Raw genomic sequence first — 71,531 nt, 5'->3', positions numbered from 1 at the left:
TGTAAGGTGTGATAAGAACAGCTAGTGAGACATATTCACACACCAGGCATTTTAGTATCCCTGCGTGATACTCAGGTACAAGTGTACAAGTCTCTCTGTTTCACTCTGTATTGCAGAAATATCCAAGCAGTCCGTCAGCCTTGTATTCCAGTGAAGTACATGCAGTACTGAAGCAGCGTTCATGCCTTTTCATTGGGAAGCTGAGATGTCACTGCCCAGAGCTGCCCCAGCCCATGAACATAAGACTCTGTTGGCATTAAATGAAGGAAAAGAGGCAAGCACGAAATATTTTTTTTTTCATTTTACAATAATTGTTTTTCTCTTTCAAATGGGTCCCTCAGCCAGCAAAAAGGCTAATATTTGCCCAAACCAAAAAGCTGTATTGATGTAACAACACTACTTAAACCTCTTACACTGCAAAATTTAGAACAAAACTAGAATCGTAGGCAGTATTTAATTAAAAGTTTCCCAGTTTCCCCACCACAGTAATGCTTGCAGATGTGAGGGTGGATTTTTTGCCAACTTGGAGGACAGTCATAAACTCAAATTCACCAGAAGGTTCTCCTGATACATCTAAACCAGCCAGAACAGATATGACATTTACTGGCTAAAGTCATTTTTCTATCACAGCTCATAGCATTTTCAAAATGCATTGGAGTAACAGACTAGAAACAAAATTACCCTTTCTGCCAGTATAGGTCTTTTGCTGGAGCAGTCATGCTGGCAAAAGAACACCCAGCTTCACCCAACAAGGCTTACCCTAGCTAGTCTTTGTTTCATCCATCTGTTAATTAGCTAATTGCTAGTGCATTTGGGGCGGTCTCTCATATAATCCATCTGGGCTTGTATACTGAATCTGGATGCAAGGAAAAAAAAAAGCTTTGCTTAACTGAGAGCCAGCACTTTTAAGTGATACTCAGCAACTTTCACATTAGCAATGCATTCATATACGGTTCTCCCATCTATTCTATATGGTTCTCCCATATTCTCTAGAATATCTGCCATGGACACATTCTTGAATCCTGTCTAGTCTGAGACTGTAATTAGCCACAATCTCAGTCCTGTTAACGCATTCCTCACGGTATCAAAACCAAGAACCATTCGTCCAAGCAATTTCTGTGTTTTCTTTTTTTCAGACTACCTGGAAGATGTGTTTTGGCTTTGTCTCAGATTCAAGAAAATGGATCCACCAGTAAGTTCCATGATTTCTTTAAATGCTTCCACTCCTGAGGGGAGAAAAACTTAACTGCTTATTACTGAGATATTTTATATTCCACAGAGAGTGACCACAAGCAGGAATATTCATTGTATTTCTTGTTAATAGGAAGTGTTCTTCCTTCACTATAGTTATTTGAAATATCAGCCTGCAATCAATACAGACAGATTCACTATAAGACCGCTTTAACATCTTAGCTTGTAATAAGATAGCTTTTTTCCACTTTAATAGTATTTCTTCCATTCCATGTGCCAACACAGATTTTCCTCACTACAACAAAGTAGGCCCAGAGGTCGGTAAGCTATAGGTTAATGGGACTCTGTTCAGCCTTGAAAAATGCATTGCTGCTGTCTGCACCAGACTTGTTTAAGTTGAGGGCAGCTGCTTCACAATTTGTATCTCCATTACCGTCTCTGCAGCTCACATACATACCTCAGGTAGTGGTAAAATACCACCCTGAGAATGCAGAAGCACGGAGATTAAGGTGAGCTACAAAAACTCTGGGGCAGGTGGGCACCACTTAGCTCACACTGACCTCTGGGTCCGCATGGGTAAAGGGTCACTGGTACCACAGGAGCTAAACCTGTACCTGTGCATAAATTGCTCTATGCCAGCTTGAAACTGTACCCAACATGCACTCTCGAATCAATCCCACTCTTACCCTCCTTCCAACAAGAGATAAGGTTGGAAAATGAAGGAGGGCATTGCGTGTGCTAAAAAGAGCAAAGGGAACTTGAGGAAGCAGACGCAGAGATTTGGAGCTGGAGCACTCCTTCAAAAAACTGGACATGGAACTGCTCTTGCCTCTGTTCAGGGCTTGATTTTATATCACACCTAAGAGCCAGGTTTTCTTGCAGACCATTGCACTTTGGAGAAGGCTTGAAATGCAGCAGGACTTCCCAAAATTAACTTCTAATGCTTTAGCAACACAAGAACCACTGTCAGGCACACAATTGCTCCAAGCAGTCATTCCAGATGTTAACTTGCACACACAGAGACTCCCTCCACCTATGCAAACTATTACATGACACAGGAGTGACAAGGGTGGACTGAAATCTGGGTTCTTGTTACAAAAGGCAATTTTAGTTGGATTCAAGCACTAGGGAAACCACAGGAGTCTGAACCCTGGTAGGACTCGCTCCCAATTCTGAGTTTTATTGGGTTTTCTTATACTTCTATTTTTCTCCGTGCTGGCAAGTAAACCAAGTATGGCCTGGCCCAGGGGAAAGCAGGCCACTCTTGGCTTACCATCTTGTTGAACTTCAGAAGCCAGAAACCTTCTGAACACAGGTCCTGGACAAGAAAACGTGCCAGAGTGGCACACACCATCTAAGTGTTGTTTCCAGGATTTGCCATACAAATGAATGCATCTCCTTGCTCTGCTACCTCCAGCCAAACTACACTTCAAGACCTACAACACAACTACACTCATAGAATGGAAGGCAAGAAACGTGGGAATGTTTCATTCCTCTACAAAATACACCATTTGGGAAAAGACCCCAAAGACAAAATAAGGCATGCAAAGAGTGCAAGGCCACCTGCTGAAAATACATCATCACACACATACTGCACGCTCATACTTCCTGTTCAGTTTCAGGTTAAAAGTTTCCTGATGCAATTGCACGCCATCCTGATCAAATACATCTGCCACATGCTCTCCCTCATCCCCCCCACTGTGTGGGGCAATGGCTCAGGCTGCCGCTGGGGAACACATGGGCTCTGTTGCCATATGGACATCTGCTGCCTGTTTTATCTTGGCCACTCGCTGGTGGTTGTTCTTCCACATGACATGGATATACTTGGCTGATCGCAGGCAGTTCAGATCAAAAGTAACACAGTAACCTACAAACCCTTTGATGAGGTGTCCTGTTGAAAGAGAGCACATGCATATTACTTAAGGCAGGGGTGTCAAACTCATTTTCACCGGGGGCTGTATAAATGTATAAAATTACATTCAGCCCTTTGAAGGCAACGGCAAGGCTGATGTGGCCCCCAGTGAAAATGAGTTTGACATCCCTGCCTTAAGGGATGTACAGGACCTCATATATATATATATGTTTTTTGAAATCACTATTTTGGAAGCATTTCCAGACAGGCTTATAAGTTATCTACTGGGAATCCACATGCAGCCAGAGCTTGCTTTTAAGAAGGCAGATAACAAATGAAGTACCTGAACAATTCCCTGAGAACCATGAGAAGGGTCCATTTCCTTGTCACGTTGAGGAAGCATTTTACTTGGATTTGATTTAGGAAAGAAGAATCCTACTGGGACGTCACAAGACATAGCAAGAGAGCATTATGAATCAGCATCCGTCGTATGTATTAATGCCTAGGGGCACATCTAGAAGATTGTCTTTGACACGGTCCAAAACCCAAATAGTAACTTTTAACAGTTTCCCTGCAAAATTGGATCCTGACATTTGCAACAGCTGCTATATTAGAAGTAGAAACAAACCCTATGCCTTTTGTTATAAGTTGAATTTGGAATGTCTGAGTTATGAAATTACTGTAGTCCAAATGAAAATAACTCCCATACAAATGATAATTGCTTGCTTCTAAAAAGCTAACTACTTCTGGGCAAAGATTCTTTTGCCCTGACAAGCAAAGATTCTGTCTACGTTGAAACCCCTGCCGTAACATAGTTCAGTTGCCTAGCTATTTCAAAATAAGACAGAAGACAGAATGTATCTCAAACAGCCTAAAACACCTCCTGTTTGTCTGGTCTGTCTACCCAAGAGAGAAAAAAAAAAGCTTCTCTGATTCCTACCTCCAGGAAACAGAGGAAAGGCACAAACTAAAAGGCACAAAACCAGAGTTGCCTCAAACAGTAGTGTCATCAGAACCCATTTTCTGTTCTGTGTTCTTGTATTGCTCTGTCTCAGCTCAGAGGTGGGAAGTTCAAGTCACTGAAGCACAAAAGATGAAATTGTCTTCAGCATCCAGAGGTATCAGGAGAGCCAGGCAGCCAGAGTGCTCTGCTGGGCACTGATGATATCAAGGGAGCAGCGTAAGGAGGAAACTCATTCTCATCCTCTATTCCTGGCTGGGAAATACACAAAGCAGAGTGAAAAGCGACAGGGAAGACAGGGGCTTATTGGGAAGAGAGTGAGTATTTATTTTTGTGGCCTCTCTGGCAGGCCTGAAACCACAAGCAGAGGGTGGTGTTGAGAGTGAGGAAAGCAGGAAGGCAGAACAATGCATAACTGTGACTGATCTTCTGTGCCATGGTACTCCTGAAGAACTGTAACATCTCAACAACTAGGATGCTCAGAATAGGGAAGAGAGTCCTAATCAGCACTTTGTAGCTCCCTTAATCTACACATCATTCCATGGTGGGTCAGACTTCGTGAAAGGTAAGGCAGCTTTCACCAAACCTTGCTGGCCTCGATTGACCTCAATGGCTATGTTAACATGTATTTCAAAATAAAGATCTATTTTTTCTAGCTTTTAAATTCAAGCACTGGATAAAGAGAGAAAAAACAAGATCTGAAACAGAGTCTAAAATTAGCACCCAATAACTAAACAAGGAAGCTAAATAAGAGCTCAGCACATTTAGGAGCTTAATGGCTGGGTTTCAAAGCCTAACTGTAACATCTTGTTTTCAGACTTCTAACACAAGTGTAGCTGCTAATTGCAAGTGTAACAAACCTTTAATCAATAATATAACATGCAAGTGTTCTCATCTAGATTACCACAGGAACTCAAAAACAAAAGCAGAACCTGCCAACTGTGAACATCTAATCTATACATTGCAACATAAACAAGTGTCTGATCCAGGCAGCCTAACACAGAAAGACAAGGACTTTGCAGTGAGAATTCACACCCACCACGCACATGTAGCTGAAATTTTCTTTGGCAGAGACAATGCTGCGGGCTGTTGCACACCATGGCCGTGTACAGTCCCACATCCTCTTTACCAACCAATGGAACCCCAGCACCCCATTAGGAAATACATGGATGCACTGGTCACGCCCAGTGTTGCCGTGCGTCCAACACTGTGAAGATGTGCTTCCCTTGCGCCAGCTGATTCGAAAAGGCTGCTCCAGCTGGGGATAGTCAAGGTGAAAAATAACACAGTCACACACTCTCCCATCTATCGTCGTCACATCACTGTGAGCTGAAAGCACAAAACACAGAGAAAAAAGTCATTACCAAACAGTTCAGTATCATTACAGCCATCAGGCTGAAACTCTGTCAATGACACGGGTTTGAGAACATCACCTGGGAAATGGGATTTAAGAGCAAAAATTGGGATCCACTTCCAAATCCAGCTACTGAAATGTATGATCTCGAACTAATCACTAAACCCTGGCTCATCCAAATGCCATAGACTTTGTGCAGATGGTTTTGTACTAGTCTTCCTCCTTAGCAATTTCATAAAGCTTAAGTGAGAAATTGCTTTAAACTCCTGTAAGAGATTTTTGATGAAATAAAGCCACAAATGGCATAACCTGATACATGATGAAAAGTATTCCTGACAGCTAATGAATCAGCCATTTTTATTCTTTGTAAATATGAATACCCAACTCAACTCATACTCAATTAATAATATCTAATAAGCCAACTCTGTCAAACTATATTTGGTTTATTAGTATTACCTTGCTAGAGTTTATTACAGCACTCCTTTAAACATTAAATCTTTAAGAGGAACTGTAAGCTTAATTAATATTCTATTTTTAATTGCTTGGCTTTTTCATATTCCAAATAAACTGACATAATTCCATTAGCTGAGGTCTTTTATTTCCCAGTGGGATTAATTTCAAGCAGAAGCTACTTACAACAGCAAGTGCAGCAAGCTAAAACACTTCGTGAACATAATTTTGTTTCAACCCAACACTCAAATGTTCTCCTGGTCCTGCAGCAAATAAACCCAGTAGTATAAACCTCTAATAACACATCCAAACCAAAACAGATTTTCCATCCTAGTTTATTGTAAAAGCCTGCTGCTACTACGGAATTATTTAGAATTAAATACATTTTCTTGCCTTCAAAAATAACAAGTGCACACAACGCCACTTGGAAGGTGAAAACTGGTAACGTCTCAGAAGTGACCTTTTCTTTGCTATTATGTATACACTTCTTTATGGGCTTGTTCACCAGGACACCTTTAAATCCCACTAACTTAAATCCCTAGCAAATTATATGGCTTGAAGTAAGAAGGTGAGGAGAAATATTTAAAGTATTCCTGTAGCCTAATAATTTCCTTACTGAACCTGAACAGATTGAATAGCTATTTGGTTAAAAAAAAAAAAATCCTGTGGTTTCAAGCACTGTCAGAGCAGTGTCAGCTATGAACTTGTGGTTAAGTTGCCACTTTTTACATGCTGCAAGTGCAACAGTAGAAGTTAGCACTATCAGGCAATTTTTCCCAGCGAAAAGAAAGCCAGGGAAAAGGTGTAGCTGCAGGTCAGCAAAGACTTATTGCTGGAGATGGACTTGCACATCTATACAACTGCTCCTCTTGTCCTCTGCAAAAATACTCCAACACTGCAAAAGCTCTTATCTGTATTTGGTAAGGTGCATGGATTTTTCATCAAAAGTGTGAGGATTTCTACAACGAAGAACTACATTACAGTTACCTGCAGCATCAGAGCTTTCCCCAAGGAGACAATATTTAAGTAAAATAGTGTAACACTATGCAGCAACCCAAAGCAGTGTCATGCATCCTGATCAGCTTCCAGTTTTGTTCTAGTTTGTATGTGACTAATTGAATACAGGCACAGGAGAGAGCACAAAGCACCTCCTGATATGCCAAAGGAGAGCATCTGAAGAAGTCAAACTCTAGAGATGCCCGTGGTTCCAACACATCTCTGCCAGCTGAGTGGTCACCTCAGAAAGTAAATTTATTTCTGGACTTCACAGAATCTGATTTCCAATCCTGACAGACAGCCTAGAAATTGGGGTGAAGTTTTTCTTCACAGTACATGCACCACACCAAGACTGCAACTTGAGCAGCAAATTATTGATTGAACCTGTTTTTGTTGTCTCTCAGTCTTCCCCAAATCACTGCCTCTACTTCAACAAGGAAAACAGCATGTAGGGCAGAGCTGACACCCAGGATGAGCAAAATGGACAGAACTTCTGGGGAGAGCAGGTTGCCTCTCTTTCTGCTTGTCAAGTAATACCTTGGACCAAGCTCAGCAAAGTCAGAGTCACAGAAGAGCATGCATGCAAGAGCCTTAAAATGAAATGAATGTCAGCTGACTCACACTGACTATTCAGAATAACAGCTTGCTGTGGTTTTCGCTCATACAGAGATGGAAGAGACATCTCAAAGGTGACCGAGAGACCTCAGCCTGACTAAAAATATGCTGCCATACAATCAACAATTCAAGCACTTCTCATCTGCAAACTTTACCAGAGAGCCTCCATAATCTTCATTGCTACCTTCACTGAACGTGTTTGATCACAATATACAGCTTTGTGTGTCATCTTTACTGCCTTGTTTCAACAAACATGGAGCACTTTGAAAACAACCAACCTATGATTACACATTCAAAAGAAAAGGGAGGAAAAACTGTAAATTAGCTTATTTCAGTACAAAAGCATTCAGATTAATAGCAAGAAACAAGCACAAAAAGCCAGTAAATGCAAGAAGTCTAAACCATGGGCAGTCCTGCAGCAACTGAATAGGACGATTTAATGAGGCCAGGTAAATAGCCAGATGTCTGTCAGTGCCATCAGCAGCAAACATCATTCAGCTTCAAAAGATCTCTGAACGAGAGCAGCTACACCAATAATTAGCACCTTTTGCTGTAACAGAGATGGACAGTGTGCTGCCTCAGACACGCCCTCCCCAGTATCAATCCTTGCATGCTAGTTAGGTCTAGACTAATTAAATGAGCCCCACAAGCAGCACGGGTCCCCAAAGGCAGCCATTCGACCTACTGCACATTAACTAGTGATGGGACAGGTCCTCTTCCTTCCTGCCACACTAAACTGGTGATATTCCTTGTTATGTGGAAAAATAGCAGCACATTTATTAGGCAGTCAGTTAATGGCTGAGTCTTTACACAGACCAAAACAGTAGCAGGACTTGCTGTATAGTGGTAGTCAGCATTTTAGCTACAGCTTTATACTGGGTTCAAAGTGGAAAACTGTTGACTTGCACCATTAGTCACACTGGTCATCTTAACAACAGTGTGCCCTTCATAATTCACATGTGATGACGAAAACGTTTCTGCGCAGGTGTACATGCGTTGTCTATGCACATATTTATGTGCAGCTCTATTTGAGCTTTTGTTTTAAGCTTTGTCTTACTTGTTTGACCCTCAGGCAGACATTGTAATCAGAGAAGGCTCACAAGTAAACCAGCTGAGTGACTCCAGCCTCCCCTTGATGGGCTTGTCGTGCAAGATCTTCATGGAGTACTAGCCTCCGGTATTCTCATAATTACCTGAACTGTTTAAAAAAAATCTTCTTTGTTAATCGTTTGTTCTCAGCACCCACAGACCACTGAAGCCCAAATAATTTGCATATACCATTATCTCTGGGCAGATAAGGCATGTGCATGCAATTTCAGGTATGTGGTTTCACTTGGAACTTGTCAGCCGATCGGTTCCAATTGAAATGAAGCTGTAATGGGACTCGAGGCTGCTCTCTTTTGCTTTGCATGACACAATTGCCTTGATGATGCTGACAAAATACATATTTAAACAAATAACCACGTTAATACAGCTCAATTCCTGGATCAGCCATCACCTAAAATGAATTCAACACCAGCCTGCCTGAGGGAAGATACGAGGAAAGACTGCCCTCTTCAGTACACAAACATCTTATTCCCCATATATCTGCGAGCAAAATCTAGCTTTCTTAGCGTACCCTGGGACATTTAGCTAATTGGAAAAAAAAAACAACAAAGCATAGTTAAAGCTGTACAAACAACGAGTCGTAAATTCCCTCTGACAAAAAAATAAGCTTTCAAATATAAATAACAAGCACCTCATTTGTGGTCCTCCTTCCAATTCTCCCACAATTGTAAAAGGCATTATGCTTCACCTATTCTGGTTGGCTGTGCTGTTAACTGCCTGATGTCCCTCTGCACACAGGACATCAGCACTATCTTACTGCTTCCCAGAAAACTGAATGCACACCTGTCACTTCCCCTTGCCTGACTCCCACTGATCAGTTTGCTCTTCTTGCATGCATTTTCTAAATATCTAATCAATGCCCTGACACAGACTCTACATCCCAAATGAAACTGAACTCCTAGTTCACTCTGCTTGACACAAACATAAAAGAATGAGAGTAGAGACTTATAAGACACTAAGTACAATGTTGAAATATATCTGGGTATTAAAAATATACTAGTAGACAACAGCAAGCTTCAGCTATGCCAGACTCAAAACCCTGTTGCATGGCACGATCTATGACATTTGCCTTTTTCTTGAGTGCTTCATCCATGATGCTTAAGCAAGCCTTTTTTCCTGCCACAGACAGAAGGGTCAGTTAAGTAAGGGAGACTGCATTACCCTTTGACCAGTCTGAAACGCTTGCAGCATGAGGAACAAACTACAGTGCTTTGCTGTAACCCTTCTACTTCAGATGCACTTCCCATATATATGAGTTCTTCCTCTAGACCACTAACATTACATTTTCAGCTTAATTAAAACTGAAAAAATCAGTAAGTAGTATTGTTTGCAGATACAAAAAACTCAAGGGAGAGTAAGATGTTTACTAGAATATCACATTCAGACATTTGCAAGCAAAACACTTAAAAAATCTGTAAAACTTAGAATCATAGAATAATTTCAGTTGAAAGAGACCCTCAAGATCATCAGGTCCAACAATACCCTACCTCTAGCAGTAAACCATGTCCCTAAAAATGTCATCTATGTGGCTTTTAAACCCCTCCATGGATGGTGACTCCACCACTTCCCTGAGCAGCCTGTTCCAATGCTTCACAACCCTTTGCGTGAAGAAATTATTCCTAATATCCAATCTGAGCCTTCCCTGGCGCCACTTGAGGCCTTTACGTATGACATAAATGATAACATAAGTTACGCTCCTGAGACAAGTGCATCAGAGAGTAACTGAGTTGCATCGATGTGAATATGAAGTTGCAGATAAGACCTTTGGCCAGCCAGGCCTCGGGTAAGTATGACTTGGAAGGGCCTCACAGAGGAAACATCCCTCCACGCTTGCCCTTCTTACAGACTTGCCTTTAGAGGGGTCTTTAGTGCGACTCGGTGCAGTAGTCCATGGAAACAAATGCCATTTTTAATGGCAATAAGCAGCACAGGTCAAAAGGAAAGACAGAGTTCATGGCTAACCTTCTGCCTTCCCCATCAGGCACAGCACATACTTTGCCCTCTCCTTTTTGCTCCTTGGAGGCTCACAAACACAGCTGCCCTCACGCTCCCTCAGCCAGTGGCCTCTTCCCGGGCCCTTTCCACACCGTCCTCTTCACCTCTGAACCGCTTCTCCCCTCCATCATCCCCTTTCCTTTCAGACCTTCACAGACTAAGCAAGCGAACCTCTGACCCCACCTACCGTGGCCCTACCGCGCATGCGCCTCCGCCTCCCCGCACCTGCCGCCTCGCACCTGTGCGCGCCTTCGGGTCGGCGGAGCGGCTTCCCGCCCTCTGGGGGATTCTGGGTATTGTAGTCCAGCGAGGGCAGAGGGGACGCGGCAACGGGCGCGGCGGGGCGGCGGCAGGACTCCACTTCCCATGGTGATGCTGCTAAGCTGTTTGGCAGTTTGCTTGTTCACTTGTTTTTTTTTTCCGTAACCACATGTCTAGATTGGGGCAGCTGCATTGTAGCATTGATATAGCAACTGCTTGCTTTCCACTTCTTTAATCAATCTAGTGGTAGTTTGCTTCCTGACATTTTTTCCCCTGAAGAATAATGGAAACAAGAAGATGCTCAGAACCCAACTGGACATGGTCCTGGGCAGCCTGCTCTGGCTGACCCTGCTTGAGCAGGGGATTGGACTAGGTGATCTCCAGGGGTGCATTCCAAGCTCAAACACTCTGTCATTCTATAATTCCCCTATCAGAAACTATTGGGGGGGAAGCTTTAATGCTTCAAATCCAAACCAATGGATGTCGTTATCTTCTTGGAAAGCACTGCACTTAACTTTTTGCAGTGTCAACCAGCAATCTTACCTAGGCCCTGGAAAACCGCACATGTTTGCTGAAATGCTTGGAATAGTGTTTCATGTCAAATGCTGTTGAAAAAGAGCAAAACAGCAAACAGCTCTTGTTGTTTATTTTTCTTTTAGCAGCTGTGGAGAGTGTTGCTGCTTTACATACGAGTGATTAATATATTACTCCACACCAAAAGCTCTTTCAGTGCAGGTGAAAATGGTTGATCAATACATAAGTTTAAGAAACCATATTCAGTGGGCAGCCAAAATGCTTCAGATGTCTTTAGTAAACTTCCTTCTATTCGAGTGGCAGTTTTGCTGAGTGTAACTGAATTGCGATAAGGCTGTTGAGCAGGTATGGCATTCAGTTTGGCACTACAATAGCAAGAGAATGGTGCACCTAAAGGTTAGTTAGAGCTTACTGCAACATGGGAAAACAGTTATTCCCATGTGTAGTACTTCTCCTTATCTGTCATTTTCACCAGGGCTTTTTCACTGCTATTCTCTAATGACCTCTTCATTCAACATGGGGGTTTGGTTATTTCAACTACTCAAGCATCGTGGGCTTTTTGAAGACAAAATACTTTTAACACTAAAAGCGTAGGACCTTTTAAGCTTTGTCAAAACAAGAAAAGGAAAGGGGACTTCCACATCATTAGCCAGCTGAAGTTCAAAATCATCAAACAGTGAAATTGCTCTGAAGTAATAAAAAATTGAACTGAGCCTTGACATGGTGGTATTTCTGAACTAATACAGCTCTTTTGAAATGCAGTAACTTTTCTGAGGGCATCTCTCTAGATTCAGGCAGTTGTATTTTAATAGTAATCTGATAAAAGCTGGCTTACCATTTTTATCCACCTGGAGACACTTTGCTTCTTTCCCTTTTCCTTGAAATATGGTTGCATTACAAAATTTGCACACTTTATTGCTCTATGCATTTTTAAGACAGCCAAAGCCTTTTTGGAAGATTTCTCCCAACTTAGCAACTTTTAATTATTGAATTGTTTGCAAGATGCTGCATGTATGTTAACCCATAATTGCCCACATCTTGGTCACAGAAATGTTGATTGGAATAGACGTCTGGAGTCCAACCGCCTGCTCAAAGCAGAACTATCACTAGCACCAGATCAGCTTTGTCTAGGCACATTTCAAAAATCTCCAAGGATGGAGATCCAACAACCAGGATTAATTTTCTGTTTCATTCTTTTGCATACATTTGTACCTTGGTTGTGAAAATATTGATCTTCAACCCTCCTCACTTCTATGCAAATGTGCTGTATGCTACAAGCATGGCAAGGATACAGCAACAGGCTTGTCAGTTGTCCTGTTTTGTAAATTGATGTGGCTATGTTTTCCCTTTCTATTTAATTATTCCCATCTTATTTTGTTGATGACCATTTCTCCATCTGTCCACAGCCAGTGAAATTACAGACTGCAAGTCTAATAAACCCATACCAGTCATCACTTCTCCAGCAGAAAGTCTTTAATGCAAATTGATGCTTCTGCCTTAACAAATAAAGCCTCTACATGACAAAACTGAACCACATTCATTTCTCTCATTGCAATTCCCATGCAGTTTAGGGCACACAGTCACTAAGCTTTGTGACTACTTCACATTGCTAACAGTAGCTTGAAAGAGAAAGGGACTCAGGAGGCTTTGAGAGTATTTTTCACTTTGTTAGTAAGAAACATTGCCCGAATCCTGGAAAATCACTCCTTTCTTTGCCCTCATCTGAGTCCTCATCTCACGGCCAACCTGTTTTGTACTGCTGCTAAGGACATACAACACATTTGGGTGTTTTAGCTCCTAGAAAGGCTGGGTAATTTTCTGTATTTTCACCATGGAGCAAGAGGTGGCTTGAAAAAGCAATGTATTTATCAGTTGGGATAGAGGGGCTGAAGTGAAAAGCTGCTTTTTATGGCCTGACAGCACATCTGCTGTCTCCTGCCTGTAGCCACAGGGTGTCTTCCTCTGTGTTCAAACCCAATCATGGTCCCCTGGTAAGGTGGCAGGGAAAACCAAATGTCACCATGGCCAGAAAACAGCAAACATCCAGGTCACTAAGGCAAGAAAAGCTGTGATCTCACAGATAGCTGGTCCCTGTCAGGCTTGAGGTGCAGCCCCCCCCAAATCAGACTTCTGACCATACAAGGCCAAAGGAACGAACACCCCATGCCACACAAGCAGGCGGACAGCTGCGATAGTGCTGGAGGCCTTTGCCACAGTGAGTGTATCAAAGTGGAATGGCCTGGTTTATACTGGTGGGCAGTAAGGTGGGGACTGCTCTAAGTGCTGCAAATTGCCCGAGGAAAGGGCTGGCTAGTGCACTCCAGCACAGCAGCTCTCCACCACCAGCAGTTGTGTTCCAGTGCCCTCCAGGCATGGGCTTAAGTTCAGAACTGCAGAGGCCTAGGTTAACCCTCTCCTATGTCACCTACTGCGTGGGGAGAACTTCCTCTTATAAATGAGGGATTAACTCATTTATTCACCTGAGCTCCCAGGTTTCCTACCTGATTTCATGAAAACGTGTAGTTGTCGACCTTCTTCCCTCTGAGTTACATGGAGCAAATTCATGGAGAGCAGGCACCTTGTTGTAAAACCGTGTGTACATTTCTTTGCCTCAGGGAAACTCCAAATGAGACAATAATTCCAGGAAAAAAGTGACTTCCCATCTCCTCTTACACCTTGCATGGCATGGTGTCCTCACGAGGAGCTGCTGTGTGGTGTTGTGCGTCTCATTTTCTACCACAGACAAGTACTACGCACCCCACATCAGCTGTGTCCCTTCTGCCCTGAAGTTAAGCTCGATAGTTCGATGTCAAAGCTGCACTAAGGTAAAGCACTTCACCAAAGCACTTTAGCTAAGGGAAAGCACTTTAGGAGGTTGTATAACAGCATGGAGGAGGAGGTTGTAGCATGGAGGGTCTTGGTCTCCTCTCTCAAGTAACAAGTGACAGGATGAGAGGAAATGGCCTCAAGTTTTGCAAGGGGAGATTCAGATTGGATATTGGGAAACATTTTTCACAGAAAGGGTTGTCAGGCATTGGATCAGGCTGCCCAGGGAAATTATGGAGTCACCACCCCCGGAGGTGTTCAAAAGATGTAGTAGATGAGGACCTTAGGGACACGGTTTAGTGCCAGAGTTAGGTTATAGTTGGACTCAATGATTTTGAGGGTCTCTCCCACACAAAATGATTCTATGATTTTATGAAAGATTTATCTCTGCATATGGGCCATAAAACAACAGGGCTGTTTCCAAACCCTGGGCTAGGCAAGCACCTGCCTCCGGGCACCAGCCCGCTGAGAGGTGCTGGATTTACGGCTCCGCAGCAGCTAAAAACGCGAATAATCCATCCCTCCTGCCGCTAGACCCCGCCGAGCAGCCCTCCCCGGTGCGCTTCCCCGGGCATGACAGGCGCAGGGTTCCGAGCCGTAAGGCGCAGGGCGGCGCAGCTTCCCCCGCAGGGAGCGGATCCGGGTGGCGCTGCGGGATGCCCCAAGCACTGTGCGGTCTTCCCGCAGGCCCGGCCCGAACTCCGGCTCCGTTCCCGGAGCCTCCCGCTCCGCCCAGGAAGCGCCCTTTGCCCGCGGAGCAGGAAGCAGCTGCCGGCGCTCAGCGGGGCGGGCGCCGTGCGGGAGCGGGCGTCCTGCAGGTAGGCACGGAGCGGCACGGAGCGGCACGGCGGGGCCGGGCCTGACCTCCCGCAGCCGCTCGGCTGGGGGACAGGGCGGCAGCGAGGGGCAGGGCCCGGGGGCGCCTGAGCGGGTCTGTGCCGGCTCTCGGAGGAGGCCAATGGCACCGACAGCCGGGCTTTAAAACCCCTGTCAGAGCCTTTGTCTGTCGGCCCTGTGGTGGAAGGAGCTACCCGGAGGAGAAGAAAAAATGCAGCTCGGAGGAGGGGAGCTTGCCTCTCTTACGGACCCTACCCCGCTGTAGCTGCCATCCTTGTCTGCTTGAATTCCTCACCTGTAATGCACTTCCCCCATTTCCATCCCTTTTCACCTGCCACAGAGCAAACGCGTGTCTTTCCCCGTTCTCCACCCAGTGTCCATTCGCTGTTGCAGACGGGCAGCTTTGCACCCTTGCCTCTGCTCCGTGGGAAGCCCTCCTTCCCAAAAACCACACCGTACTTGCCCCACTCCCACACAGCCCCCTGCCTTCGGGTGCTCTGGCCCGCAGTGGCCCTCCTGTTCCACCTCCTGTGTCTGGCTCCCAGTGCCCCCCAGCATCCCTAGCTGGGCAGGAGGGCAGTCACTGGCAAGTGCTGTAGTTTATAAGCAAATCTGGTGATGCAGCGGAAGGTGGCTCTGTTCACACCCCAGAGAAATGTGTGCAGATGCATAATTAACTGTGTTCTGTCGTGAAAATGTCTTCACCTTTTGATTTAACTGCAAACATTATCTGTCCCACATAATCACAGAATCATGGAATACCAGCTTGGAAGACACCTCAAGGATCATCTGGTCCAGCCTTTCTTGGCAAAAGCACAGCCTAGACAAGATGGCCCAGCACCTTGTCTCGCTGAATCTTAAAAGTGTCCAATGTTGAGGAATCCACCACTTCCCTGTGGAGATTAATTCCAATGGCTGACTGTTCTCCTAATGAAAATTTGCCCTCTTGTGTTCAGGGTGAGGAAGATTTGAACATCTTCTGAATTGCAGGTTTGTGCTGTTGCGCCTGCCATGATCACATGGACCATGCTTAGCTTCTGACAGCACTTCCAGAGCAGGCTGCAGGATCCCAAGGAGCCCAAGAAGCTGAAACTATGACACTCTGCACTAGGATGGGTCCCATAACCTCTGCAGCTTGGTACAACCACAGGAAAAATACAGAGCTGAGTGGCTGGAAGAGAAAATAAGTAGCTATTTGCAAATAGCTAAGGTAAAGAACATAAATTGTAGGACCCAGGTACAGAATCTGTGTATGCTATCACAACACTAAAGCCAAGGCCCCAGGAACAGTATGTTGTGTTTGCAAAGCTGCTGCTGGAGGTCCAAATTAGATGCCCTTCATATCTTGCTTTAGTAAAGCTGTGGATGTTGCCTAAGGTAATGCCATGTACCCATGGGTGTTCTTCTTGCTTTGGTTTCCGCATTCAAGCAGCAACCCAATATGCCCAAGGACATGCTTCTTCCAGTAACAGATGAAATCCCTGAAGGAATGTGCCATCTGTTGATGAGGTTTGTCCTCTCCTTTCACAGAGATGTGATTGTGATTATGGGAAAGGAAGAAACTCCTTACTCCACACTAGGCTGTTAACTGTATAAAGACTGTCTGCTTTCTGCTGAGCTGCCATAGCAAACCTGTCACTGGCATCCCAAGCTAGGAAATTTTTGCAGAGTCAGAACAGAACTCTTCCTTCTACCTTGTCTGCTTGCTTAGATGTTTCCCCAGCTGGTAATTGTTGAACATCTGTCAGATGCTGGTACCACTTTTGAAATGCTAAGGGATTTACTCCTCCAAAGTTCCTGTTGACAGCTTTCAGAGGGAAACCCTGCTGTTTGTGGTCAGCTGCCAGGGGGAAAGGTGTCTGTGTGGACAGTTTTGACTCCTTGTGCTTTGGAGTGCAGGTGGGCCATCTGGTACATGTTCCAGCATGTAAATAGCTTGGTCAACTTGTACTGCCAGACTGTTGCAGCAGAAATTTTTGGTAGTGAAATAGTCCTGAGAGCTGTAGGGCTGCAGCAGGCAACCTCCCTCTGTATGTTGGCTTGGAAATGCCAGAACTGGTGCATCTGCAGGGGTGGTCCACTTCAGTGTTCAGCAAATATTTAAAGTAGGGACTCGGATTAATTTCCTTTTAAGGCTTTTATTTTTTCTTCACGGTTCTGCACTTCAAGATTGCAGCCTTTCTTTTCTGCTTGCTCCCTTTCTTTCTGTCCAGCTTTACCATCTAGAATCAAAGACTACAAGACTGGCGGTTTTATAATCACTGCAAACTGAGATCCAAAACTTTTCCCTTCATCTGAGTTATCTCCTTGATTCTGACCTATCTAATCTCTTATTATCCATTACCTTCCATTAAATAGCTGTTGCTGATGGATAAGTGGTCCAGGACCAGGCACCCATCAGTTTGCAGCATTTGTTTGCACCAGTGCCAATCTATCCAGTTAGCCAATTCCATCTGGAGCTTGAGTAGTTGTAGTTTTGAAGTGATGCAAACTAGTATTAAGTAACTATAAAGATTAAAAAGGGGGGAAAAAGTAGTGTCTTAAATGCTTTAAAAATATTCCCATAAGTGATCTCAGTTTTACATATTATGCATGTCAGTCTCTGGTCCTAGATTCATCCATGTGGTGTCTTTTCCCTGTCATCTTTGATTCTTACTTTTTGCAATAAAGTGGGATTTTTCTTACCATTGTATTTTCTCTGTTCTTCTGCGTTTTTTCTGCAGCTGGTGCCCAGAGGCAGGTGCTTGCCTAACCCTGCCCTCTTGATGCTAACTGCTGTTGCCTACCGTTTGGCTGGTTTCAGCCTTAAAATAGTAAATACTAAAGGAAAAAAAATCTCATCTTTGGTGCTGATGGCATTTCTAAGGACACCCTGCTCAATAGTTATATTTATGGCAGTTGTTGGAGCTCAGTAGGGATGCCAGGCTGGGGACTAACAGAATCCAGCTGGAGTGGGCAAGACATCAAATTGCCTGTTTTATTGGTTTTTGCTGCCTCAGGCTGAGGGTCTTGGAGGAGAAAGAAGAGATGAGGTAGCAAGTAGGTTCTGGTGACTAAAGAGTCATTTTCCATTTAAAATAATCTTAGGAGAGTAACTAGTCTTTTGGCTGTCATTATTAAAGAAATGTGAGTATGGCTGGGTTTTGCTCTCTGCTTACACCTGTTTATACTATCGCTGTCAGCCAGTCTGAGTCCAGCACATCTGGTGTATGTCCTAATATATATTGCTTATCAGAAGAGGGGCAACCTTGAATCTCCTTTAAGGAAAGTATCTGGCACCAGATACCTCAGCAGTGTGCAGGATGTCCATAAATGTTTATTGCTCGGTTGACTCCATTCTTTTATGGAGCCACTCTGCTTGCGGTAGATTTTAAAACATATGACACGCTCTTGCTGAATATTCAACTAAGATTACTTCTGTTTTTTTTGTAAGAAGGATTCCTGATTGCTGAACCTGGCGTAACTGCCCAGATGGACCAAGAAGAAGAACAAGATCATGAGGCCTTGGAGGAGACACACACAGGTGAGGAATAAGTTTATAAACGTAGAGCAAGCAAAATGCTTTTTGAGCTGCCTCAGTATTATTTAAGCCACTTCATTTCATGCAGCTCATATTGAGACATGCTCTTTCCCCTTCAGGGCAGGCAGACGGCCTGCCTTTGTCAGCCTGCTGTTGAAAGTACATATTTGAAGACAGAATATTAAGAAGACAAAATGTGAAGATTTCTTGGGGTCAAGGACACACCTGTAGCATTACCCTTGGCTCTGCTGTTCATGGCACGTCTGCTCTGGGTTGGACGATGAGGCCATACAGCCTGTCCTGCAGCTAGGTTTCCATTTGCTCCCAGACTTCCCTTTAGTGCTTCTCCAACATGGTACAGAGCAGGCTTCCTAGGAAAACAGTTTGCTTGTTCTCTGCTGTACCGCTTCCCAGTGAGAATCACAGCTAGAGTCATATCTTTTTTTCCAGGTAGTGAGCTAGGTCTCCTTCCAGATCACCCTGCAAGTGCAGATCAGCTGGACGTGTTGGCAGCAAGGTCCAGAGGAGGAGAGGAGCATCTGGGGGACAGCCATGGAAGCCAGCGCAGTTCCTCAGAGACTCAGCGAGGTGGCTGTGAAGGGGAAGCGGTAGCTAAGCTGCCTTGCTCCGGTATCAGCCTGGTGAAAAGACAGGAGAGAAGGGTGGCCACAGCCTCACGGCGAGCCCCTCGTGCAGAGCGGCCCACCATCTGCTCCGAGTGCGGCAAGGGCTTCAGTCGGAGCATCCACCTCATCCAGCACCAGCGAATGCACACCGGGGAGCGCCCGTTCCTGTGTGGGGACTGTGGCAAGGGCTTCAGCCAGAGCTCCCATCTCATCCAGCACCGGCGGATCCACACGGGCCAGAAACCCTACACCTGTGCCGAGTGTGGGAAGAGCTTTAGCCAGAGCTCCAACCTCCTCAAGCACCAGCGCATCCACACCGGGCTCAAACCTTACATGTGCAGCGAGTGCGGGAAGATCTTCAGCGACAGCTCCACCTGCATCAAACACCAGCGTATGCACACAGGCGAGCGGCCCTACAAATGCCCAGCCTGTGGGAAAAGCTTCAGCCAACACTCTCACCTCCTTCAGCACCAGCGAGCCCACGACGGCGTCCGGCCTTACACGTGTGGGCAGTGTGGCAAACATTTCGGGCAGAGCTCTGACCTCATTAACCACGCTCGAACCCACACCGGTGAGAAGCCTTACAAATGCAGCCAGTGCGGCCGGGGCTTCAGCGGCAACTCCAACCTCATCAAGCACATCCGCATCCACACTGGGGAGCAGCCCTACCGCTGCACCCAGTGCGGGGAGAGCTTTCGGTTCCAGCCCCAGCTGGTTCGCCACCAGAAGCACCATACAGAGTAGCTGGCAGAGTGGAGAAGACCACATGGACCATAGGCAGCTACCTGGTGCTGAGAAGACACACATCTGCTCCCTGGACACCTCGTACGGGGTATGAATTTTGGGGGAGGGAGCCCTCAGGGCCTGTCCCCTTCTGGGTAAGTCTGTTAGTGAGCACTGCCCAGATGCTCGAGCAGAGTGGGAGGCCACTGCCAAACAAACCAGTGCGTGTTCACTGCCATGTGGTGGTTGTTCTGAGCCCCTCTTTTGGGGATGGGGAAAACAAAGGTGCTTACAGTACGGTACGTTCAAGGCCAGAGAGGAGATCATGGAAGTGTTCAAAGGATCAGTGCCTTTTTCTGTTATTTCTAGTGACGAGTGATTTTTATCCCAGTAAAAAACAGCTAAAATCTGTACCTGTTTTTTGTACAAGCTACTTGTGTTTTGCCCTCGCCGTAAGGCCACAGCCTGGGATGATCGCTCCGCTTGGAATCCACATCTCCCACTTGCCAATATTGTCGGATTTAGGTAGGGTCAGCATCTATTTATTTTAAAACCCCACAATACTTTGCTGCGTGCCTCTGTGTACATGTTGTGGGCCAAGCTAATGCTCTGTTGGGGCCACATCTATGGAACTGTATTCTTGCTGGGTTGTATGGTTGTTAAATTGGCAGTTCTACAAATTATGCTGCCATTGGACAGCTTAGTCCTCAGCAGCAATTAAGTAAATTAACATCCTAATAGATATTTCTCTCAGATTCTTGTTTAGGTACTTTTGTGGGTGGCACTTTATGAATGTTTTTATAAGACTTTTAAAAGCATTTAGGATGACTTTTTAAATTGTAATCTTCTAATTAATTGTATGTTAATGAAGATAAAGAGGTTGTTGTTTGAAAAATAAGCTATGTCAAACTTTGATTTTATATTAAATGTTAAACATTTTTTCTTGCATAAAACTTTTAACTTAAATGCTATGATTTTGAGTTTATGTTTATGACGAAGTAATTATGACCGATTTCTAGAATTTCTGTAATATTTTTGGTTTTGACGTCTTTAATAATGGCTTTCTAAGGAATATGGGGGAGTCAGGATTCTGAGAAAGCAGAAGGAACTGACCTCTGAAGAGATCGTCTTCACTTCAAGAAGGAGAATACTACTAGTGGGAGCCTGTCCTTAAAAGGAATTCTTGCTCAGGCGACCGCTTGGTGCGGGGGAGGAGAGAACTGGCAGTAATAACAAAGATGTTAATATCTCTAGCATAGAACTCCCTGTAATGAACGTGGCGGTGTATACTGAAATGCCTGTTCCTCCCACGGAGCCAAACACAGGAAGAAATCACAGTGTGCTTTAGGCAAGAAAATGAAGCGATCAGATATGTTGTGCTGTTGAATATTTATTTTCAGCACCACACATAGGCCTAGTGCTAAACATGAGCTTTCACAAGGAGATGAGCTCCCAAATGGGGGATTATCCCTAAAGGGCAAAGAGAACACCCAGCTTGAAGAGCACAGGATCCTGAGGGAACAAGCAAGCTGCGAACAGTAGGAATGTGACTAGAATTACTGCCTTAATAATGCAGATACATCTATACCTCCCTTAGCCACCACTTGCTATCACAGAGGGTACAGCTTCACGCTCCATTGGCAGTAGGTCTGGTTTAAGACATTGGGTCTCACTGTCCCACCTTCCCTCCTAGAGCCTGAATTAATACAACTGTGCTGAGTAACTGTTCACATGGCTGTGCCTTAAGTCTTATCTGTAAGATGATCCACAGTTTTTAAATGACAGACTTTGGGGAGTTCATTTTAAACTGCATTAGCCCAGTCTAGACCACAGCCTCAGAAGCAGTAGGGTGCATACCACTGAGAGGCTTAGCCTCAGAGAACAGACAGGCTAAAATGGAAATAAATAATGTGGCCAGTATTGCTGTTAGTTACCAAGAAACACTTAAGATGTTTCTTTTTCTTTTTTTAATATATATTTTTTTAGTGTTTGTGGGGAAGACTAGACCTGGAAAAGCCTGACACCTTGCCTTTGCTGTTTCTGCATTCCCTTAGCCCCATCAGGAGAAGACATGACGCCACTGCCACAGTGTGATGGAAACTACAACTGATTTCTGTGGTGCTCTTGCCACACATACCGTTACCAAACGTATTTATTCTGAAGGGTAGTTCTCCCTCATGAACTGGCTGAAAATGTGTCTTGCCTCAGAGTCGGAGTATCAGTCTATGGTGTTTGTTTGTAGAAGGAGCAAAGCAGCATATCAAACAGAATGATTACGTCTACACAGTAAAAGGTGCCAGGGGCACGGAAGCCAAGTGGTATTAGCCCAGGTGAACCCCTTCCCAAAATGCCAGGTTGCCAGCTAGCTAGACGTGGCCCAGGCTACGTGTTGTTCTTGTCTGGCCTGTGCCCTGATGTCCTAGACGTGTGGCTCCTGCAGGATGCCCTAAAGGACAGCCTTTTTCAACTGGTGGTCCTTCAGGAGCAATTAAGAGTCACTGCATGTGGACCAGTGCAAACAATTTTACTCCAGAATATAGCATAGATTATAGCATACATTAGGCAGAGCAGATGATCAAGAACTGAGCACCCAGGTTCACTCCCTGGGGCTACATTTTGCAGTTGTGTAGATAAATACCTAAGGGTACTAATCAGCTAAGTAAGATGATCAATATTCATGCAGCATTTCTCAGTTGGCTGTGTTGCCACTTGACATGTTGAAGCACAACAGCATGTTCCTCTTCATTTTGCTCCTGTGCTTGAATTTATTGCTTATCTGCAGGCAGCTGTTTTCCTTTTCTCCTCCAGGCTCTTACTTACCAGCTGCTTCACAAACGCCAGTGTCCTCCCTCATTAGCTTTAACGGTTTGTCCAATAATTTTGGCCATGGATTCTTTCTGTTTTTCTCATTAATTTGAACAAGCTTAATCATTAAATCAGTGTAATTGAAGTGCTCAAACAGGAAATCAGTTAAGCCTAGCTGCACAGGCTTCTTAATTGAAAGTTGAGCTTTCCTTGGAAGTGTGTGGATCTCAGGTCTCCCCAGCAATACTTGGGATGCTACCTGCACTCTTCCTTTCAAAGATCTTTGCAGTAGTACAAAACTGTGTTAATAATCTTCAAACACGTTTTCAAATGTGTTATCTGCATGCTGCACACACTCAAGTGTTGAACTTTTAGACTTACAATTCATTTGAAATCCCCTAAAACCTCTCGTTATTGGGAGGTCTGTAACTCCAGGCTCATTGATATGAGGGAAGCGGGGACAGTTAAGAATTGTTTCAACCACAATGTGGCACCTCTGCTTAATTAAGAAGTGTCTCTCATCAAGATGACAGGCTGTCCACAGAGACCACTTGATGACAGAGCTCTGCTGCAGCAACTTTCCTTTTACAACTATTCAGAAGAACAAGCCTAACTTGCATCTTACTGAAACTGAGGAGTGAAATTTTCCACTTAGGCACCACTACTGACCTGAACAGAAGGCAACCTTCTGTTCACCTTCACTTCTTCTCAGAAGTGAAGACAAAAATTACTATATTTAAATGTTTATTTCTATTTAAAACAACAACAACAAAAAACAACAAGCAAACCACACTTCACTCCCCCAGTACTACTTAAAACATACCTTGGGCTCCAAGTCTGCTACCCACACAAGTTCTGTCAGCTGAAGACCTATTCGTGGATGGGACCAGGTGTTCTCCTTCTCTTGGTATTAGCAGCTCAGTTCAGCAAAACTGCAGGTTCTGAGTTGCATCAGTCAGTTCTGGCTGTTGGGTGCGCACAGTGCAGTCTCTGCAAATCGGCTGCACTGGGATGCATGTGGACTGTGGCTTTGCCGATTTGAGTAGTTCTACTTTCTCAGAAAACCCGAGCACTTGACTGGCCTGATAGTTTCATCTTAATGTGCTGGGGCTCCAAGTTCTAAAAAAAAGTTCCAGGTTCCAGGCCCACACATCCTTTCTATATGCATTTAGTAGCCAAGCACATGCGTAAAGATTTGTAAGATGTGCATTTTAGGCAGGTATTCCTCAAACTTTAGCTGTGCAGGCCTACCCTTCAAAGTCTAAGATTGCCAAAAAACTTGAGAGAGAAATCCGAGAAGAGCTTATATTGCTAAGGTAGTCTTCCTTTTAGTATTCTCACCCTTCTTGCACAATGTTACTGATCCAAAGATGAGAGAGGGGCTAAAATGCCCCTTGTCGGGGATGCGGACGGGGGGCTGCAGTTAGCAGCAGGGCTGCTCCCTCAGGGGACCCCACAGCCAGCAGCAGCAACCAGCCACGCTGGGCTGTGCGCTCCCCAATAGGGCACAACCCCACAGTGCCAGCAGCCTCTGGGCAGTTCTGGTTTGGCTGACTTGCTTTAACCCATACTTACCCCTACATCCTCCAGTCAGCGGTCCATTTGCATGGACCACAAGTGTCTTTTCTGTGAATTGTACATAGATTTAGTAATGACAAATGGATGTTGGTGGTCCTTCGGTAGGACACGGCAGTGTATCCATAAGAGATAAAGCTTTTAGCTTTTTATGGTACAGTTCTACCTGATCTCCGCCTTACTGGATGATAAAGTCCTTGCCAAAACTTGCAGTTCCAAGGTGAGCAGGACCAAAGCCTGTAAATGCACACATTCTGGCTTTGCCAGGAAGCAGGGAACTGTAAGAGACTAAGTAATGATTTAGCAGGCTCTCGAGTGTAAAATGCATCCAGTTGGAACTCAAACTCTCACTGCCGTGGAGTACCTATTCAGAGACAAGTGTGCTGACTAATGTGTTGCTCAAAGAGAAGACATGATAACTAGGACATGAAAGTCACCAACACCTGCTCTAGATGGGCTGGTGGAAACAAACTTGAGAAATAACCAGAAAGGATTTATACCCCACAGTGGGGACTAACTGAAAGCACTACACCTCCTGTAACAAGTGGTCCTATACCACTTTAAGCATTTGTTTTTCAGGTTTATTGCTCCAATTCAGAAATGGCCCTGAATCACAAACCTGTATTTACAGCCAAGACCTCTGCACCAACTGGGTCTGGACACAGAAGAGCCTTACCTGTATGAGGGGTCACCAGAAGTCACTGTGGGAGCAGCCAGGGGCACCTCTGGCTTCTACCTTGCCAACATACACATTGGCCCAGCCAGAAGTTAATTCGCGCAGGGATAGGTGACCTCTCAGCATTTCTGTTGTCATGGCTTCTTCACCTCCATTTGTCTTTAAGGTATGTGCACCTTTCCTTATTCTGGTAGGTTTGGAGATTTCTGTTGAGGGAGAAGGAAGAATCAAGAGCCTCAAAGAAATGCTGAGCACATTCACATATGGAAGAAAAAAATAAAAAAGGACTAATGATGATTTTCAGGGGCAAGTGTTAACCTTAGAGATCTTTAACACTACACACTCCATTTGTTCAGCGTCTTCCCATCGAACCTGCCAATTCGGGCAGGAATGGAGCAGACTTTGCTGGGTACTCTTTACTGAGCAGACTTTGCTGGGTACTCTTTACTGGGTAAAGAACTGGCTGGAGGGCCAGGCCCAAAGAGTTGTGATGGAGTCAAATCCAGTTGGCGGGCAGTCACGAGTGTTGTTCCCCAGGGCCCAGTACTGGGGCCAGTTCTGTTTAATCTCTTTATCAGTGATTGGGACAAGATAATTAAGTGCGCCCTCAGTAAGATTGCAGACAAGACCAAATTGGGTGGGAGTGTTGAACTACTGGAGGGTAGGAAGGCCATACAGAAGGATCTGGACCAGCTGGATTGTTGGGCTGAGGCCAATTGTATGAGGTTTAACAAGACCAAGTACCAGGTCCTGTTCTTGGGTTGCAACAACCCCATGCAATACTACAGGCGCAGGGAAGAGTGGCTGGAAAGCTGCCTGGTGGAAAAGGACCTGGGGGTGTTGACATTGACAGCCAGCTGAAGATGAGCCGGCAGTGTGCCCAGGTGGCCAAAAAGCCTGGCATGCATCAGAACTAGTGTGGCCAGCAGGACTAGAGAAGTTACTGTCCCCCTGTACTCAGCACTGGTGAGGTCCCGCCTCAAATCCTGTGTTCAGTTTTGGGCCCCTCACTACAAGAAAGACATTGAGGTGCTGGAGAGAGTGCAGAGCAGGCGATGAAGCTGGTGAGGGGCCTGGAGCACAAGTCTGATGAGGAGCAGCTGAGGGAACTGGGGCTGTTCAGCCTCGAGAAAAGGAGGCTGAGGGGAGACCTTATCGCTGTCTACAACTACCTGAAAGGAGATTGTAGCATGGAGGGTGTTGGTCCCTTCTCCCAAGTAACAAGTGATAGGACAAGAGAAAATGGCCTCAAGTTGCACCAGAGGAGGTTTAGATTGGATATTAGGAAACATTTCTTCACGAAAAGGGTTGTCAGGCATTGGAACAGGCTGTCCAGGGAAGAGATGGGGTCACCATCCCGGAGGGATTTAAAAGATGTGTAGATGAGGTTCTTAGGGACATGGTTTAGTGCAAAATTTAGGTTATGGTTGGACTAGATCTTGAGGGTCTCTTCCAACCGAAATGCCTCTGTGACTCCATGGCACCCCCCCCCCCGCCGCGCACAGCGGCATGAAGGGCCGCCAGAGGGCGCGCCTCCACAGGCGGTTGCGGGAGCCCGTGTTGTAACGCTTGCGCCTGGATCCATCTTTGCCAAGGGTACAAATCCGGGGTGTTCAGCGCAGAAAGCTCAAGTTGCGATGCACCCCGGCATTTGGGAGAGGTGTCCAGAGCCAGGCTGAGCTGACTGGGGCTTGACCAGCATCGCTCTGGGACACAGGTGGCCCTGGGTGGCTTCCCTTTCCACAGGGAGCAAACTGAAGAGCCAAGGGGTGACGCGCTTCACATGGCGACCTACAGACCGGAGCTGAGAGCTGCCTGCACTTCTGCACTGCTGGTATCGCCCAGCGGGTGTGGATCTGAACATACACATGCCGTTCAGATTACATCTGCAAACAGAGCGAGAGTCCCCATCCATTATTTATAACGTGGAGGCAGTGTCTGAATGAAGTCGCTTGTTCATGAGAGACAGAACACGTTGCTGCAGAGTACTGCAGACATTTAAAGACAAAGGGGGTCAACCTGCCAAAAGGAAAGAACATGTCTGTAGGAAAAAGGATAAAGTTCCCAAATGAAATCCACAGGGAAAGTGGGTTTTAGGTCCACAAAACCAGAGGAGAGTTTATCCTTTCTGTGAAGTAGTGTGGCTCCATGGGGTACGTGCAGGGATTTCTTGTATGAAAGGATGCTGGGCAGAATGTGCTCGTATGTGTTATCCTGTGAGCTGGGTATTAAATTTATGAAGGGGTCTGCTGCTCCATTGGAAAATGTTTGGTTTATAGTCCATTAATCAAAAAGGGGTTGAAAACTGCTTGTGTAAACTGCTTGTTTCTTAGCAAAAAGCGGGCAAATTGTTTGCCTGCAGGATAATAAAAAGGCAGACTGGCAGTAGCTTTTCCTTTTATTCTCCATGGTAACAACTCAAAAGCAACAACCTTGAAACTGCAAGCATGGCAAATGTATAATGCTTGGTAATTGGAGATGAGGACGTGTCCCAAAAAGCTATAAAAATGTTGTATTTTCATCATACAGAGTATTCTCATGTCCTTTTCCCCCCCCATATTAAAAATAAGTTCATCATAGCAGAGAAGGACAATCTAAGTAAAATAACAACAGCCAAGTATAGCAAAGAAAGGGACTCAGTGCATAATGGGTGGGAAATGGCTGTTGTAGGCAAGCAACAGCAAAGAAAAGGCTTTCAACAGGGTCTATGGAAGTCACACAGGAGGCACCGAGTTCCCAGCCCAGAGCCTCTGGACTATGTAGCTTGTACAAACCAAACTGAAGGCGAGTCTGTTGGGATGCACGATGGGACAGTGTTGGTGCTCTGCAGGCTGTCTGCCTGGGGCAGGGATGCAGAAGACGCTCCTTTCACCTCTTAAGTTACATTTTTATGCTTGGGATAGAAAGGGCATGTTGTTCTCTGAACACTAGTAGAGCTTTGCAAAAAGAAAAAAATCTATATATAGTGAGCAGGTGTGGTGGAGAGCCACCACCAGGCATTAGAGATTAAAACCTTGCCATTTCCTTGAACTGAATTTTGGTTTTACAATGAGCCTGACAACTTCTAATTCATACTTTTAAACTCAAATGTAACTAACAGTATCTTGGAATCCCATTTGCTTTCTATGACTCATGAAATGCTGCTGCTCTGTGCCACTTCTCCCACCAAGGACAATGAAAACTGAATGTATTTGCTTCTGTTGTTTGCACTTCAGAGCTCTGACTGCAGCTGTCCTGGGGTTGAAAACAATACTTAATAGTTTTGAAATTATGTTCAGCTTTAATTTTTAAAATGTTTCCAGTAACATTCCTGCTTGGGCTTGAGAGAATATCTGGAGGGCTTTTGGTTTTGTTTTGTGTATTCTGTAATTTTTACTTTTATAGGGGGTAAAAGTCTTTTTACAAAATGTCACACACGCTACATCTAAATTGACTGAAACCCTTAGGCACAACACTGAAAGTTAACTGGAAATAGCCAAGGAAAGCAGAGGGGTCAGAGAGGGATTACAAGCATAACAAAAATGACCAGCGGAAAGAGAGAGGAGATGAAGGTCTCCTGGCAAAGGCCCCCGTGCATGCAGGGGTGAAATGTCAAAAAGCAATTATAAATGTCACAAGATAATTCATATGGGGCTCATGGCAGATTCATTCCTTCCCTATTGACTAACTTTATTCTTAAGATTTTTCTGTTTCTAATGCTGGTAATCCAGCTGGCATTTTTAAGATCATATGAAAATAACAGCCATCCCATCCCATCCCGTAATGAATCTCTCTTGTGATCTTCCAGGCAATGGGAAAGGGACTTCAGGAGTCCAAAGTGATGATGAGGTTGGTTTCAATGTCACATCTGTTGTAGAAAGCACATATGGCCAGGATGGAGATGGAGATGCTGTACCACAGAAATTTCTGCAGTCATAGGGTCAGATCTGCAGCACCTGGCTTATGCCAAAGGTCTCTTTGCTCCTGGACCCAGCCAAGAAATAAGCTAAAGTCCCTCTAGCTTCTGTTTCCACATGTCCCAAAGCCTTTCCTTAGTGACACAGAACAGATCCTCACCCACATCTTTGTGTGAAAGCTCCCCAGAGGAAAAGGAAGATAGCACCAAGTGGATTCCCAGCAAAACAATCTCCATGATATTGAAATTATTTTCAGAACAGCCCAGGCATGATAAACACTATGGTGTTCTGTTTACGTACCTGTAACAGTTTGTGATAAAGTTTGAGTTCTAAAGTGTTTTGTGATTGCTCCTTCTCAAGGATCTATATTTGTCCAGCCCAGGGCCTGTCCTGCATCTCTTCAGAGAAGCAGCTTTGGGAGAGACCTTGGTTCAAAAGAGACATAATCCTCTGCGAGCATATGGAGAGTCAGCAGTTACTTTCCTCAAGACAACCTGGAAATGTAGGAGCAGCTCAGCAACTTGGCCAAGCAAAGCTCTTCTGCTCAATGTCAGATCACTGTGTTATCAGAGGAAGCTGGTCACAGCCCACAGGTGGCATCCAAGTGTGTTAACTCTTCTGAAACCCCCTGAAAAAATGCTCTGAGAATGCGCTTTCTCTTCCCTCTGCAAAAGGCCAGTTCCATCTTATAATGCTTGATATTTTCTACGCTGTTCCCTCCCACAGGTTCCTCTGGTCAGTTTTAGGTAACGCTGGAGAGGATTGGTGTGTCTAAGTCTCTCTGGTGATTGCAAAACCATTTGGCTTATATGACTGGTGAACTGGTATTGCCCATCTAGAGGGGGCTTGTTGGAAAAGGTTAGGAAAGCTGTGTAACCGCTGATTCACAGGTACCCAGAGTCACAAGCCAGAATGAAAAACACAATTCAGCAAGCTACGCAGGGACTCAGACATCGCAGCAAGAGCTGCGACCTCTCAGGGAGACCCAGCAGATGAAGCTGCCACAGCTGGCTGCAGGGAAGGTGGGTCTGGGGCACCCTGGTGATGGCCACCTCTGATCTAGTGATGGGAACAATGGCTGGGATGCTTACAGGTCCAGTTCCTATATTACAGGCCAGCACAAAGACCTGAATAATTCCAGCTGGCTGTCTCAGGTGATACGTGTTGGAGTTTCTCAAAGTTTTTAAGTATTCAGAGTGCTAACTTTATTAATTTTCCATTTCACTGGAAACTGAGTGGTCTGAGGATATTCGCACTGAAGCCACTCCCTGAAACTTTTACAATGCACTTTAAAGGGATAACGGCATTGTTGAGAAGTCATTACCATTGGTGTTTATTTTCCCATTTAATTATGTCAAAACTTTTTTCACAGTAACTCAGATCACATTTTTCACAGCACAGCCAAACTTACTGCTGATGCTTGATTCTGCTGTTACTCCAAGGGCTTTTTTTTTTTTTCAGGATTCACTGATCATGTCAGTTGACTCACTGTTGTGATGCTTCATTTTAAGGCCACAAAACCATCTGTGTCCTTGACATGACCCAGACATCCATATCCTGTACGAAAAGGACTTTAGTTTTATGCCAGCAATAAAAATTGATCACTGGAAAACTTATAATCTGAGACCCCATAATAATCAGGCTCATTATTTCCCAGCGCCAGCATTCTGCAGGTGTTCTGAGCGATGGTGCAGACATGAACCATTACTTCTTTTCTGAAACAAGAGGCTCCTCTCAGCCCCTCCATCAGCCTCTGGCCACCTGCTCCCCTCTGCTGCAAGAGTCACGGGTCATTAGGGTTATGCAGCTATAGAGATGGAAGCCCTACTCTACATCGCCCCTCACTTTTTGATTTGGTCCACTTGGTGCTGCTGCGGACGCATTTCTAATGGGAAAAATAAAGATAGCCTGAGGACAGACACCATCAGTAACTGAAAATTCCTTCAGATTTGTACAGGCAGATATGAAATCTAGGATTTCAGAGCAAGATGGAGCTGACTGATGGGTGCTGCCCAGACCTGCCTTCAGGGAACCAAGACCTACCCTTTTTTCTGAGGCTGAAATTCTTATGATCTTGTAAAACTTGTAGAATCACTACTCATAAAATCTTTAATACTCTACCAGGCACTTGGATTCAAAAGAAATGTTGGATGGTTCTTATGAACAGTTGTTTCTACAATTAAAATAGTTTTCTTAAGAGAATTAGCTTGCAACTACTTATTTATAAGCTAGATGCATAAACGGCAACTTCTAACACATAGTGTACAAATGCCCTAAAGTACCAGCATCGAGCAAACAAAAGTGATTCAAATAAATGAGGGGAAGTCTTGTATTCTTAATACACACAACTCATTCCTGAGGGTTTGACCAAATAAACTACAGTGACTGAGATAAGGGACAGACATTACTGAAATGAGGAGATTGCAACACTCCAGTTTTCAGTATGATTTAAAAGATACAGGTATTCAGAGACTGTTAAATCACTGTTTTGGCGCCTTTCTCACATAGTCATTGTTGCAGATGCAATTTCAATTTGCTATGTAAAATGTTTCCTGGGTCTGCTGGCTGTCTGATGGAAAAAGATGGCAGGCTAACCTCTCTTGAAATTCATGGCACAGGGGTTTCCAAGGTTTTCAGACTAAAAAAAATATCAACATTTCTTGCTGCTAGTATCATATATTAGGGACAAAATGTTTACTTTAAGATACCATGTAGTGTAGCTCTGCAGGCTTCTCAAGGCCACAGAGACCTCAGATGGTAACCACCCGCCTACCTCTTGTTAACTGTGCTGTGATTTTCCTAGGAACATACATTAAAGATGAGAAAAGATAAAAATACTTACAATTTAGTCTCTCCAGCCATAATACAAGTAGATGTCATTGGCATGTAGCTGGCAAATATAGTTGCTAATCCACTCTGCCTATCTGAAAAGTCATGGCACAGGCCATGACTGGAAAAAGGGAATCACACCCATTTTTTTAAATGGTACAAAGGAGGAACCTGCAAACTATTGACCATTCGCTTGAGACCCCACCTGAAGTTCTGTGTTCAGCTCTGAGGCCACCAGCGTAAGAAAGACATGTACCTGCTGTGTGGGTCCAGAGGAGGCCATAAAATGATCAGAGCAATGTAACACCTCTCCTATGAAGACAGGCTGAGAAAGTTGGGGTTGTTCAGCCTGGAGAAGGTTCTGGGGAGACTTTATTGCAGCCTTTCAGTACTTAGAAAGTACTTAGAGAGACTTTTAACCAGGGGCAATGATTTTAGACTAAAGGAGGGTAGATTTAGACTAGATATAAGGAAGAAATTCTTTACTGTGAGGGTGGCGAGGCACTGGAAGAGGTTTCCCAGAGAAGTTGTGGATGTCCCATCCCTGCAAGTGTTCAAGGCCAGGCTGGACAGGGCTTTGAGCAACCTGGTCTGGTGGAAGGTGTCCCTGCCCATGGCAGGAGGGTTGGAACTAGATGATCTTTAAAGGTCCCTTCCCGCACAAATCATTCTGTGATTCCATGATTGCATGCCCCTACAGGCTAATCCTTCTCTGGCCAGGAAGACCCAGGACTGGGATTTCCAAAACAACAGTAATCGCTAGAGGAACATGGGAGGAGAAGAATGCCATCCTTTCCTCAATTCACCTTCTAGCATGAAAACTGCACTGTCATTAATCTATGGAGATTATTCTTCCTCTCCCCTGACTGTTCCTGGTGAACTGATCTGGCAAAGGAATAACACAGAAATGAATCTGTCATTTTTATGGAGAACAGCAGTGATGCTAATAAATCTCATGTTCTAAACAGTATTGCCAGAGTGAGCACCTGAGGCCAGACAGCTACTCAGATTTCCAGAGTAGCAACAGAGATGGCATTTCAGAGGCTGACAAATGCCTGTAACACAACAGGGCACTAAGTTGGTTTTAGGTGTAATAGGGATCAAGATATTAGACCTTAAAATGTTTCCACATTCATCTTTCACATTATGATTTTAGCAGGTAAAAATTAAAGAAATGACTGCATTATACCCTAGGAAAAACAGAATGTCAGGCTTCCAAATGGTGTGAAGCACTCACTTCTAAATTCAGCTGTTCCTAAGACAACAGCCACTAAAACCACAACTGAAGTGAATGAAATGGTTGCAAGTGAAAAAGGTGACTTTCAAAGCCTGTGTTCATTAAAAGTGTTAATTCTTTTTCCATTGTTGTTACTGCTCTCTTCAGTGTCTGGGAACAACGACCAGAAAGGAGTACGACCAGGAGCACAGGATGAAGATCTGCAGCCACCCTCTCACTGAGACTTTCCCTTTTGTTTTTATAAAACAAAAAGGCCACTCACTAAGCAGAGATACCTGGTGGTGCTGGAAGCACCACACCAGCAAGGCTAGAGCACTGCTTATGATACGGTGGAGTAGATATTCTAGCTTGAAGCTCTACAGGGTTGTAGCTCAGCTGCAAAGAAATGCAACTGTATCAAAACAAATCACAGTTGGGGATGGGGGAAAAAACACATCATGCTCTCATCACAATAAAGGCTACTTTGATCCACTTTCAAAACAATACATCAATCTCACCTGCAACTCTCATCACACAATGAACAGAACTAAATATATTGAACAAAACAGCCCATAATTGTCTCTCTCTTTTCAGCCCTTGCCAAAGTTAACACCTCATCAGTACTTTTCTATGGCATCTGAAAGGATGTAAATTTTCTTTCATGATTTAGGGCTCCATCAGCTGGAGGCAGTCTGCAGCTGTAAGAACAAGGCCTCCTCCCAGCATAGGGATGATGATACAGAAAAGGCTCTAAGTATGGAGACAATTTTGATCCAAACAGAGAGCTGAGGAGACAGAGAGAGCAAGAGGTATGCACACAGGCCTCTCTCTGCACGTGAGACAGGCAGGAGGACCAAAGGCAGCCTCGCTTGTAGTTCAGGGCAGCAGGGACAGTGGGGACGTGGCTGCCTCCCAGCGCAGAATGGAGGGCACTAGAAAACAGGGTGCCAAAGAGAGCCCTGGCCTCATTTTCCTGGCAGATTCCCAGAGCCTCTGAGAACGAGTGCTGTTCATGGGAGTCTGTCTCTTACAAAAGCCTCTGCTCTCCCTGATGAAACAAACAATTGAAGCGGAGTCCATCCATGGCTGATGGCTGCGAAGGTTCACAGAGGCTTCTCTTGCTTGTTGCTCTGTATCTTTTCCATTGCAGTCACCTCATGGTATCCAGCCCATCAACACGGTATGTCCACAACAACTTCAAACTACAAGGGACATCCTTGTTGGGAAATCATTCTGAGAAGAGAGAACAGAAATGTCAACAGAAAATCATCCATGGAATGGACAAAGAGATAGACATAGCTTTGACAGAGACACAACCAAACAACAACAGCTTTGTTCACTCACACCCCTTTCTCACACGACACTTCATCTCAGGCCTAACAGACAAGCTGCTTTAGCGACAAGGTCTCTCCCTCATGGAGCAGACTTCAGCCAGCTCCCCTTACCAAATGACCATGAATTCATCAGTCCTCACTAGCCCAGACTGTGGCACACTATTTTACAGTTGCTGGTATCCTGTGTGAGGAATGCCTTCAGCATTCATGGCCCCTAGACATGCCCATGGGCATGTACCCACAGGAGTCTGTCATCTCACCCCTTTCAGAAAGATGAGGTCTCAAACCATACCTTGCTACTAGCCCTGTCCCAGCCCGGAAGTAGAGAGCCTCTCAACCCTTCCATAACAAGGATCAAGGCCAAAGCAATGCCCTGTCATTTCTGTAAACCTGGTAAATTCCCTTCCCTACCATAATCCTAATCCCTAAACTTCTAATTCCTTGGATCACCAAACCACTGATACCAAAAACATCCCTTACACCCCTAGTCCCAGGCACATCTGTCTCTCCCCTCCATCATGAAGTCCTGTGTAAGAGCTATTTCCTTTTCTGGCCTCTTACACCCACAGTGATTCTCCTCTTCCCACAGTGACTTCCCTATCTAGGGTTCCCCACACTCAGGCTCCAGGCTCTACTCTCCCGGAGAGCCCTCGTGCCTGTAAACTCTGGTTAGTATCCCCTGCTCAGCCTATTTGGATTAGGAGCACCAGGCATTGCCTTACTGTTTTCTTGGGGTCCTTTTTCCTCTTCTTGTCAGAGGCATTGAGGTAGGCCTGCTCCCTGGCCCTGTACGAAGGGCCCCGGCTCAGCTCCCTCTCGCTGTATGGGGGCAGGGTATCCTCCCCTTCCTCCTGCTGAGGCGGTGGCTGCTGCGATTGCTGCTGCGACTTCTCAGCTTTGTAGGTAGAGGGTGGTGACCAGGCATAGTATGTTCCCCCTCCTCTCTGGCTGGGCTGCGAGCTCAGCTTTGAGGGGGTTTCACTCCGGTCCCCGCTCTCATCGTAGCTCCGGGATTTCCTCTCCAAGACGCTGCTGAGGTAGGAGTGATCATATTTCTGGCTCCCTCCAGGCGTCCGGCTCACCAGCCTGGGCAGGTGCTTCTCCTCATGGGCCCGTCTCCGGGGTGGGCTGTATGACCAGCCCCGATCCGAGTCCGTCAGCGGCTCTCGGTTCCCTCTGCTACGCTTGGTGTAGTAGTCCTCCATGGAGCTATCCTGGTGGTGCAGTCCTCCGCTGCGCCCACCGTGCGACTCTGACCGCTCAAAACGCCGAGTCTCTTGGCTGTCCGCCCGCCGGGTCCGCTGGCTGTAGGACTCCGCAAAGGCTGCCAGCTCGTCCATAGAGACGGCCGGCACTCCCACAGAGAAGCTCTTACGGGACAACATCTCGGACTTGGATCTCTGCTGGCTGGGGGAGGGAAGGGTAGTGTTAGAGGGCAGGATTCAGCTGCACTCATCCCCTCAGCTGCCTTCACAGACAATGGAGGGAAATGGGCATTCCTGAGGCATTAATCATCTGACCTGTTCTCATCATCTTCTGTAAGAGATGCATCACATCCTAGATATCCCTGCTTCTCTCTGCTGAGTCTAAAGGCAGCTTAGTGCAGATAGCTCAGACTCTACATGCCTAATGTGACCTGAAATTAAACCTGGAGCACACCTTCCTTGTCCTCCAGTATGCAGGGCTGGACTCACTTCTCCTTGACCCCAAAGCTTGTAGGTGTATGTCCTGCTGGGAAAACCCAAGAACTTGGCTACAGAAATTCACAGCAGGGCAATTTTGAAGCAGGTTTAAAGGGGCTGAGGTGGCACCATAGTCCACCATTGAGGGAAAGAGATCCCTGCCATTGCTTTTGGGAGACTGGCCTGCTGCTATGTGAGGGAAGGATGCACCAGTCCTTTAGATCTGGAGTACAGGTCTTGCTGCATCAAAGCACCAGGGTGTGACTCCTAACAAAGCACACCAGCACTGCGAAGTGCTGGAGGAATTGGGTGCAAATATCTAGAGAGCACTTTGCAAAGGGTGGCTTGGTTTCCTATTGATATCACTTTTACATCCCACCTGGAGTGGGGCTGGTACCTAGCTTTGCCCAGCTGGGTAGGTTTCAGCAGGCTTGTGGGAATCAGATTAATTCTGACCTCACCTAATGACATCTCCAGATTTCATGTTTCTCTCTAACCCCTCTGTCCTGCTAAGCAGAACTAGAGCAGCAGGAAATGGAGAAGAGCTACCAGTCCATCTGTTCCTTCTCCTTTCTTTACTATTTTGCCAGATAGAGCTGCCTTCCAATGCAGTGCTCATCACCTGTGCCGGAAACTGTCCCGCTCATCTCTGTAGTCGGAGACAGCCTGTGATCTTGATGTGCTGCCCCCGCCAACCACTCCTGCCCAGTATTCAGCATCGCCATCCAGGTCCCCCGCAGGAGGCAGAGGCTTCCTTCGCACCTGGCGGTAGGGCTGACGAAAGTTCAAGTCATCCTCATGCAAAGAGCTGAGTTCAGAGATGGTGTTGTTATCTGCAGGGGAGGTTGCAGAAAAACAATGAGACAGGCATCACCTGATGGCGTGTGTGAGAGGCGAGGACAGGAAGGCTGTGGAGGACCCTGCTGCAGCTTCTTCAGAAAGAAGCTGAGCTGCCTTCTGTTAGAAAAAAATCAAAATGGAACCGAAGGCCCTTCTCCAAAGCCTTGACCTATACTGACCAAGACTCCTGGGGCTCAGTTTGGAGATAGAGCTGCTGTTAGACCTACAGGTCTTCTGAACTGATAGTTGGCAGCCAGGTAGGATATTCTAGGTGTACTGCAAATGGCATCAGGTCTCTGTGTCCCAGATAACTGAGTTCAGCCTTCATGCAAAAATCCCCCTCAGCCCTGCTTCAGTGATACATGTGACCTCTCCACTCTTATGAGCTGGGCTCTGAGCTTGGTGGAACATCATCACAGCAGTTGTGCCACCACCCCCTTTCCTGGTGTGAGACAGGCTGGCTCTGGATTTGGCCTGACTTGCCCAGCTAAAACAAAAACCACCCCCTCAAAAAAAGATTAAGAAAAAAAGTAAGAGACTGTCTGAATCACTGTCAGTCTCTACCCTGTCAAGCACATTGACATCTGGAGGCCTGACATACCAATCTGGAGAGGTCTTTTTATAGTAAATCTTGTGGGTGGAGAAGACAGCGTGCTCAGCGATGACTGTTTTAGAAGTACATATAATTTGTTAATTATGCCTAATCTGTACAGAGCTTTGATGTAATGTCATTCCCCAAAGCCATTACCTTCATTGATTTGCAGGATCTCACGTGTCTGTTTTAAATAAACCTCTACCAGTGCTTAATGTGGTCTAGCTCCACACAAGTCAGATGCTGCCCGAAGTCCCCAGCCTGCTGCTGTCCTCCACACAGAACAGCTAGGGGACAAAGAGCAGCACTGCAAGCCCTCTTCATGCACACACTCAGTCCTGTCACTGCACCTCTGTCTCCTAATGTGTTAAGTAAGATTCTTCACTTGGGTTTGTATTGCCACCTGTTAAGTGCAGCCTCAGCCTTTACTTAGGGAAATAAAGCTTGCAAGAGGCTACTGGAAGACAGCGAGGAGTGCCGCACAGAAGCTCAGTTCTGAGTCTGCACCCTGTCCCTATTCACTGTCCTTCCGCCTTCACCTGCAGTTGTCCGACTGCCAAGCTGTCGGTACTGATGCATGTGCCACCTCCGATCTTATGTTGACCCGTGTCACAAAACCTGACAATCCCCTGGTTTCTTGACTCTTTCTTGTAGTCCCTGCCTCTTCTGCAAGGCAACAGCCACTCCAAACTACTTTTGTGCATCCTGCAAACCACACTGTGGTCATTGGAACCCACAAAACATGCTTTTGATAAAATCCCTCTCCTGTTTTGCCATGCTGGGAATTTACAGGCAGCACCCTGTAAGATATATACAAGTTGTGAGGACAATATCCCAGCTATTATCACACCATAGGCTGCAGGAGGCATGAGTATGCACTTGGCTTTTCAGATATTGATGATCCAAATGATGATGATCTGAACGGATAATTTGCACGAGCATTTGAGTATCCCTCACCTTGTCCGCTCTAATGAATGATGATTAGGTGAGTGACAGATCTTTAAAATCGAACACATTTGTAGATGCCTAAAATCTAGACTTCACCTGCCTCAAGTACCATATCCTGGACATCATATACTACAGGCTGGCTCTAAGGCAAAGCTAGTTAACTTCTAATTATGAATGTGCAGGGTCTTTTTCAGGTCAGAAAAAAAATCAAACCATGCTTGTTCCTCACATCGTTCTCGCATCCTCCTAGCTGGATCAAACTGAGCCAGTTCTTTCTCGACATAGTATAGCACCTTCATGGAGTCCCTTTCTTTGTCAGTCTGGATCCTGTACCCTTTGCGCACCGCTAGGGAGAGAAGAAAAGCATTAGAAGAAATCACATTTAAGTCCAAGGAGACTTTCTGACAATATTGCTCCTATAGTTGAGCTCACATCTTCAGGCAGGTAGGCTGTGTCTTCCAAAACAGAGTGAGTCAGTCCTTGCTTCAGAAGAAATCTGTCTGTAACGTGGGATGTGAAGTTGTGAGCACAGCCGCATCATTTATAAAGTTTGCAGTAACAGCAAAAATGGTTTGGAAATGCCCAATCTGTACAATCAAATGCATCAAGTAGTGTCATTGCCACAGTGATTCCACCTCCCACAGAGGATGGCAGAGAGAAAAGTAGCACTGATTTCCCCTTCCTCAGCACTACAGAAAGCATTCGTCATGATATGGGAGACGCAGTCCCAGAGATCAGGCTCCCTCTATGCAGCCGTGGCCGTAAGCTCCCAGTCTGCAGGGGAAACAGGTGGCAGAGCATTTGGGAGCTGTCACTCCACAGGACCACTCCACCCTCTCAGCCCTATGAATTCTGCTCACAGGTTGAAGAGTATGTGGTAGGAGAAGCTCCAGAGAATGCACAAGGAAACACAGAAAGCCCCACAAAGCACATCATGCTACTTTGAGATTTATACTAAATCCAGTGATGGGGCCAATCAGGTCACCGGGTAACTGTGACACTGCCTGCTCTGGCATTCTTTACATGCTTTATTTTACAGAAAAGGTATGTCTTACACATACATCAACTGCTTGACTGCTGGGATTACTCCATTTGCAGAGGAAGTCTGGAAAGCCTTTTTGGCTTTTCCACATTCCTGTGTGTAGAAAAGCAGCCCCTGTACAGCCAGAGCCACAGCAGCTGTAACTCTGGCAGGCTGGCTCCGTGCACACTTTACCTGCTAACCCTGTAAACAGCCCAGCTACCTCAAGGCAGGTCTACAGTCGGCAAGCAGAGAACTCCACCTATCAGGCCTTTGAAGAAAATAAGGCTTTTATAGCAGATTATTTATGAAAGGTCTCAGCCTGGGGGTATTTCAAGATTGACAGAAACACAGCACTAAGCATAAAAGAGGACTACAGTCCTCAGATTCAGCCTCATTAGAGAACTGTCATGAGGACAATTCACTTAAGACTACAAAACGGAACCTCTCTGCTTTGCATGGGGTTAGTATGTTCCCTTGTGTAAATACTGCAGTGTTGCATGAGCACTCCTCTTGGGGCACGATCTAAATACTTGGGATGGAGGTTTTCAGCCAACCTGTTGTTTTATCCCACACCCCAATACATCAAGCTACTTACATATGGGTCTGGTAGTACGTCGCATAGTATGCATGCACTGTGTGGGCTGAACAAGGACTTGGCAGAGGTATTCTTAGGCACCTTCTGTCCTAAACTGCTGTCCATGTGTCTGTGCACTATTAAATAACCATGCTCTGCTTTAGAAACACCAGTGCCATAGAAATGGCTAGAAGGATTCCAGAAATAATCCCACAAATTGCTCCAGGAGGAAAGTGCTTTACTGTGGGTTTTGACTGTGCACGTGCAAGGTAAGTAACTACATCTTGAAATATTACCTTATACTTGGGAAAGGTATTAGATGTTAAACATAGTATGGGTCTATCAGGGTCCTGCTTTCAATGTGTCTCCAGGCAGCTTAGCTGACAGCAGTCTGGAGTTTTTCTTTGTTTTCTTATCTGCACCAATGTGTGCACACTGACTGCAAATGTGCATGGTGATTTACAGAACACAAGGAACCCTGCCTCTGCCTCCCCAAGTGGAAGACCATCTCATGTCTTGAAGGGAGGTTGCTGCTCTAAAGAAGGGCTGGACTGACTGACCGCAGAAGCAATGAGTCCAGCTGCACTGCATGAGCAACAGCAAGGCAAGTTCTCCACTATATCTCACCATCATGGCTGACCTCTGCCTAGTACATTGCCAAGAGAGAGGCCTCTCACTATTTTTTCTTCTACTGCGTGTACCAGGATCTCAGCTAAGGTACCACTGCATTTATACACGAGCCAGAAAACAACCATCAGCTGGAAATTACTCTGACCTACTAATAAACTTTGGGGAACCTGAACAGGCAGCTTCCAGACTCTGTCTCCCCAGAGCCACTACTCATGCTGAGGCTGCACCAAATATCTATTTGGGCAACATCTATTGCTCCTGGAACTGATGGAGAATTAGCCAGACTTCATGCTTGGCTTGCTATTGCAGCTGTGTATCAAAAAGCAAATGAATTTCTTTGTTAATTTTGTAAGCATCTAGAAATTAACTTTGGATTTGAATCTGCAAAGATGACCACGAACAGCTCATAAAAAAAAGTATTTTCCATTACAGATGAAGCATATTTTGTCTCTACGTTTATTTATTAAATACTTCTCGCAATGATATTGAATGTTCAACTTATTAAATCTCTTTATTATTCCTTTGTGTGTGAACCAAAGATACTGCTTCCTCCTCACACCCTTCTTCATCTGTAAATTGCCATAACCCTTTAATAAGGTTTGAATATTTTTAGGACCATCTTAATTATAAGGAAATAAAGATGCAGAGACATTAACCACTTGCCCAGAACCATTCACTGAAGTCAAAGGGAACGGAACGTTCTTCCCTGTTAGACCATATTTTCTTCTCCTGAATGGTTCATAAATTTCTAATGTTTAATTTGTGTTTAACTAGACACTTTTAAAATTATTCTTCTGTGGGTGGAATCAAGTCAGCCAAAACTGTAAGCTGTTTTCCTCTCCAGAAAGGACAGCACTACTCTTTTTTTTTTTTCAGACAAGAGCGGTTAGGAAGTAAATGATGTCTCATCCTTATACACTTTCCATATTAAAGGTCTACAGTCCAGCTCTTGGATCAGAAGCCTCCATGTGTGCATGGTTTAAGGAATTTACTCAAAAGTCTCCAGGTAACCCCTGCAATTAAAACAGACATAGCACACATCCTGTGTGTTGTCAACACTCTTCTAAATAAGAAAGCTGATTTTTTTTTCTTTTTTCCCAGTTCAACCCTAAGTTTAGGATTGAGTTTCTAGGCTTCACTGGAGCTTTGTCACATGGCTTTAATGCAACCCTAGGCTAATTTTCTAAATATTCTCATGCCTGAATATGCTCACTAGACCACCTCACAGGGGTCATTTATAAACAGAAACTATCTAGGGCAAAGGTTGTCCTTTTTAGCATGGCAGCCAGGATTAGAGAATCCTGCTGTCTCTGTCCCCCAGCACTTCTGATCCCTTTTTCTTAAATAAACTTGACAGAGGGTCGAAGTCTCAAAGATACCAAGTTTCAGATCAGACCTACACTGGCTGTGTGGAGGACACACACACCTAACTGGTGCTCCTTCTGACAAAAGGCCTTTATTATTAACTCAACCATTACCTGTTTTGTTTAGTTTGCTGTCTGGCCAACCAGCAAATAAGTAGCTTGGAACAGCCACATAATGTTTTCTCTTCTACAGCCTGTAATTAGGGGATATTCTGGCATTGTGGAGGACCTTAAGACAAAAAGGAACAGGGTGCAGAGTATCACCCTTCCTTAGCTCCACAGTTCAAGGAACACCTTGAACAACACATGCGTGATCCAGACTATGGGTTTGTCCATATAATTGCAAAAAAAATGAATTAAAAATAAAAAAAAAAAAAATTAAGAACCTCTGTTGTCTTGCCACAACAGTTAAAACTCTGTAATAATAGTTTTATTTGCAATACATAGTATTTTCCTGTCAGGTCCTGAGTTGAGGGATTAAGTCCAGCCAGCTGATTTGGATTATATAATAAATGCATCTTTCTGTGTAATGAACGTGGGATGTTAAAAGCTGTTCCTTTTGGTTACCAAACACATCCAATTTTTCATTCTGCATTTGTGCCCTGATAGTAACATACAGCAGAGATGAGACCGGGGCTGTGATCTGACTCCTAAAAAAAATCCCTGGAGTTCTCACAGCCAACACCATGCTCTATGTGCGGTGACATTTTTCACAGAGGAAAAAAATTAAGCACTGGGCTGTCATTCATCATTTTCTGACACAGGTTTTTGAATTGGGTATGTTCTGCTTTGGATCAGTGATTGATTTATTTCCTATTTCAAAATGCTCCACTCCGGAGCTCTGTTTTGACTTCAGTGGAAAAAAAAAAAAAGTATGATTGTTGACAGAAAATACTTTTTTGTAATTCCAGAAAGGTTAGTATACTGACTGGGGCAGTGGAAGGATGCATAGGGTTGTTCCAAAACCTTAATTACTCAATTATGCTACTTGATCTTGTATTTTTGGGAGTGTCTTATCAAAACATTTTCATGAGCAATATTTAACAACTGTTAATAGTATGGTGCTTTCAAATCAGACATGGCTGATAATGGCAAACCTACTGTGTCAGTACAGTGACTCTACATCAGTGAAAGTCATTTCTGCTGCAGCATGTTTGAATTTGGACAGCCACGCTGATACTGAAATGCTAGCATCTGGCTAAATAGCTACCCTATTCTTCCTTGATGGCAGTTTCCTTCGCAGTAGAAGTGACCCTCACTGAGATAGAATTGTCATACTGATGCTCTATGTCTGACATAGATCCACAACTCCTTTCTAGTTAGAAGCCTTTTATCACTCACACTTCACAAATTCAGAGGCTAAAAAAAAAAAGCAACCTACTGGCTTCTGTAAGGTATGGGAAGGGGTCTAGCCCCGAACGCTCTTGGGCAGAAATGCTGAGGGAGCATGTCCCCGTGCCCAAAATGCCATTGGGACTGTAAAACATGCTGCAGCAAAAAACTGCTGCCAGAGGGCAAGCAGTGCTCTACAGAGGGCAGGAAGAACAGTTTACCAAGAGAGAGCAGCTTGCAAGGCATTAGATCTAAGGGGAAAACAGTCACTGCCTCTGCTCCCCTGAATTAATCTTCATCCTTTTCCCCTCTGCAAGTAAAGCTTTGCAGCAGTAACAACACAGGTCACGAAGGGCCTGAACTTGGCCTCCCATTCCCTGCTGATCTAATTAGGCACCCTCACACTGACACTGTGTTGATGGTACTAGAAAAGTTGGACTATGTGTCCCTAAGGGATGCAAATGTCATTGCCAGAGCCAGGATCAAAATGCAATTTCTCTGTGTTTCTTCTGTTCATACCACTCTATCAGTTACAATTATTCCCCCCTTTCCCAACACAGCTCCCAGTAAGAGGACTGAATGTTGTGCCTGGCACTGCAAATTACCATTTTGGCTTCCTCCGCTGGAGTCACTTGGGGCTAAGGGAGGTGGGTGCGACTTATCCATCAGCACAGCAGGAGATGGGACACCAGCTACAGGAACACTGGGGATGTAGTATGGACCTGGCATGGAGGAGACTGCAGGGGGATACCCAGCTTTTGCTGCTTTACCTGCTACATACACTGAAAAAGAAAAAGAACAGCAGTTAGTATCACACCAGCTCCCACAGCCTGACATGGCATGTGGCCAAAACCTGCACATCACCTACACTGGTGACAACCCAGCAGGAGACAACTGGACAAATGAAATTACAAGGACCAATATGAATTTTTCTAAGCCTCAAAGGGCACTGAGGAGAGTTTAAAATATGTACATAGCAGATCAGATGAGCACTGCAAAATGAGCACTGCAAAATGCTCAGCAATTGAGAAACATTCAGGGTGTTGCAGCCAGCATTACTGCTGCCATGACTTAGTGGCGGCTCAGCTTTAAAAACAACTGATAACTGAAGCAGTAGGGATGAGGCTCATGAGACTTGACAGATTTGCCTGAGCCTGACTGGGAACCTTGCTGGGTTGCAAGGATTTTGCACTGTTGTAGAGGGCAGCTGCTTTGCACTGCCAGGAAGAAACCTCCCAGGCCGCCCTTAGCTCTGACTTGCAACATCCACTGACATGACAACAAATTTGGAAAAGGAGCACGACACTTTGGAGAAGCAGGCAGAGCTGCCAAGACAGGGAGGGCTCAGGGAATTACATTTGTAATTAACTTTGAGCACTCAACCATGGAGCAATAGGTCAGATCCTTCACTCCCTAAGAACTAGTTCTTTAGTCAAGCAAAATGCATGGAGCAAAGGAAGCACATTCTCCTCCTCTTCTGCCAGGGAGCAAAAGCTGTGCAGGAGAAGATTTGCGCCAGGCTGGGACATGGTCACTCACGTGCCCGGGGACAGCAGCAGGACTCAGGACAGCAGGGGCAGCGGACGTAACAGCAGCAGCTATGTGGGCAGCACTGGCACCAGCAGATCCCCACCAGGAGGAAGAACAGGAACGCCCCAAGGATCACCAGGCCCACAAAAACCCACTCTGGAAAACACGGGGAGAAAGGCACATACTTACAGGATTGCATATCACTGTAGAAGGGAACATCAGCAACACTCTCCCAGGGGAGAGCACAGGGGCAAAACAGGTAGGTGAATAACAGAAGTGGACTTCCTGCTGGTCTAGGACTCTGTCCTCATCTGTGTCGAAGTACAAATGGCACATGACAGTACGAAATGGAGCTATGGAAATGTGGTCCCTTCCTGCGACATCTCTGGCTGGCTGAGAGGCGAGCAGCAGGGAGGCAGGAGTTCTTGTTCCCCCAAACAGAAACCCTTTGCCCCAAGTCAGACCTGTACGAATGCTGCAGGATCTACTCCATTAACATTTGGATCTCATCAAAGACACATTCTTCCTGGCCATGTTCATGCCCTGCTTGTGTGTTTGTTCCCTACCCATATCCTAGTTTTAATGGGACAAACGATGGTGAAAAGCACGCTATAAATAGCCCAGTAAATGAGCCAGGCCTGCCCCTTCACAACTAGGCCCACGCATGCAATTATTCTTTTGAATGTGCCAAATGAACATCCTATTCAGGCACTGCAGCCAGCCGGGAAACCTAACAACCGTTTTTTTTTTCTTCTTTCTTCCCCCTGCTGATGCCTCAGATGATGTCTGCCAGGCCCCAAAAGGGAACGGTTGAAATACACCCTACAAGTGAAAGCACAACAGAGCTGGTCCACAAAAACCAGGATGAGGTTTGAATGGGAAGGGGAGCGAGAGAAGGTTTCCTAAGCTTCACTGCTGGGAAATGTGCAGTGACAGGTGCCCAGCCCACACTGCAGCAGCTCCCAGCTCTGCATCCAGCTACCCTGTGTTTCGCAGGGGATTGAATGCACAGGGCTGTGCCTACCGCCACATGGCAATTCCCTGGACTATGGGAAGGAATGGTGAGTGAACACATCTGCACCAAGAAATTTCAAGACTTGGAATGTATAGGAGGCCTGGAGTTGGTTTTACATTAGAGGTGCATCAACCTATCCAGAAGTCAGATGGCTGGTGAGGGAAAATCTGTGGGGAAAGACTCCAGGTATACCCAGGCAGTAATGCAACCACCTCGGAAAGGTGGTAAGAAAGCAAAGAAAGAAGTGGTGGAGCTGCTCTGCAGAGAAAAATAAAGCAGTAGACCAGTGCTTCCTAAGTCCAGCATGCATTCACTAAGGGGTCTCCTGGTACATTAATATTTAAATGAAGTATTGATACGAGGATTGTAATGTGAGTATTGAATCACATGGGAAAAACAGTGCACCTCTCACCTGCATCACTAAGCTGCAAGTTCAAGGAAAAATGTTCAGGCTGGAACAATCAAAACAGAAGGTTTTTTTCTAGTTCTTAATAAAATGCAAAACTAAGAAGTGCAATTTTTGATTCATCCAGAGCATTCTGTTTGAACAGAAGTAAAATTCTTTGCTTTGTTCAAGTTTTCCTTAACTCTTCTACAAGCAATTCCCTTTTTTTAAATGCCATTTTTAATCTAGAACTTACAATTCGCTTTAAAAAACGTCAGTGAAAGATCTGGCATTTACAAATCAAAACACTTCATTTCAGAAGCGTCAAGCGAAATGTTTTATATTTTTGAATATTTTATTTCTTTTTTGGCTGAAACAGACTAATTTCATTTGAATTTGCAGATAATTTTGGTCCTGGTAGATTTTTTTTTTAATGAAGTTACTATATGCTGAGAAAAATTCAGCTAATGAATAAGGAAATTGCTGGAGGGAAACATTCATGAATGGAAAAGAGTGAGTTTAGAGTAGATTACTGATACAGTTCTTCAAGTGCTTATTTACTATTTTCACAAATGACCTTTACACAGGAAATAAGAATATGTTAATGTATTTTCAAGACAAGAGGTAAAGAAGCATTGCCACTGAAGATGAATACTGGGGTATGTTATAGAAAGGGCCAGTTGTCCTTGGGCCTGCAATAAGAAGCACAAAATGCAGCAATATACTGAATTTCAAGGAACGCAGCAATACTTTCAAAGTCACACGTTCGAGGATTAAGAACAATTTATGTTCTGAACAGGACCTCATCAGTTGAAGTCAACTGAAAAACAAGAAATGAGCCAGTATACAATTCCATCATAGGACAGCTGTAACTGCCTACACAATACAGCCACAAAAATGGCAAATGTAATGCCATGTCCAGTCAAGGACAAATTTCCAGTAATGTTAAGGAAATATTAATGCCATCATAAAAGGCCTCCATGTAAGTTACTCATGTTATACAGCTCTGGTCACCTTTGTAGAAGAAAAGATTAATTCAGGGTGAAGCAGATGCAAAGCAGAGATTTGAGGAGATGAAAGGACTCAATCACCTGCCTTACAGCAGGAGAGATGAAACTTGCTGTGTTAGTCTATTAAAAAGAAGGCTGAGAGCAGATGTGGCTGCTGCCTGTAAATATGCTAGGAGGACGAATGCTAGGAGGAAAAGCAGGTACTATAGTTAAAGGTCTTGCAGGAATGGGCATAAACAGGCTGTGAGTAATGTATATGGAAGCTAGAAGATGCGCATCAACAAAATCGATCCAATGGGAGAAAGAAAGGCCAAACCCAGACTACTCTTAAACTTGCTAAGCTTATGGAAAGGATGAAATTACACAGCTCTCAGTAAGCATGTAAGATAGCAAGGCAGACAATCCTTTCCAGTCCTGTTACTTCCTAATCTATTGCAGGGCAACAGCTCAGTGCCTTTTTCTTTTGTCATGTTCTCATCTTGTCCTCTATGACAATCACTGATACAGAGAGGTGAAATAGTATCACAAGACAGAAGTGGCCAGCCACAGTTATGCAATGAAGCTCAGGTGTCAGATCTCCAGAGCTATTAGTGAACAGCTCCTAATGACTCCATTGAGGATTAAAGCCTGGAAGAGGAAAAAAACTAACAGCAAGTCCATTGTAAGTGTATCTGTGGTCTTTCTAAAAACATTCTGGGAGTATAAAAGGAGGTCAGGTTAGTATGTATCCTGCACGCTGCAAGATACTCAGCATCAGGACTGGATGTTTGCAATCAGTGTCCCAGTCACAGGGAACTATGAATCACGAAGGATTTTACTCCACAGGAAGTGAGATCATTTGCTTCTCTGATAAGGTTAAGAAAACAGCAAAAAAGCCTGCTGGCTCCTCCTTCATGCACAAAACTGGTAATCAACCACTTTTACCTGCAATACCCTAGTCGTTCCTCCAGTACAACTGTTATCTTCTATCACAGCCCTTCCAGATACAACTGTGTAATCCTGAGATTCAAATGATTACCAAGCCAAAATGCTGTGTGTTCCCACTGTCTGGAAACCTCTGTTTTGTGCTTGAAGGAGGATCTGGTTTTGTTTTTTTCAGGTAAAAGGCAATGCTAACAGCTGAAATGTGGTTTGCCACCACCTTTTACACCTCCTTGTTGTTTACACCCATGCAGTGAGGGTACCAGAAAGCCACCTGGCCAACACACAAGAATTTTGTACCCATTCAATAAAATTCTAAATAGTGGGGGGAGGGGGGAAAGTGTTAGGCAACAGAGAATCAACTTCTGTCTATGCTGAAAAGACCAATCCCCCCCCTGCCATGCTGAACTTTCAGGGAGCTTTGGGTTATACAGGAGGTGGGGGGAGCGTCTGCCTTCTCTCTGCATCTCTGGGACAGACCTGAAAATAGCTTCACACATTTACGTGGAGTCGCATTTTTGCACAAATGTGTGAAAGAAACACTCCTTGGGCAGTGTCAGGGGATGATCAGATGACTCAATGGCTAAATGTTCTCACAGCTTTTCCCTTTCAAGGACAATCTGTTGCACAGTCTCCGCTTCCTCTGCAATAAGTGCCAGAACTGGTGGCTCTCATTAGTTTGGCCAATGAGGGATTTATCATGGGCAGAGAGCTTTCATGTCTGGTCCAACCACCTGGTGTTACCTAGATAAAGCCCCGGCCATGCAGCACAAGAGGGGCTGTGCCACTGATGGGCTGCTAAGCAGCGCTCTATTTCTAGCACCTCCTGTGCTACCATCTGTGGTGATGGCTATAATGGTACCCGCAGGACAGGGTCTGGGGAGCGGAAGTTACTACCGCACAAGAGCAGCTGACGCACAAAGGATACGGGCATGCGAGGCTGCCAAGGTCTCGCAAGCTGGAGCAGCGTTACCTTGGGGGAGAGCAGAGAGCGTGATATAAAACCTCCCCTGAAAAGTGCTAGCATTTCTGCCCTCACACTGATCCTGACATAACATCAACCATCTCTCTGTGTTGGCTCCCAACAGGGCCACTCCTCCCCCAAGTCCCAGCGTGGGCTCCCTCACATCTCAGCCCAACACACTTTCCCAATAAGCAATAGGCTTTTCCCTTTTTATCCCCAGACAAAACACATGTAAGAGGGCACATACACCACACAAAGATGCTGCAGAAGGATAAACAGACAAGATGACAGAGGACTGGGTGACTGAAGGGTGAAATGACTGAATACCTGGCATAATCTCCACAGCAAAACTGGGCAAGAGATCAGCAAGCAGCCCTGTCCTGCCTAGAAAAGATAGAAGGAGGAGAACAAGGAGAGAGGTTACTGCAAGAAAAACACACTCCCCAGCCCCTGCCTTAGCCTCCAGTCCCCTTCCACATCTGCCCATTTGCACTCTGTTAAGTGAATTCCTATCAACCATAGATGTCATCCTTCTTGATGCCTGGTGTGTTTGCCTCTGCACTTCTGCCATTTCTGTGTCCTTGTACTTTGTGTTATCAGCAGAGCTGGGGAGAAAGAACCTGGAACAGAGCTTCTCCAATCTAGACACAAAATGACAAGAAGAGGGAGGTCCCCTCAGCATGGTTGCATGGTAACATCTTTCTGGAGTTGTGCTCTACACATGCAAAAGATCCTGGAAATGCACGATAGCTCTCAGAAGGATTTAGTTTACTTTAAAAATGTTGCGATGTAGTTTGGATGGATGTGAAACATCTTTCACCCGAGGCCCTTGACAAATCAGCCACATGCATCTTACACCCGTGGGTGGTGTTCTTCATGTGGGGCTCTGCAGGGCTCCAGGAAAGGAGTCTTGAAGTGAGCACGTGCTATTTATTACAAGATGCACAAGTAACTTGGTGAGACTGTGTGATGTAAGGCCAACTCTCAAGTGAAGCAAAACAACCAGGGAAGGATTCATGTAGAAATGTGCGGAAACATTTTGCAAAAGAAAAAAAAGGCAAGTCAACTTCTAATTCATAACTGAATGCAAACAAAATCCAAGCCCAAAGGCAGCTCGGTGCTTATTTGTTTTGGCACTGAATTTCTGGGATGCTTCTAACACACAGCAAACATCCTGCATGGTGTTGAGCTATAATTTACACAAAACTGTGCATCGGCAGAACAACCCTATGTGCAGCTGTGCTGCATACTCTTATGTAGCACCAGGACTGTGCTTGTGTTTTTTAAAGACTTGTATAAGGTAGGAGAGCTGCACTCTGAAGACAGGCATACATTGTGGATATAGCATAACAGAAGCAGCTGAGTGCAAGTAAGCCAGTGCAAAAGTTGTAGAAAGCTACCTTTAACCTCCCCACATGCCCTTCACATCCTACACTAAGCAACACTCAGACACTGTGGTAAACTGGATCTCAAGTTCCTTGGCTTCCAGTCTGTTCTTGAAGTGTGTTATAATCAAATCCCCACTGTCCGTTTTTTCTCAGTGCTTCATCAGAGGTTCTGTAGAGATCAAAAATCTACAAGGATGCTTGCAGGAGCCATAATAAACATAGTCCGAATGCAGGCAGTGCTTTGCAAGCAGATGCAACTCATCGAAGTTGTCTAGTACTCACAGTAACGTCATCATGATGAGGTGCTCCTGAAGCCTTAGCAAGAGATACAACGCTGATCCTTCAGAGAATTATTTTCAAGGAGGACTCCTGCCATTAGTCTACGGCAACATTTTCATCTACATATACAAAGAGTTTCATGACATTCTTTGCAGTCCATTTTCTGGAAGCACCAGATGTCCAAACTGCTCACAGCTGGTTTGTTATGGGAAAGTGCTCATGTATACTTTCTGCTCACAAGATACAGGCATGTACACATCATATGTGGCTTAAGTCTTGGGTGCCACAAGTGGGCTCCAAACACATGCAAGAAATGTATGCCTTGTGTCACTGTATGCTAGACTTACATTATGTTCCACATGCATACTAAATATATTCCTCATTTCCCCAGCATGCACAAAAAAATATGGGATTCTGTGTGTGTCTGTGTGTGCAAACAATGTACACATGAACCACATACATGCAGAACATATTGGCAGACTCTGGCATGCAGCTTGCCTCCCATGTGTTGTTATGTCCACACAAGCTCATGTGTAGCCCTAATCTGAGAGCAGATGCCAATGGACAAACAGCTGGAGGTATATAGCTAATTCAGGGCTGGGATGTGTGGTACCAGAGGTAAAGGAGTGACACCTATAAAGAGCAGAAGCTCCATCTCACAAGTCCAAATAAGCACCTGCTTTATTTTGAACCTACCCAAAGAGCGTTGATCCCTGCTAGTGCTGGGTCTTATGGTGCCTCCTGATCCCCAGGAGAAACCACATGTTCAAGGAGGAAGAAGCATCCCTCAAAAATAATAGTGCTTGAGAACTTGGTAACTCGTCATGAAGACAGCTGAAGTAGTTCCTCTGTGCTACCTACGAGCAGTCAAATATTTCCTTGTTTGTGAAGCCTTACTCAGCTCTGCTGAGTATCTGCGTTGAGAATTTGCTCCCCCTGCCCTGCCAGTGGGGGTCACACAGCCGTGAGGGTCCCCAGAACGACACAAAGGCGATTCACAAAGTCCAGGAGGGCTCAAGGCAGCAGCAAACTCCAGCATGGCTCAGCCTGAACTCTGCCAGCAAGCACAAAGCCGGTCTCTGCCTTGCCGTGCCCCCAGCAGCTTTCAATGCACCCCGGCTCTCGCCCCTCCTCGTGACTGAATTAATTCCCCCTTCCCCCCACCATGCACTTCCCCCTTAGCGCGTGAAAGCAACAGGCCAGGCTGCCTGCCACCATGGCCACCTCACGGTTGCCACGGAGACGGAAGGCTCCCCGGCAGTGCCCTCATTGAAGGCGACTTTCCTCCCACCGCCAGCAACAAGTGGAGTAAAATCACTCAGCCCACCAGCGGGTGCAGGGACAAGGGGGCCCTGGGCGGGTCAAGGGCCACTGCTGACCCTCGCTTACTTGCCCTGTGCAAGCCTGGTCCAGGCAGGGGTGTGTCCCAAAGCCAGACAGTAGCTGGCGGAGGGGAGACTGGGCGGGCACGGTGCCTGAAGCCGTGGCAGAGAGGGCAATGTTTCAGTGAGCAAAGCCACCCTTTGGACCTGTGGCTGAAATGCCAGCCGGGGGGGCCATGGAGATCATAGCCACTGACCTCCTGGCTCTCTGTACCCAGCTGCTCCTTCTGTGGACAATAAGTTCACCTCACCTATTTTTTTTTTTTTAAAGGAAACTTGAAGGTGGAGAGCTGGGCTACAAAACAATTTGTGGGAAGAAAACAATTTAGTAAAACATCCTGCCAAGAGACATCTTGCTTAACCACCTTCGCATGGAAGCTCTGCCCACCCGAGAAAGAGGACCACAGGCACTCTGAGACATGGCCAGGCACAGCTGCCAAGTCACAGCTCTGCAGCCCTGCAAGGGCTATGTGTCCTCTGTGCAAGCTCTCACCACCAAACCCCAGCAGACACCCTCAGGGGAAAGGGAATAGACGATGGCCCCGTTTACCAGGGTTGTCCCAGGCAGCTCTGTTGGAGCTAGGAGCTCGTCCTTGTTCCAGTGCAGATCTGGGACACACTCCTGTCTGCATTCCCACTGTGCTGCTGCAGGGCTTTACCTGCCCACAGCAGCCTCTCACCAGGCAACCCACGCACCTCAGGCCCCAGCTAGCCCCAAAGTGCAAGGGAGCCTGCAAGCCCCCAGTCTGCACCAGCAGAATGCAGCAGGAGAGGGCAGGGAGGAGGAATGGGAGAGGGAAAAGCTGAGATGTTGCAGAGCGGGTCCAGAAGGTGCAGGGATACGGAAGAGGCAAGCGAGGACAGCAGTTAATAGGCAGGAGGAGGGCGAGTGATAGAGCGGGAGAGCAAACAGCAGCAGATCAGCGAGGAACTGGAGTCAAGCAGATTATTAGCAGAGAGTCTGCAGAGAAGAGACACAAAAATAATTAGGGTAAGTGGTGCAGCTGAAAAGAAATGATGACATGAATAAAGTAGGCACAGATGCAGTCAGGAACACGCCAATCGGGTAAATATGGGAACATGGTAAATACTGACAATTGCATAAATGTGATAAATATTGAGTAAATATGGGAATAACTGTTGAATTGGTTTCCCTGTTGGGGCTGCCTCTGCAGGCCTACCTGCAGCAGTGAAACCACAGCCACAGGGGGCAGCAACTACAGAAGGAACTGTTTCTTCCTCAGTGGCAGAAAAAATTGCCAAGCCATGCCATGGCAAGAGGCCCCTGGCACAGGAGGCTGGAAAGGACAGGAGAGGAAGTGTGGCCCTTGTAAATCAGATACTCTTCCAAGAAAGCTGCTGTGAGGTTTATTGGGAGAGCATGGCTCTGCAATGAGTTCCTCCGTTCTCCCTCTGCTCAGAGTAAACTTTATTCTTTCTTCCCCTCCTTCTCTTCAATTGGAGGGAGAAACAGCAGCAGCCTTTCTTGGAGATCAAAGTTTTAGCAGGCAACAAAGACCGCCAAGGAGGCTGTTGCCATGGCTACCTTAGTAACGGAGGTCTTTTAATCACGCCAGTCTCCTTTGTGAGCAGCATGTGGCTGTCGATGGCAAATAAGAAGGAAAAGAGGAGTAAAAAAAACCTTGTCAACAAGTAGCACTTCTGAATGGCGTGAAATAAATGACCAGGAGTAGGTTGGGCTAGGATGAGGGGGCCTGGACGCAGATTACAAAGGTGGCAGCACAGTGGTCTGCGACAGGAAAGCAGCACCTAATGAGGACAGGATGAGCACTTTGGGGGTGGGAGGACACCAGCAGCCTTCCTGGCATCAATGCCTTGCCTGGATTTTTCAGTGGAAGGCTACCATGCTGATCACTTCCTTCACCTGCTGGCACTACCTGCCTTTGGTCATAAAGGCACAGCTGAAGGTCAGAGAGCCCTCTCACTGCGAAGTTGTTCACAGACACCTCCCCGGCTGAGATCTGGCCCGCTCATCCCCAACACATGCCCAATGGCACTGACATCTCTACCAACCGCTGTGATCAAGTACTGGCTTCAATGCTACTGGCAGCTTTTCAGTGAAACTGAGCAAAATCCTAATACCATCACCTCGTAAGAGGAAATTCTGCCAAGAACTCTTCTGTCTCCGAAACCACATGAACTTTTAGAATACAGTCTCTCCTGGCACACAAGAGACTCCAAACCTGGCTATATTTATACCAGCTATTGAGTCACTTTGCTGAGTAAGAATTGTCTTATTAGCATTGCACACCACACACACACGTCCCAGTAGAGATTTATCCTCTCTGAAAGCCAACGCATGTCTCTATTAGTACATTAATTACTGTGCAATATGCTGTGTGTATATGTATTTACATTCTTTTCTACCTATGGGTGTTAGACTGGATAAATTTTGGTTTTAGCCTATATCAATATTGGCTGGTAACACAAACTACCAAACATGTCAGTTTACCAACGTTAAGCACTGGCTAACTTCAGAAATTAACAAAAAACTTAAATGTTAATAGTTGTTATTCAAAGCATAAGAACAGTAGAAGCTGAATCTTCTAAAAGACTAATTATAAAATAATATTTCACTAATACATCATTTCTGTCATATTAGCTGCCGAATTGGATGGAAAAAAAAAAAAAACAGACAATAGATGTCTAGCAGAGCACATGTATAAATAACCAAAGTATCGAACCAACAACTGTGATTAGCGGATCACTATGCTGCCTCTTCCAGGAACTTGACACATCCTTAGGAATGAAGCCACTGTTTCGTAAAGCATGTCTAAGCTATGCAAAAATCTTGCAATGCAAACATTGCCGAGCTTGCGCAGACCTATGCATTTCAGGACAGCCAGCTGTGCCTGCCTATACCTACAGCCACTGCTCCATAGCTGTACCAGCTTTGGAAGGGAGCAGTATAGCTGCTTCCACAGGACCCTGCACCTGATTAGTAAATTCCAGCTCTTGGAAAGCCTTACTGGGTTCTGCCAACCCCAGGCAATTAAGCTAGACTGCTTCTTGGTGTGAACTGGGTCATCTGAAGCCAGGACAGGGTGTCCGCTGACACTGCCCTGTACTTCTGATTCGAAGATTACTCCAGGCATCCTGCATCCACTGCGCTGGTACACCTGTGGTTCCCTTCAACAAAGGCTGCCATGAGTGACTTCACTGAAGCCCACTGACATCATTCTCATAGAAAAAGCACTGCACAGGTGCTACCAATAACAATTTGATTAATAGCACTGTCTGTGTTTCAAGAAGCGGGGCACTCAGCTGCTAGCTACAAAGATAGAAACGTAGACTTTCTTAAATTTAGGATTCAGCCTTTCTGATTCAATCACATTAGTTTTAAAAAATAAACATGTTTGGAGTTGCAAACGGATTTACTTGCTCAGCTGTAATCAGCAAAGGGTTCTGCATTTCTAGTAAAACACATAAGTACAGAGAGCACCACTTGACTCCTGTTGCGGAATTACTCAACTCTGCCAGTCTAGTCCTGCCGCAGCAGAAGCAGAATTCATAGAGTTTCCAGCGTGCTAGAACCCCTTTGGAGATTCCTAATGCCACCAAAAATAGTACTTTTTAATTTAAATTCTTTCCTTACTCTACAGGAGGTTCACTACCAGCCAATCTCCTTCAGTGTTTCTGAGGCACACAGGTTACTACCGCTCTTCCCTTGCCTCTACTGATTCCATTAGAGAGGGTTAAAGTCCCTGACTAAGCAAAACCTACTGAATGGTCCTTTCAGCAAAGCACATAAGCACATGCTTAACATCAGGTACGCTTTATAAATCCCATCAGCTTTGTTCAGCACAAATGGATATAAATAAATCCTTATATGTTTTTCTGAAATAGGCCTGAAATGAAGACAGCACATAGGATTCTCTGGTGCTAACCAGACTCTGTGTGTCAATGTGACACATCCAGCACATCCAGGTGACAGAACTAAACATGCAATCCCATCATGACCCAGGCTGACTGGCTACTTAGACTTCACTGGAAGTCTCTGTGACTGCTTCCCGAAGAAAAACAGAATGCTGTAATTTGCTCAGGTTTTGGATTTTGCTCCCAATTGTCATAAAGCAGCTTTTGACCAACTTTCAATGGTGCAATTCACTGTACAAAATCAGGATCCTCCACTTCTAGCTAAGCAAATTTCTATTAATTTATTAATGCTATTCAGTATCTACCATTTTTGCCTCTCAAACCTTTCAACGTTTCTAAATTATATGCAACTACCTGTCCAGCAGTATCTTTCTCTAGCCAAAACATATCTTTAATCTTGGCATTCACATAAAACCAGTTGAAGGGATTTTTTCCTATTTCCTTTTCCGTTCCGATTTTCCTGTCTTCCCCCAATGATAACATGAGCGGGCAGAACCTCTGCTCTATTCAAAATTCTAACTGATCATGCAGCAGCCCCAAAATAAGCAATGTAAATTATAGTTGAAAGACCACTGTCATCCAAGAGCAAACAGCAACGTGCTGTGGGAATTGTAGTGTCTCTTGCAGACACTATTCCTCTACTGCTTCAATCACTCTAACAGGCAATCTGGGTTCCACTCAAACGGCACCAAACAAAACTCTTTTACCACACGTCCCCTAGGGCTGCAGAATCGCTCCGATCTACACCTGGACTTACTGTTTCTCTGCAAGTCACTCATACTTAGCAGAGCAGTGGGATGGAATAAAAAATGTCCCAAATGCCAAAATATTAAGAAATGGTATCTTTACCACCGGTTGCTTCCTCCTTTAGCCATCAACAGGGAGAGGCAAAGGAATACCACCGAAGGAAGGGAGGGAGGGAGGGAGGGAGGGAGGGAGGGAGGGAGGGAGGAAGGAAGGAAGGAAGGAAGGAAGGAAGGAAGGAAGGAAGGAAGGAAGGAAAATGGGTAGGTAACCTGGAATTGCTCCAAAAGCTGGAATGTTGCCTCCATACACACTACCCAGGAAAAGAAATACACACAAGCTGCGCCAAACAGCATGAGGCAGAACGAAGTATGCCCACGACAAGTATGCTTTCATGCTGCTGCCAAGCTTAGAGTGCTGCACAAAGCGCAAGGGCAGACCCACAGGCTGTAATGAACAGAAGAGCAGATGTGGTCAAGGTAATGCAACCTATGCTGTTTCCTCCACAAAGAACCAGGGCTGGGGACATCATCAAACCAGCCTCAGAGGTGGGGATTTCTTTGTTTTCCCCCGCCACAGTCTTTTGTACACACGGAAAAACAGATTCTTCCTGTTACCATGGCACTGTTTCATCACTGGTATCTGAGCACAGTTGTAGACACAGGTAACAGAAGACACTGAATCCTGGACAGGAAGGCGAAGGTACAAAATTCAGCAGCCCTTCAACACGCAGCCGCAGGCAGCTCCTCTGGAGAGGCTACGTAACAACTACAACTGCCACTTGGCAGAGATAACCTCACCTGAACCAACACAGGTCAGTCTTGGGCCTGTTATTAACTAGCATATGATACACAGTCACACTGGATTTAGACAGGGGTATGACACTGTCTCCAGTTGTCCATTGCTTGACTGGCACCTGAAGGAGTGAGGGGAGGTGTCGGCACTGTTATAGCCACTCACCTGAGCAATTCAATCTGGTTTATTTTGTGATAACCACAGTTTCAAATAAACTCTGACCTTAGCCATGAGAGCAAAGGCACTTAACAGACATGCTCTACCATATGCCTCTACATATAACCTATACACTATAGATCCAAGCTTTTAAACATTTCCTTCACAGAATGTACAGAATCTATAGACCCAAGAACTATGCAAGTACGCTGACCAACATTGGTGTCAGCAGCTCTTAATGTAAGGTGAAGAAAACTCATCTTACTCTCCTGGGGCAGTCCAGAGTGAAGTATTACAGCTGGCTCAAGGCAGTGTCAACAAATGCACCTGAAAGGCACATCCCATTCCCTCTAGCTGGGATGGGTGTTTTATTGACCTTCACAGTTGAGAAGACATTGCCGAAAACTAACCCTGCGAACAGGAAAGAAACTGATCCTGGTCACCACACTGCTCAAGGGAGCTTAAAAGAAACACAGTGCCAAGTATGCATACCACAAAGAGGACAGGTCCTTTCCGTGGCAGTAACAGCTTAGATCTGGTTAGGGTGCTTGTGAAACTGCACCTCTAACTGGACAAGTATAATTAGGCAGACAGAAAAATTTCACAAATTGACACACTCAAGCAGAAAAACACAGTGCTGCCTGACATCCTCACAGGTCAGAAGAGTGGGATGAAGAGAATGTTAAGACTGCAAAAAGCATATGACTCGATGTCTTCTGGGTGTTTATTTTTAAAAGACTCTTGTCTCAAGTGTTCACTTTGCTGCAAGTTTATTGTTTTATGCCTCAAAAACAAGGGTTCTGACTTTCCACAGCCCTTCACTTTCTGTAGTCATTTACGCCTGTGTAACGTGTGAGCAGCGTGGGTGTAAACATTACTATTTTTGTTTGGTAGCATTTGCCACCCACTTTGCCTAGGTGTGAATGACTGCACAAGGTGCAAGGAAATGGTGAAGGTACTGCAGGAACTGTTTTACATAGATCTTACACCCATAGTAATATGGTGCAGAGAGAGGTGGACAGAGAGAGAGCAGAAGGAAAGACACATCAGCTATCTGCTGAAGAAGCAACCTGGCAAGAGGTCTTACCAAGCACAAGCAGCTCCACCGCTTCTTCATTCTTGCCTTCCACATCATCCGGTGTGATAATAAGGCAGTAATAGAGCCCACTGTCTCCCCACATCAACTTCCCAATCTGAAGGTCTGCATCTGAAAGGCAAAAAAGAAAAGTCAGACTTTCCCTCCAACACCTATAGAGTGAAGTGATGAAAGCACTGGGTCTGTCTCCATGTCCCAAATCCATTTCATTTCCTTACTAAGAGGATTTAACCTTATCCAGAATATCACGGTATTCAGTAAAAATAACAGGCTCAGGACTCTGTGGCTCTAAGTAGGAAGACACGTAATGCCACAGAGGCAGCTCACTCTGCAAGTGCCGAGAGCAGAAGGGGTAACTGATGTCGATCTCTGTCCATCCTATCACCTAAGGCCTGGAATCCCAACAGTATTCATGCTGTGCAACAAGGGCTTAGACAGTGTCTCCACAGCCATCCACTGGAGATAAAGGAAAAGACTCCCCCTTGCTGAGGCTGATCCCTTGTTCTCCGCATCAAGGAGCCTCCGCTTCTGGCTAGATGGTCTCCTGAGTCAAGCAGAAGCCTTGTATTTTGAGGGACAAGGTTTCTCACACAGCCTTCCAGATCTAATATTTAAGGACCCTGCTATCCCCCACCTCCACCCAACTTGACTTCACCCCATTGAAATCTTTTCCTTTCACACTGCTCAAGGTTGTGAGAGTTTAGGTTCATGATGGGGTAAGCTGGTAAAGTCCAGAATTGAGCAAACATGAGGTATAGGATAATTTCAGTATTTTGGAACTGGGAAAAAAAAAAATCAGTGGAGTTTGCAAGGAAGAAAAATCTAGACCGCAGAGACTGAATTCATTCCTCTCTTGCTGGCACCGCTTTGGTAAAAAAAAAATCTATATACAGAGCAATATGCAGAAGCCAGGAATAAAAACCTTCCACTTCATCAAAGAGAAGAGAATACTGCATTAGGGTTGGAGGCCTACATGGAGTGGGATGAAGGGAAACACCAAAGGAAATGACGTTGGGGTCTAGGGTTGGCTGGTTGAAACCTAAATGTCTGACACAACCACTTCCAGCAGCCTTTTCTATGGGAGTTAACTGACCAATTACTGCCAGCCTCCAGTAGCCCAAATTGCTAAGGGTCCATTCCAACCCCCACGAAGCATCACAAGGGCAGCAGAGTTACCGTGGACAATGCTGATATCTCTTTCCTTGTAGAAGTCCCCTATAGTAACGGCAGATCCTTGTTTGGAGGCCACAACACGGACTGTCCTCCTGCTGTCCACACAGTCCAAGTAGGGATCCCAGTCCAGGTTCCTCTTGCTCATTGTTTGTACACCAGAAGTTGCCATACCCAAAGCTTCTCCCATCCGGTCCTGGCAGTAAGATTTAAACCTCCACTGTACCACGGCTGGTTGGGTGGAAGAAGTAGAGAAATGGCAGCGAAGCAGAGCGGGCTGAAACAACATTGCCACCTTCTTCTTCTCAGGCACGGTGACCTGCAACCCTTCCACGTCAGCTAAAAGACAAAAACACGAGTGTCATACGCCTCAGCATTGCTTGAAGAGGGACCTACTGCATTTTATCATAGCATCATTCTCCCCACATACATAAAATTTAAATGTCCATCTGCATCAGGTGCTAGGGTGCAATATGCCTCAATGTATGTAAGCACAGATGTTGGCATCAGAAGTAAGTTTGTTTTTTTCATAACGTACAGACACAAGGAAAAACACAGCACGATGGGGCTGAAGGTTCAAATCCTTATGCTCTGCAGAGACCCTAACACAGTGGCATGATGATTCTCGGCTTCTGTGGCAGGTTCACAGATAAGGAAGAGATAGTTTAGGGATGGTCATACTACACTTCTACAGCAGGTCAGCCAAGTGGCCAGATCCTGAATTCATCATAATCCCAGTACAGAGTAAGTAACTCCCCTGCCAATTTTGGTAGCATCGCACCTCCTCTTTAAAGTCAGGCAGCACACAGTGCCTGGCCCAGCCCATTGTGCACTGGTGCCCAGTTAGTGCTGCTTGCTCTGCCAAACTCTGGAGATGCATGAAGGAGTGGATCCAAATCGCATAGCTCCTGCCAGGGCTGGCATGTAGCACTGACAGAAATTGCTTCATGTGGGAGGTGGGGAGAAAAATGGCCCAAACACTCGAGTTTTTCACAGTCCCAGGGAGAAGATGGATCTCCACACATAATGTCTATCTACCAGCTGATGGGAGAGCAGCAGCCTGGAGCTGATGTATTAAAGGCTCAGAGAAGATGCATGGGACTGCTACCACATCCTTGTGTAGCTTAGGGAGAAGCCAAGAGCCAGTGAGCAATGCCGGCAGAGAGGCCTCAGGAGAGTGAGGTACTCCATCTACCCACAGGTGAACAGCCGAAACCTCCCACACATGCCCTTCATTGCTTCCCTCCTTCTTGTGCTGCGGGCAGCAATGATTGGGAGGGCTTATACAACACGGGAAACACATGGTGACACTTTCCCAAGCAGGGATTTGCTCGTCTTTGGAGGCACAGAAACAGCTCAGGAGCAAGATGGGAGCATCTAAGAAAGAGGATGTTTCTAACCAGGGACACCCTCTGCAGCTGAGGAGTAGGAGGGCCTGACTGCAGTGGTTTGTATGAGAAAAGGGAACCAGTTTCAGTATGGGCAATATTGATGATGGCAGCTCCCTATACCCGGTTACCACACACCCCAAGGCCCAGAGCAGTGCACAGTGAAAAAGAGGACAAGACCCAAGAGCATAAAGCAGAAGAGGATATTTACACCACATTAGGATCAACTGACGGACTTAGGGGAAGCTTAAGGAGGAATGAAAGACTGAAGACAAAGAAAGGTTTCCTGATGTTGGGAAGCAGTACAAGAGAAGGGCAAATGCCAAGAAAGGAAACAGAGTAAGGACAAAGTATCAAGGTAAGTATAGGAAGCAGAAGGATAAGCAGGATGACATCATGGAAGCAGGAAGCTTATATTCAGCTGGAAGAAGCTGAAGGTGGTGTCTCAGTCTAGGTCAAAATAATTTCAAAAGGCTGGAGCCAGGTTGCAGGAGATTAAGACATTATGTAGAGACGAGAGGAAATGGAGGCAGCAAAAATAAACCACCCACTCCAGAAACCAGAGATGAAAAGTAGATGGAAGCTGGCAAAAGAAAGTGAAATGACAGGAGATATCTTTAGGATAGGAAAAAAAAAAAAGGCATAGACTAAAGCACTGGAGCTTAAAACAGAGAGCAATAAATGCATCAACAATATGATAGCAGCAGGCACAAAGGAACAAGGTCAAGTTGTTTCAGACCTGAAAGACAGAAGCAAGAAAAGATCCCACGATGAGAAGTCAGAACCAAAGGGAAGTGGAGATGTTGGACCAACACTGAATATTCATTTCAACAAGTTATCAATGTCCAAACTATAAACCCTAATTAAGTCTATAAACACCTGTCAGGGGATAAAAACACTGTATAGACAGACTCTAGTAGAAAGCATATTTCAGAGAAGCAAGATGGTCACTGATACTAACAAAGATTTACTGATCTAGGGGGGATTGACCCTGGGTACTACTATGTGAAGGCTTGCAGCACACAAGGGGGCTATGGCATTTGCACAAGAATGGTATATTATGCAATTTGTACTTGTGCCATGTGGAAGTTGCACAGGAGATGTCATCAGTTTTGCCAGAAGCGGTTCGACCCAAATCCAAACACTGAAGTGTGGGTGTTCTCGAGAATACCATGAAACACAGCTGAGGTCCCAACAAGATGCTCCTATGGGAGAGGCAGGGGCATGTGGCAGCTCCTCCATTTTCCCGAGGCATAGGCAGAGAAATAACTCAGGAAGTGGCAGCTGGGATGGTTCTGCCAGGCTGCCTGTTCCCGGGGACAAGTGGGTCCATGTGGCACTAAGAGAATGTCACCACTTGCTTCTTAAGGTGAACCAAGTGATGACATTGTCTTATTCTCTCCTCTCCAGAGACCTGTGCTTCCCAGGTTGCATCTGAATGCAAGAGAAATGACTAACACCTTGAAAAATGAATGAGTCCAGGTCAGACCTGTATCTGGCAACTCTGTGCCTGACCCCATGCACTGTGTGGCCAAAGCCAGCATGTGACACGGACTGGTCAAGTGACTCATCACGTTACTTCAGCTTCAGGGATAAAACAGTGACACAGTGAATATTTAAATCTTTCCCTTGTGAACGAAGTGCACTGCTTAGTAAACACAGTGCTTTCAGCTAACCATGCACCATAGCCCTCCTTTCCTGTTAATGAGATTAATGAGTTTGGCAAGCCAGGGACTGCTTTAATAAATGATTAGCTGAGCTTTAGCAAATTCTCCTCTGACTAACTTTCCCCACCCCATGCCCATGTGAATGTCTATATCAAGAAAAGAAAAGCAGCTTTTGGGAAAACACAGGAATTCTTTCTCTACCCAAAAGCATTTGGGACATATGCAGTAAATTATCTGGCATCTTCTATATCCTATCCCAAGCTCTTTATTAACTTTTAAAGTATTATTTTCGGATCCTTTCCAGAAATAGCATTTAAGAGCAACCCAGTGCCTCAGATTGGGAGACTGGAGCAGTGGAAACTCTACATCTATTTAAGTCAAATTATATATAATTATATATGGCTGAACTGGGAAATTATACACCTGTTATTTCCTCTGCCAAAAAAAGAGACTGGAATTGATTCATGTAATATGTCACTGCTGTAACAGTGTCCATCAAAAAGGCCAGCAGGATGTTCAACTGCCTGAAGACAAAATGGTGGCTTCACATGTCATTTATGTCCACGCACGTGAATTATAGAGGTCTGCTTAGGACTTCCTCAACTTCAAGAAGAAACTGCTGACCTCAAAAATCTTCAAGAAACGAGCCAAGATAAGAAAAGCCTCAGATGTATCACAGGACAGAAGTCTGGGCTGGTTATACAGTAGAGCAAAAAAAAAAGAGTGAAAGACATAAAAAAAGATGACAAGCTTAGTGACAGCATCATGGTAGCTCTTTGTCTAGTTTAATACAAGCAGGACTAAAAAGAAACTGAATTGTGCTCTGCTATGTTTTGACTAATGCAGACAGAGCAAGATTAGCCCTTATTTCAAAATCATCATGGAAATATAATTCCTGCACTCCAGAGAAGCAACCTGTTCATTGTGAATTTCACAATGTTTGAACTTTCACAAGAAAAATGTAGCTTGTGGGAGTCTCACGACTACGTGACAATTTTGCTTTCCTTCTTTCTTGTTCTCCTAAATCCCCAGAAAAAAAAGGCTCTGCAAATATTAATCAAGTGCATCCTAAAAACACAGATATTCTTACTCTCAGAAAATAAAAGGAATCCAATGGTTTGTGTGTCTGTGCATGTGTATATATACACTCCCAGGGAAAGAGCTTAAAAATAATCACACTTCAGAAATATAATTGCATGGGTTTTGTCTGTTTCTCATTGGCAATGTGTATTTGTCTCCTTTCTCTGATTCTCTTCCTGAACTGTCCTCAGATTATGTATTCAAACTATGCAATCAACATTACACACAAGCTATTGATAATACATTTTAGTGGTGATTAAAAAAAATTCCAGGAAGTGATTATAGAGGGGGATATTTGTAAGGGCGCATTTGAGCCTTGTGAGCCTGATCTTCATAAGCACCTTACATGAGTAAAAGAGAGAAGGCAACTGAGAGCTGATAATTTAGGCTCTTGCTTTTCTCTTGCCCTCCAGAGAAGCCTTTGCCTCCCTGAGGCTAGATGAATCCCAGGAAGACTTAGCTTCCCTACACAGCCTTAAGTTAGTCTTTTTCAATAGAATCATAGAATGGTTTGGGTTGGAAGGGATCTTAAAGATCATCTAATTAGAATTAAGTTGACCTGAGGCACTAATCCCTACGAATAATGGCAAAGTCAAATACTGTAGTTCCATGTAATAGGTCTCAGATGGCATCCTTCTAGCACATAAGATTTGAGTCCAAGAGAAGGCAGCACAGAATCACAGAATCGACTGGGTTGGAAAAGACCTCAGAGATCATTGAGTCCAACCCTTGGTCCAACTCTAGTCCGTTTATTAGATCATGGCACTAAGTGCCATGTCCAATCTGAGTTTAAAAACCTCCAGGGACGGCGAGTCCACCACCTCCCTGGGCAGGCCATTCCAATGCCTGACCACTCTCTCTGTAAAGAATTTCTTTCTAATATCCAGCCTAAATTTCCCCTGGCAGAGTTTAAGCCCATGCCCCCTTGTCCTATTGCTAACTGCCTGGGAGAAGAGACCAATCCCCACCTGGCTAGAACTTCCCTTCAGGTAGTTATAGAGAGTGATGAGGTCACCTCTAATCCTCCTCTTCTCCAGACTAAACAACCCCAGCTCCCTCAGCCTCTCCCCATAGGTCTTATGCTCAAGTCCCTTCACCAGTCTTGTTGCTCTTCTCTGGACCCGCTCCAGCACTTCAATGTCTTTCCTGAACTGAGGGGCCCAGAACTGAACAGAATACTCCAGGTGTGGCCTCACCAATGCAGAGTACAGGGGAAGGATCACTTCCCTTGTCCTGCTGACCACGCTATTTTTGATACACATCATTCTTCAGGTCACCATGGGTCTCCCTATCTGTGCATGCATCACATCTCTTTCATTGCAATTATTTGGCTCACACCACCACTTGCTTGAGGCAGGACAGCTGATGCTACAAAACTACAAAAACTACATCCCTCTATCTTATGCACCTTTATTGATAGGAGTGGCAGTTTTTCACACAGGAGAACCAAATCCCTGGGCCCTGGACCAGGCACCTCAGGGAAAACTACTCCTAGACCATACCTAAGGGCTCTGGCAGAAAAGCATAATTGCATTAGTAAGAGATACTGCTCCTAGGGTAATTTATATCACTTCCCTAAACAAAATAAACTGTTGGACAAAAGGATGCTTCATCTTTCCTTTCTGTGCCTTGGCTACTATGTATCAATTACGTGTTCTTTCCCCCACTGCTGAATACAGGCACACCATCCACACTTTCAAAGGTGGATCAAGCCTGAATCACTAAGTGCAAGATCTGGGCTGGGAGACTGAAAAGTCAGAGATGTAAACAGGTGAGCAGAGAGACAGCGGAATCACTGAGATTGTGTTATACAGCTTGTGTATTCATGCTGGACTAAAGCAAATCCATGCAATTAATCATCAAAAGCCATCACCATCACATTGTGTTGAGTGGCTTATGGGAAATGAATTGGATGTCTTTGTCTGGTTCCTATCAGACTTACGTTCTTAGCTCTGTGGCCACTAATTGTCCACTTTTTTAGCCAGCAAGAAACCAATGCCTAAATAGGTCAGCTGCTGCTGAGGTGAAAGCATACTACTGCTTTTTACAGCTCCGTAGCAAAACTGAAAATTTCAGCTCACTAACTGTTTAACCTGCAAAGGGGCAAAATCAAAGCAGTCAGAGAAAAGCATGGCCTTGCACTCCCAACACTCACAGCACAGAAACTCAGTATGAAACCACTCCATATAGGCCACAGCCCAGACTGTAAATGGACTGCCAGCGGACACTGGACTATTCCTTGCTCTTTCCCATCCTCTCTGATGCTGTCCCCCAGATGCCTCATGCTCCTGACTTCTTTAGGGAAGTACACAGCCCTGAAATGGCAAGGACTGCATAAGAGCTTTCACAAGAGCTCAGGACATTTCATGGGTTTTTCTAGGTATCAGTCATCACCAGCCTCCTGGCGCTCATTACACTCTCTTACAACCTCCTGCCCCTTTCACACATTCACAATAGTCACCCTGGATGTTTTCAGGTGAATTACCTCAGCTTTGGCCACCAGATCAAATCTACCCTGTCTTATTACTGTCTGAAAGCTGTTACAATTGTCAGATGGCTCCTGGTTTACAGTCTTGGTTCAGGATCCCAGACATCAATCCCAGAACTACCACTTAGCAATTGGTCACCATCAGAAGCCTGAGAACAAAGGAAAAGAAAAGGGAAGAGCCTCTTCAAGCTGTATAACACCAAGCCATAACACCTGTCCTTGGGATGGCATTGGGATTTCCGCTAGTATCAGTCCCAGCCAAGGTGATCTCACAGGAATAAAAATAAAAATGCGAGATTTCTTCTGAGTTACACACAGCTTATGCTGTGTTCAGCCAGTCAAGGGAAGTCAGATGAATGCTTAAGTCAAGGCAGATAGAACAGTTCATCCATTTCCCTGCCTTCTCAAGAAGTCTGCTCAGTTGGCCAGGAAACGGCAAAGCACAACTGTGCTCGTGCATGCCCCCTCTGCCTGCTCTCCTTAACTGTGGCTGGGAAAGCAGAGGTAGTAAATCTACCAGTCTTTGTACTGTATCATTGCATTGCACTGGCTCTTCTGCATAGGGAGAGTAAACAGCTATCAAGTGCTAAATTATTGGTGAAAAATTACTTAACAGGGATAGAAGACCACATTTTAATGTGGACAGTCTTCTAACTGTAATTTTTCCAAGATTAGCCTGAGTCATGAGGCAGAAAAAAATTTGCTCTACTTGTTTGATAGGTAAAATTGGAGCTCTGTCTCCAGTGCAACACTTCTCTCTAGTTTTAAATGCACTAGGAATGACAGCATTAACAAGAATAATGGTAAATACAAGGGAAGGATTCAGTCTAGAGTAAAGCTGCACTTTGTAGTTTACAAAAACAGCTTTACACAGGTGCTTAAGGATACTTGACAAATTGTACCTTCTTTTTCTGGAATGAGAAGAATACAGCCCCCCACACATCCTAACACGTGCCACTTCACAGGAAGGAATAAAGGATGACCTGCTCTTCATCCTCCTGCTGTTGTAATTAAAACAGTAGCTTTAGGTACATGGAAGAGCAGGTCAGAAGGAAGAAAAGCCAAACCAAATCCACTGTATCTCACCCAGGAATTTTTGAAATTGCTGTAAGTAGTCACAATGCACAAAACCAAACAGAAGATAAATGCAAGTGCCAAAAACTAAAGACAAACAAAGGACAGAGAGGAATTATTGCTGGGAGGAAAGAACTGCAAGTGCTGATTAGAAATTTCTCAGCCCATCTCGAGGAGGGAGGAGGGGAGAGAAGGGGGCGAGAGCCTCTCCCTACTTGCTCCCTTTTGTCTCCCTGCTTCCTCCCCATTTTACACTCTGTCTCTTACCCTGGCCCCTCCACCTCCCAACCCCCACTTCTCTTTCCCAGAGTGGAGTGTACCACTCTGGCTCGATTAGGGCTCCTTACCTTGATGCAGACCTCTCATTCCTTTGTACAGCCACTGGGGAGAGGAAAATTTTGAGTCCTCGTTTTCTAGCCTCTCTCCCTTTTCTGTGCAAACACGTTCACGCTGACACACACACACACACCTTTGCTTATTTGTTTCTCTCAGCCATGAAAAAGGACAGTAGTGCCTGCTCTGTCGCTGGGCAGCAGGGGCCAGGAGGCTGGAGGGGAGCAAGCCGACACCGGCTGCCTCCATCTCTCAGCACACGGCTAACCTGTTGCCTGCCGGAAGCCTTTGCCTGCCGGCAGCGGACAGCACCAGCAGCAGCCAGTCCTGTCTCAAAAACCCAGGACTAGAGGAGACTGGAAGGTCTTCCTACTGCAGTGGTACCTCTCTGCATACACCTTGCATGTTCCAAACGGCGGTCACTGCCAGTAATAATGAACTACCTCTAATGGAGGGAGAAAGGTGTCAACAGCCCAGCCTTTTAGCTTGATGGAAGTCCTGATTTAGCCAGACACGTCCAGATAACAAAGATCGCTGAAAGGAGGGAGGAATGTTATGTCATGTTTATCTACACCCTGTACTCCTTTACCAGTCCCTGGATGATATTTATCAGCATACTATGGCTAGTAGGAGTGGTAGTTGTGGGTGTGCTGGCACTCCAGACCAACTCAGTGAAGTGGGATACATTCGGAAGCAGCCAAATGGCAGGGAGGGAGGCCAGGGGGGAGGATGAGTTGGAAGCTGCCAAAGCCCCAGATGAGGCCGTGAAACCCTGGAAGGGAACAGTAGGCAGGCACCGGTGAAGATGACTCAGAATGAAAAAGCAAGGAAAGGGGTGGGTGGGTGGTGGGAGAGAGGTGTTATGACTAAAAGCCGAATTTACTGCTTGTGAATCCTAAACCTGAATAGGAAGAAGGAAGAGCCCGAGGTCTTTTTTGTGGGATACATCGGTGGTGGTGGGAAATATATGCCATTTAATCCAAGTGTGTCTGTTACTTCTTTCAGCCTGTAACGAGTCTGCCTGGCTAAGTCAGCCTGCTGCAGTGTTTCCTAAAGCCTCCTGCCTGTGCCTGGCTACTGCACTGGCCCAGAGGACACAGATCCTGCTGCTGACCTGACAGGGTTCCCTCTTTTTCCCTCATTCCCGGCTGCCCTGCCGCTCTCATTTCGCTGTAATTCCTACCCTCTACTTTCCCTGCTGTCCAGTTCTCAGATTCAGTCCCTTTCCAACTTGTTCCCCCTGTTATCTCCCCATCGCAGAGCCCTCTCTTCTCGTCTCTCCGGCTCCCCTCCTCCTTGCTCAGGGAGGGTTTGCCCGATCTCTTTGAGAGCCGTCCGGGCAAGATGTGCTTGGGGAGCTGCACTGGGGGCGGTAGTCCCGTCCTGTGCTCACAAAGGCTTGAGCACAGCTGCACCATCACTGGGAAGGCCGGATCCTGGCCCCCTGGAAGCCGGGGCAGAGGCAAGGCAGCTCCCTCCTTGCACACCTCTGTTAGACGGTGAGTGCGGCCAGGACACCGGGAAAGCACAAGTTCCTGCAATTGTTCCCGGCCCAGCGTGGCCGTGCGGGGGTTGTCACCATCGCCCCTACACCGTGGCCAAGGACACTCTGGCCACCCCCCCGAGCTCCTGCTGCTTCCCACCTTCCCCGCCGCAAGCTCGCTCCTCTCCACCTCCCCCCCACACCCCGCGATAAACAGTGGCCCAAACGCCCCCTGCACCCTGCGGACCTGCACCCACAGGCCCCCGGCCAGGCAGAAGCCGCCGGCTGCCTTTCCCCGTCCCCAACGGGATCAGTCCTGTCCGAAGTCTCCTCAAACTGCACCACGGGACGCCCTCGTAAAGACCCCCAGCCCAGGCTGGCTCTCTCCGCCGCTACCCTCCCGCAGCCTACTGGGGCATTTCTCCAAACCTCCCATTTTCCACCTAAAGAAAGACGTAGAGCCCGCGGGACACCGCACATGCACGTCGGGGTGGCCGGGATGCCTGTGCCCCCACCCGCGGCCCTACCTGCGAGCCACAGGACAACGATCCAGCCCAGGACGTGCCCATCCATCTTCCCGCTGGCCCCAGCGGCGCGGCGGGCGGGCGGCAGGCGCGGGGCGGGAGCGCCGCGGGGCGGGTACGACCATGCCGCGGGGCGGTGGGAGAGGCCCGGGGGCGGCCCCGCCCGGCGCGCCCGTAGCCGCTCCGGCAGCCGCCTCCCCGCAGAGCCGGCCGGGCTGGCGGCGAGCGACCGCACCGTGTGGCTCCGCTCCGCTCCTCCCCCGGCGGCGGCCGGGGGGGCCGCTTCGCAAGGCCGCCCCCGCGGCTGTCCGGGCGCGGCGGCAGGCGCGGACAGCGCGGCGGGGTTGGGACGGAGGGCGCCGCTACCGGGAGGCAAGCGGAGGGGGCACGGCTTCCCGAAACTGCTTCCCTCCCTCCGGCAAAGGCGAGTTTCGGCTGGCAGGTGCCGCTGGGGGGTTGCCGCCGGGGGGCTGCCGGACCTCTCCTCGGCCCACGGGCATCCCGGCACGCTTCTCTGCAACTACTTGAGGCGCCGAGCCCAGAGCGACGCGTAGCCCCCGGCTCCCCCCGGGCCGTGCAGTGGCCTCTGCCGTGGCCCCGTCCCGGCTTACAGCTTCTTTAGTAAGCACTTAAAAATGTCCAGCCTGATAATCTATCCTCCTCAAGTTAACCAAATGTGTACCTTGGGAAATGCATGTAGCCTGTTCCAATTCTGAGTTTCCCTGGGGTTTCCATTTCCAGCATGGGCACTGCGACTAATTACTGTAATTTTAGATAACGAGGGGATATAATTTTAGATGAAGAGGAGGTGTTCTGGCAGTTAACAACGGACAGCTGAGTTGTGGGGTGTTAACTTTTAATGCCAACAAGATATTGGAAGGGGAGGTAAGTTTTTTGGAAGGAAAGGGACAGCCAACTAGAAATATAGCTAAAGAAGATCCTTTTTTCAAAAAATTGATGTTGCTCTGAAATTAAACGGTCCTGACCACAGTGGCCCCACATGTGTACATATCTACTGTCTTTGAAACTTCTGAACTTTCTGAGAAAGCTAAATAAGCCAGTGATTTATTCATAGGCCTTGTGCTGGCTAAACAGCAGCATGCTTTCTTTGGTGGCTCAGCACCAAAGAGAAGCACCTTATGACACGGCACTCACCATTCCCAGAATCCAGCACCGCTTCCCTTTGCACGTTGTTCATCTTAAGGCGTTTTTCTTTCAGAGGCTTGGCGGGTGTTTGTAACCAAAGTTTGCATTCTGCAAATGTTGATGATCCACATGGGAGATGGGAGTAGTCTTCGGCTTCTTCTCATCTGGAATCTGCCAAAGAACATAAACAGTTCTAATTTTCTAACACTAAGCTGGGCCCCAGAAGGGAGCTGCACTAGGTGTGTCCCGCTACTGAAGGCAGGGTGCACAGAGATGCCTACGGTAAAATGGTACAAACCATTTGCATTCTAGCAGGTATTTTCCAGTTGCCTGTAGATTCCTCATAATTTTGCCTTTCAGACTGAACTTCTCTACAGGCAAGATAAACTTTTTTCAAAAGCGTGAATAAAAATCGATCAATAATTTCTGAGTGAAAAAGCAAAACAGCATG

General features: G+C 45.8%; 2 protein-coding genes across 10 annotated transcripts; one reads left to right on the top strand and one right to left on the bottom strand.

Annotated features, from left to right (window-relative positions):
• Positions 1-15,721: 15,721 nt before the first annotated feature.
• On the top strand, positions 15,722-20,808 carry LOC309439521 (uncharacterized protein). Of its 6 annotated transcripts, XM_082052191.1 has the most exons (4): positions 15,722-15,936; positions 16,024-16,189; positions 18,413-18,502; positions 18,950-20,808. In XM_082052191.1, exons 3-4 carry the CDS (start codon positions 18,451-18,453, stop codon positions 19,867-19,869), a joined length of 972 nt encoding a protein of 323 aa, XP_081908317.1. In that variant the 5' UTR covers positions 15,722-15,936; positions 16,024-16,189; positions 18,413-18,450; the 3' UTR covers positions 19,870-20,808. The 6 variants fall into 6 exon arrangements, 5 of the variants coding, with proteins under 5 accessions (XP_081908317.1, XP_081908319.1, XP_081908318.1 ...); XR_014184017.1 differs by having other exon boundaries at positions 15,722-16,189; positions 18,954-18,986; XM_082052193.1 differs by lacking the exon at positions 16,024-16,189 and having other exon boundaries at positions 15,722-15,969; positions 18,416-18,502.
• A 6,536-nt stretch (positions 20,809-27,344) lies between these two features.
• On the bottom strand, positions 27,345-70,136 carry ILDR2 (immunoglobulin like domain containing receptor 2; the record flags this gene model as incomplete). Of its 4 annotated transcripts, XM_082043724.1 has the most annotated exons (10): positions 69,938-70,136; positions 59,904-60,236; positions 58,719-58,838; positions 49,318-49,374; positions 44,705-44,851; positions 43,771-43,947; positions 38,471-38,587; positions 36,484-36,694; positions 34,902-35,586; positions 27,345-34,078 (listed from the first exon to the last, which is right to left on the bottom strand). In XM_082043724.1, the coding sequence occupies exons 1-10, from the start codon at positions 69,981-69,983 to the stop codon at positions 34,043-34,045; spliced, it is 1,929 nt and encodes a 642-aa protein (XP_081899850.1). In that variant the 5' UTR covers positions 69,984-70,136. The 4 variants fall into 4 exon arrangements, with proteins under 4 accessions (XP_081899850.1, XP_081899852.1, XP_081899851.1 ...); XM_082043726.1 differs by lacking the exon at positions 44,705-44,851; XM_082043725.1 differs by lacking the exon at positions 49,318-49,374.
• Positions 70,137-71,531: the final 1,395 nt, after the last annotated feature.

The sequence above is a fragment of the Streptopelia decaocto genome, assembly GCF_964273445.1.
Source record: "Streptopelia decaocto genome assembly, chromosome: 1".
NCBI lineage: Eukaryota > Metazoa > Chordata > Aves > Columbiformes > Columbidae > Streptopelia > Streptopelia decaocto.
This window is presented reverse-complemented; position numbering and strand designations above follow the sequence as displayed.

Bases quoted from the DNA above. Each gene is read 5' to 3' on its own strand.
- LOC309439521 (XM_082052191.1), top strand. From the start codon at position 18,451: ATGGACCAAGAAGAAGAACAAGATCATGAGGCCTTGGAGGAGACACAC. The intron at 18,503-18,949 runs GTGAGGAATAAG...CTTTTTTTCCAG, and splicing joins CTTGGAGGAGACACACACAG to GTAGTGAGCTAGGTCTCCTT.